Source organism: Chiroxiphia lanceolata, chromosome 28, assembly GCF_009829145.1.
Source record: "Chiroxiphia lanceolata isolate bChiLan1 chromosome 28, bChiLan1.pri, whole genome shotgun sequence".
NCBI lineage: Eukaryota > Metazoa > Chordata > Aves > Passeriformes > Pipridae > Chiroxiphia > Chiroxiphia lanceolata.
In genome coordinates this window covers 3,707,559-3,777,489 of record NC_045664.1, presented here as the reverse complement: position 1 = coordinate 3,777,489, position 69,931 = coordinate 3,707,559, and the positions used below count along the sequence as shown (strand labels likewise).

The window sequence follows — 69,931 nt, the reverse complement described above, 5'->3', positions numbered from 1 at the left end:
GCTGCTGCAGGACCAGGGGGTTTATTTGGGATGCTGGTCCTTGGCAGTGCCTGGAGCTGAACCCCTCCAGGGGGATCCCTGCACCCCCCTCTCAGGAGCCATCCAGGGATGCTCCTCTTGCTTCCAAGCCCATCCTCATCCCCCTCCAGCCCCCGAGGCTGCTGCACAAGCAGCCCAGCCCAGCGAGGAGCGCGGGGCGATTTTTTTTCGCAGGGAAAATAAAAATGTATCTATAATTAATGATCCTCCAAGAACACGCGGCCCCTTATTAATGTAGCAATTTGGAGAAACATAATTTATGAGGCACCGAGCTTAATCACCGGCAAGATCCAGCGTCAGGGAGGGAAAGGGGAGTCGCCTGCTGTGATTGCACATTCAGAGGACACTTGTAACATCCAGCTCTCTTGGCAGGAACAAACCCCCTCGTGACAGGGCTGGAGATAACCCGGGATGAGCCTGGTGCGAGGGAAGCGGGAAGAGAACAAATGCAGATGATCTGTTTACAAACACTGCGTTAATTAGGGAATAAACACACCCAAACCTGGGGTCTCGCCCATCCTGGCTCAGGGAGGGAGGTGGGACCTTCCCAGGGCGATCCAGGAGGTCTCCACAGCCCTGGGAGTGGCCCTTCTTCTCCAGGCACTGTAGGAGGGACAGCTCAGAGCTGTTGGGAAGGTCCCCGGGTGATCTGGAGCACCCCAGGGGTGGAGGGGCTGGAGGCTGAGAAATCCCACAGTCCCATCCTTGGAACACGGAGATCTCCAGCAGGGTGAAGTTTCCAGGGGTTTCTGCGGGAAATACCCGATTTCCAGGGAAAACAGAGCGCTGGAACACCGACTGGAGCCTGGAAACACGTGGATGCAGACTCTGACTGCCAGGTTTTGAGCCACATGGTCCCCCCGGAGCTGCCAGAGCTCCCCCTGCTCTGGGAGCCGTTAACAACCAACCAAACGACGCTCTGTTATTTATATTTTTGTCTTGGAGATCCCAGGGCCTGGAAAAAACGGCTTTAGGGAGATGCTCTGAGTGTTCCTCACCTGCAGCATCCCGAAGGAATCCGATGGGAACACACAACCCCTTTGCTGGCTCCTCTCTTCCCGCTCTGCGGTTCAAATTCATTTCAAAAGGGATTAAAAAAACCCACAAACCTACAAAAATTTCAGGGCAAACCTCGTGCAAAGTGGGTTTTAGTGGATATATCCCAGATCCCGGCAGAGCAGTGCCAGCAGCTCCAGGAGGTCTCCCTCAGGTGGGCTGAGAGCCGTGCTCGGCTCCCTCCTCATCCTCCTCTCCCGGGGAGGAGCCGCCGGCCAAATCCTTGAGTAGCCCTGGATTTATCCCGGCTTTTCGCCTGTGGATTTGCAAGCTCATTACACGGGGTAAGCGGCCAGGCCCGACAGCGTTCCGGGGAGGAGGAGAGCAGGATAATCCCCCCATCACCACCCCCAAAAACCAGCCCGGCGGCTTCGCGGAGCCGAGGGCGGGGAGAGCCACGAGCAGGGGATGCTCCCACTGCCCGCATCCCACCCCCGCATCCCCGCTCCGGCCCCCCCAGGCACCGGCTCGGCCCTTCCCTCCCCCGCGCTCGGGTCTGATAAGCGTTGGAGAGCCTTTAAAATGATAATTGCACAGCACGGGATGAAGGCAGAGCCGCCGCGTGAATATTCATGAGCGGGGCACCGGCGATGCCGCTGCTTTCGGGGGGATGAGGGTGGTGCCCCTCTGCCAGCGTTCCCAGCGGGAATCGGCTCGGTGAGGCTCGGAACACCTTGGGAAGCGGCATTCCCGCTCAGCCGTGGGTTTGTCTGTCTGATCTCCGCCAGCCAAACCCCCCCGGAATGCTTTGTTAGCACCCGGACTCCCAGAGCTCGGGAGAGAGAGGCAGGATCCTGGAGAAACAGGAGGCTGGGAAAACGAGGCAGGTCCTATCCCCTGCTGCCAAGGGCAGCCTCACCCCTGGAAATATCCAAGGTCGGGCTGGATGGGGCTTGGAGCAACCCGGGCTAGTGGAAGGTGCCCCTGCCCGTGGCACTGGAGGAGCTTTGAGGTCCCTTCCCACCCAAACCGTTCCATGATTCCATGATTCCACAAACCCCTGCACGCTCCAGCCACGGCTCTGCCAGGCCTTGCAGAGAAAAGAGCAGCTAATTAAACCTGTCTTTGGTGCCTCTGACCCCGCTGCTGCTGCTGCTGCTCCCGGGGCTTTGACATCCACGGAGGAAAAGGGCCACGGAATCAATTATCCCAAAGTCCTCTCCCGGGAGCCCCTGGGAGCCTCAGTCAGTGCTGGCAAGTGCCAGGGGGGCTTCACACACCACTGCCAAGCCCCGGGGGCTGCACCACAGGCCAGGGGATACTTTAATTACTGTGATTTATGTTCCCTTCAATTGACTGAGTCCCTGGAGCTCCGGGAATCCATCGGAGGGAACGGGCGGCATCGACCCCTCCGTGGCCAACCTGGGAGTGGTTAATGAGCAAAAATCCTGCTGGAAATGCAGCCAGAGAGTGCAAAAAGCACAGGGAGGGAAGGGCAGGGGCTTCACTGCTGGTTGTCCCAGCCCTGACCCGAGCAGGACCTTCTGGGGCAGCCTGGGCAGGGGGGGTGGATAGAAAGCTGAGGAGCCAAAAAGCACCGATTTGCTTAAAATCAACCAGGCAAAGCAAAGCAAAGCCCTGAGAACCGAGAGAAAGGGAAGGGTTTGTGTCTCAGCCCGAGGAGAGGAGCTGCTGGCACGTCCCAGGTGTCCCCTGCCACGTCCCAGGTGTCCCCTGCCACGCAGAGCAGCGCTGGCACACCGGGATCACAGCCCCATTCCTGCAGGGAAAAGCATCCTGCTCAGCCTTCCCCAGGCTCCAGCTCCGGCCCAGAGCCCCCAGTCCTTCCCTTCCTTATTTCCAGCGGGCGATTTGGTTGAGTTTCTCCTCTCTCTTGATCCTAATACAAATTAAGTGGAAGTGAAATGAAAGCCAAAAAGCTTGGGAGGGTGAGGAGGGAGCGAGGCAATTAAGTTTGGGGGCCCTCGAAAGCGATTCGCTAATTGTGCGAGGAGCTGTGTACCAAAAAAGGGAACTAATAAAAGAGATTTAATTTGATTTGGGGAAGGCAAGGAGAGCGGAACGAGCAGCAGAGCTCGGCTGAGTGCTAATGGGCTGTGCTGCAGCTCAGGGTGTCCCTGGGCAGGCACTGCCTGCAAAGTTTGGGGTGGAATCTGCCGCTTTGGGAGCTCGGAGCGAATCCCCCCGTGGCTGTGATTTCTCCCCAGGGAGGCTCCTGGGATGTGGGAGACTCTGGGGCAGCCTGGAGCTCGCTGTGGCAGGCAGGAATGATGCTCTCCTCTCTCCAGGGATCACTGGCAATAATTCCCTGATTATGGAAATGGGGACACCGAGGCCCCGGGATGTGGATGCAGAGTAAGAGCCGGGGCTGTGCCACCCTGGGGCTGCTGGGCTGGGTGAGGTGGGAGCTGAGCCTGCACCCCCAAACCTGCTGCAGGCAGCTGGGGGGGTGGGATTTCCATCCTGGATTGGGATACTCTGGGAAATTCTGAGGACAGGGGTGAGAAACAGGGAGCAAAGCCTGCCTGGGACATCCTGGGGATGTGCAGGAGAGCTGGTACAGGGATGCCCGAGGTGCTGCCCATGGCACCAGCCAGTTGTGCAGGGAGGAGGGAAAGCAGCAGCTCCTGCAAGGAGCAAATTGCCTGAGGGGAAGCAAAGGGCTCTGAGGCAGAGCCTGAACACAACAAAGGAGCTGTGATTTTTCTGGAAAACGCTCCGAGCTCAGTGTTCCTGGGGGCAGGAAAGGTGTTACGAGCTCGGGGTGACAAGGTTGGGGTGATCCCGGGGAAAACCAGCGCTGAGATTTCCCTGACTGAGGCTGGGATTGAGCTCAGTGTCTCTCCCAGGCTCCTGGAAGCCTCTCTGCTCCCCAAAAAACCCCATCTCCAGCAGGCAGTGAGTAAAAAAACCTGGCAGCTGCATCTCCGAGCACACCCGGGTTGCTCCTCGGTTTTCAGCCCTCCCTCCAAAGCCTTGGATTTTGCAGTGGAAAAAACACTGGATTGGGGGAAAAAAAAACAAGGGAAGAGAGAAGGCAGTGCCAGGGCTCAGTGCCTGCAGGTCTGGGTGTGCCCACTGCCAAGTGCCACTGGAAACTTCCCTCCTTCATCCATCCTCCTCCTCCTCCTGGATCCCGGCAATGCTCCCTGCTCTCCAGCGCCTCGGGAAACGCCCCTGGCCTGGGGCTGGCACTGGCTGTGGGTGCCCAGCGTGGCTCCAGCTGGCACAGCCACGCTCCCCAGCTGCCCCAGCAGCCCTGGCTGGCAGATGCTGCTCCCAGGCAGCCGGAATGTCCCGCTGGGAAAAGCTGGACCTGCATCTGGGAGCCTTTTCCAGACGCGGCGGTTAATTTGTGAGCCATTAAACACACACTTGTTACAGCCCAGCGCCGGGATTCCAGCTGAAACAGGGCTGGGATTAAGGAGGAATTCCTCCCTGGGAGTGGGGGGTGAGGGCCTGGAGGTCGCCCCATCCCTGGGAGTGTTCCAGGCCAGGCTGCAGCGTGGGGATAAAAATTATCCCCCGGAAAAAAATCCACACAGGGCAGTGACCAAGAGGTTCCCAGCAGTGCCTGGAACAGGGGGTGTTCCAGGGGAAGGAGCCAGGGCTGTTCCCTGGGAAAGAGCCCAGATGGAATGGGAAATACCTGGTGAGGAACACGGAGAACCGAGGGGAAAAGCCAAGATCAATAAAAATGTTTTGCTTCCACTCTTTCTGATGGATGGGGAGAGCTGGGAGGCAGCTCCACGGACAGGATTCCCCAAAGGAAGTCAGGGGCATTTCAGGTGAAGAATAAATATATATTCCTAAAATATTGCAGCTCCAGCAGCTCCCCCAGAGGTTGCCCAGCCCGTCCCCTCTGCTCCTGCAGCCCCTGGTCAGGTTTGTCCCTGTTCTCTGATCCCCTTTTGACAGGGCCGGTGACATTTCTGGCTCTCTGAAAGCCTCGAGAAAAGGCACTTTAGTTGTTCTCCCCCCCTCCAGCTCATTCCCGGTGGAATCCCAGCGCCTCCCCCATCCCAGGTTAAAGTGGAGGCACTGACAGCCCATCACGGGCAGGGCCCCGGGGGTGCTCCAGGCACAAAAGGGCACAAAAAGCTGTTAAATGGTTTGGGAATAACAGGAGGAGCGGCAGGAATTCCAGTGGCAGCTGGGGACAGCGTCCCAGGGCTTCTGTGGAGGCTCCTCCAGCTGGAAAAGGCAGGGAAATCATGGATGTGTCCCATCCCTGGGAGTGTCCAAGGGCAGGTTGGGCAGGGCTTGGAGCAACCCCGGGCTAGTGGAAGGAGTCCCTGCTCCATGGATTGGAACTTGGATGGTCCTTAAGGTCCCTTCCAACCCACCCCATGCCAGGATTCCGGGATTCCACGCTCCTCCACGAAAGGTTGTGTGGATTTGGCTACACAGGGACACAGGGCTGTGGTTGGAGCTCAGACCTGCCCCTGGATTCTCCCACTGGGGCATCATCCAAATGAAAAGAGTTTTCCCTTCTGTGCCACGGTGGCTTTGACAGCATGGAAACAAAACCCATCCAGCATCCCAGAAATGCTCCAACAGCTCCTGGATCGGGCTGGGCTCGTTAAAAAAATCAACACAAAAACCAGGAGCAGAGGAGAGTCTCCAGATTGCAGCTGTTGGGGTGGATCCGGGGAAGGAAAAGCTGATGGAAAGGGCTGGAGGAGGGAAAAGGGCACAAAGGCTTCATCCCACGTCAGAGATGTGGAAAATCCAGCCAAATTAATCACAGTCTCCTGCAGTTTGGCCTTTTAATTCCCCCAAATTCCCCCCGTGCTGGTGTGGGAGCTGTCACCAGCCAGGCTGTGCCATCCTGGGGGGCTGCCAGGGATGCTCCAGTTTTCCACTGGGCATCCAGCGACTCCCAGTCCTCCCCCAGGGGAGGGAGAACGAGAACTTTGGGCTTTTTTTTTTTCCTCTGCTCCACTTTTTAGGGCTTTCAGCTCCAGATTCAGCGCCTGACCTTAAACCCGGGGCTTTGAAGGCCAAGTGCATTTAACAGCCCCAGCTGGAATCCAGGAAAAAAGGGAAGGACAGGCCAAGTGACTCCTGCAAACTTTCCAAAAGGGATAAAAAGCCGCCTGGAGAGGGAGGGGGATGAGTGTGGGGTGGGCAGAGGTCAGTCCTGCCCATTCTCACCCTCACCCTGGCACTCCCCCGGGCAGCAGCGGAGCCGAGGGGACATGAAATTCCAGCAGAACCGGAATTCTCACACTGGATATCCCCTTTGCCACGGGAAATGAGGGTGGAGTGAAGGGAGGTGAAGCCCCTGAGCCCTCAGGGATGCTCTCCCTTGCCTGTGTTTGCCATCCAGAGCCCAATAAACCCCAGCACGGGGTTAATCCCGGCTCCTGGCTCGGGAATGTCCTGCTGGGCTGATTCCAGAGCAGCTCCTTTCCATGCTGGGCTGATTCCAGAGCAGCTCCCTTCCATGCTCTGCCACTCCCCTGGAGTCTCAAAGGTCCTCATTTAATGGATGCTCCAATTTCATGCAGACAAATTGCCTCTGAACTCTGGGGCTGGCAGGGAGGCTGCAGGGCTGGAAGCTCCATTCCCAAAATGCTCCCAGAATCCCCAAATCCTCCCTTTTCCAGGACTCCACAAAGCCTCCCACAGCTCCTGGTTCTTGGTGCTTCCCCTTCCCGAGGCTGCTGGGACAACACTGAATATTCCAGGGGGGCACTGAGGGGCTGTTTCCCTGGTCTGTGGAGCCAAATCCATGGATGGGGCTCATCCCACGGCCCGAGTCGGGATCTGCTCCTTCCCAAACTGAACAAACCTCGCTCCTTCCTGCTCCTGTTCTCGGGAGGGAAATTTGCTCAGGATGCAATTCCAAAGGAAAGCAAACCAGCTCCCTGATCCAGAGGCTCGTTAGGATCTCCAACACAGTGGAAAAGTGACAGAGCTGGAGGAAACCAGGCCTTGTTTTGCCTGGAAATCCACCTTTTCCCACTGCTCTTCCCGGGATAACAGCAACTGGCTGGGACCCAGCGACTCATCCATGTGTTTTTCCCTCTCCTGTGGGTCACCCTCATGTTGGATCCCATCCAGAGCATTCCCAGAGATTCCCCTGCTCCCCTCTGTGCTCGGCACTTCCCTGATCCAGAGATTAACAGCTCCAAGATGTTGGAGCAGGGGGTAAATCCAAGCTCTGGGAATGGCTTTAATTCCCCTCCACCCTCCCGGCCATCATTCCCAACAGCTCAGCTGGGAGCAGGGAGACAGGGAATATCCATTCCCAGTGAATATCCATTCCCAGTGAACATCCATTCCCAGTGAACATCCATTCCCAGTGAACATCCATTCCCAGTGAATATTCATTCCCAGTGAACATCCATTCCCAGTGAACATCCATTCCCAGTGAACATCCATTCCCAGTGAATATTCATTCCCAGTGAACATCCCTTCCCAGTGAACATCCATTCCCAGTGAACATCCATTCCCAGTGAATATCCATTCCCAGCCCCAGCTCCTGGAAGGAGCTGGAAATAAAGAGCAGGGGAAAAAAAAAAAAAAAAAAAAAAAAAAAAAAGTAAAGCCGCTGCATTATTTAAAAATCTGCTGATGAATAATTTAGTCAAATGAGTCTGTGGATGTTAGACAATACTGCATCACAAAATAAATCAATTACAGTATCTATGGATGGAGGGGAGGGGGGGGAAATAAAAACCCCAACCCCTCCCTGGCTCATGGGAAACCACTGAGAAGGCAGAAATATTCCCCTTGTTAATAAAAAAGGAGAGTTTTAAATAAGAATCTCTTGGAATACAAGGTACTGCCGTGAGCATCTCCTCAGAGCCAGGGAGGGGGGGAGCTTCCTTCTCCCCCCAAGCAGCTTCTCCCCATTAAAATTCCCCTCCTGGTTTTGGGAAGGTTCCCTTTGAATCCGGGGCTCCCGGAAGAGTGAAGCTGATTGTCTGTAAATACACAGAAATCAGCATTTCTTGGGGCTCTGCTGCCTCGCCAGGCACCAATCCCAGCACGGTGGTTTGGAGGTCACCCCACACACCCCCGGATCTGAGGCATCCCAGAAATCCTCTGGAGCTGGGAGAAGGGAGCTCGGGGCCCACCTCAGCTTGGGATGTTGGGAGCTCAGCTCCCTGCGGATGGAAAAGGCCTTTGAAGCCCCCCAGCCACAAAGAAACCACATATATATATTATATATATATATTTATACATATGTAATATATATAAAAATATATTTTATATATAAATATATATAAAATACATAAATTATATAGAAATTACATATAAATACATATATATATTATATATATAATTATATATATATAAAATATATTTTTATATATATATAAAATATATATTTTTATATATTTTATAAATTGCATATAAATATATTTTATATATAAATATATATTTCATAGATATTTTATATCTAAATTATATATAAAGATATATAATTTTATATATATAAAACATAATTGTATATATATTATATATTATATATAAATATATTTTATGTATAAATATATATTTCATATATATTTTTATATATAAATGATATATAAATATGTATGAATTTATATATATAAAATATATATTTATATATTGTATATAAATATATTTTATATAAGTATATATTTCATATATTTTATATATAAATGACATATGAATATATATAATTTTATATATATAATATATATTTTATATATTATATATAAATATATTTTTATATAAATATATATTTCATATATATTTCATATATAAATTATATATAAATATATATAATTTTGTATCTATAAAAATATATTTTTATATATATTTATATGTTTTTTAATATATTTATATATGTATATATATTCCCATAAACCCAGGGCTGTGCTGGCAGCTCCTGGGGACAAAAGGAATCCCAATTTCTGCTCGTGTTTGCCCAGGTGGGGTTTTTGGGGGGGAGTTATTGCCCTCCCTGGGGCTGGGAGGTTTTAGGGAGAGAGGGAATTACAGGCTCCAGGGGCAGTGCCGGGCTGGGGGGGGAATTACAGGTTCCAGGGAGGAGTGAAATTACAGGGAATTACAGGTTCACTCCTGGGGAGGAGTGAAAATGTTCCTGAGGAGCGGGATTGGTGTTGGCTCCACAGAGACCCCGGAATGTCCTGGATTCCAGGGGGAGGAGGGGGGAGCTGGGCTTGTGGGGACACCCCTCAGCTCCAAAGGGTGTGTGTGGGGGGGATTTGTTCTGGATCTTTCCATTTAAAGATAAAGGAGCAGGAAAAATGCTTTATTTCCAACCTTCCTCCTCCCACTGAGGCCATTCCCCCCTCCCCTCCATTCCCGGCCCTTTCTCCCTCCAGTTCCCTCCTCTCCCTGCCCCAGGCTCCTTCCCTCTTTATTCCCAAGCAGGAGACAGTTCCCAGTTTTCCAGCTGCTCCCTTTTCCCACCAGTATCCCAGTGCAGGGGCAGGGAGAACACGAGGCTCCTGGGAAAACACTCCTTGTCCCCTCCATCCCCACATCCCTGCCCAGGAACCAGCGGGATTTCTCCCGGGATAAACAGGAGGAGCACCCTCAGCTTTGTTTGGGACACTGGCTGAACTCCTCTGTCCTATCCCAGTGTCCAGAATCCAGGATTTCAACGGATTTCCATTAGTCCTGTGGACTCTCTGCCCTTTTTAAACCTCCCAGGTCTCGTTCCTTTACAAGCAGCAATTAGAGAATCCATTTTGATCCATCGATTTTATCTCTGTCTGATCAAACAGAGATGCTCCAACACCCAAACTCCTCCTGAGTGTGTGGGATGCCTCCAGAACCTCGAAAATCGGGATGTTTGGAGCTTCCACACCGGTGGCAGCCAGACAGCAGCTCATCCCTGGCCAGGAAAAGCGGGATCCACCCAGGGAAAAGGCTGGAGGAACCCCGGGAATGGGAATTAAAGCCCCACCAGAGCTGAGTCTGCAGATCGGCCCCGGAGAGTGGAGGAGAGTCCAGGAGTTTAATTAAAGGTGGGATTCTCCCAGAGCCACGGGGAATTACATCCTTAGAGCTCATCCCCGGCCAGGAAAAGTGGGATCCACCCAGGGAAAAGGCTGGAGGAACCCTGGGAATGGGAAGTAAAGCCCTGACAGAGCTGAGTCTGCAGATTGGCCCCGGAGAGCGGAGGAGAGTCCAGGAGTTTAATTAAAGATGGGATTCTCCCAGAGCTTCATCACAAGGGCAGCAGGGAAGGATCTGCCAGGACTCAAGGTTAACCTGAGCTGTTTACAGCTTCCAGCAAAAAACCCTGGATAAGGGAGACAGGGATAAGGGATGATGATCCAGCAGGAAAGCGCTGCCGGAGGGGACGCAGAGATCCAGTAAATCCCACGCTGGGGATGGAAACTGGGAGTCAGAGCAGCTAAAGCAGCACCTGAGCACCCACCTGGGATGCTCCAAGGACCTGGGATGCTCCAAGGACCTGGGATGCTCCAAGGACCTGGGATGCTCAAACTTCACTCTGTTCTTTCCTGGCGTTTCAGGGGCATTTTTCAGCAAAGCCAAAATAACCCGGATTGGGACACATCTGGGAGGGAGGGGGTGGAATTTGGGGGTCACACACGTGGAGACGGCAAAAAGGAGGCTCAAAACCACTCCCAGGGATGGCAGAGCTGGGCTCAAAGGATGGATATCCCAGGGATGAAGGCAGACATGGCTCCAGCAGCATCACTCCAGGGGGAGTGAGTTGGGCACGTTCCCCAAATTCCCAGGGCTTTCTGGAGCTGCAGGAAAAATCGGCTTCTCCTGCATTAATTAGGTGGTAAAAGGAGATGACAGGAGGGCTAAAAGCAGCCCAGCAGAGCCTCTGGAAGCGCGGGGAGCCGGCGGATCCTGCAGGAGCAGGAACGCTCGGCTGAGCAAGGCAGGAAGATGCTGAAGCAGAGGCTTTTGTCGGGCTGGGGTCAGAACACATCTGTGAATAATTGAACAAGGCTCATGTCGGAGGAGTCAGCAGTTCCTGAGCCGCTTCCTCCGCAGGCTGGGAGGGAGGGAAGGGCTTTGGGAAGAGAGGAGACAAAGCAGCTCCAGCTGGGACGGCAGGGCCGGGTGAGGAGGCAGCAGAGGTGATGCTGAGACCTCCTGGGCTCACCCCGGGACCCATCCCTGGAGTTTCTGCTTCAATCCATGGGAGAGAAGCCAAGAGGAGGAGGAGGAGCAGGGTGGAGGGGAAAGGTGGAAGCTGTAATGGCTTTTGAGTCCTGCATCATTTTTCTCCCTCTGAAAGGTCACCGACAGGCAGCCCCATTAACGGGGACCTCTGGGGGAGAAAATTGCCTGGGAGAGGGGGGATTTCCAGGAGTGACACTCCATGGATTGCTCTGACTGTGGCGTTTGGGAACCACCTGGCTGCCACCCCGGGCTGATCCTGGCACTGTGGGTGGACAGACTGGAGGAAATCTATGAATCATGGAATAGTTTGGGTTGGAAGGCACTGAAAAAATCACCCAGTGCCACCCCCTGCCATGGGCAGGGACACCTTCCACCAGCCCAGGCTGTTCCAAGCCCCATCCCACCCGGCCTTGGACACTTCCAGCTCGTAGCCAAGCACATCCCAGCACTGTCATCCTTAAGGAAGACCCTCAGGACTGAGTTTCTCCTCTTTCTTTATTTTTTTTTTTTATTCCCCCGAAGTTTCTTTCCGTTCCCACGTGCACCCACTCCCTGTTCCTCAGGGCTGGGAAGGAAACATCGTCCCCTTCGTGTGCTCCCACTCCCCCAGCTGCCAGAAAACACATCCAAGGGTTAGCAAACGATTAGGGAGTGCAACAGGGCTAATAATTGTTTAATAAGCAAGAGGGATAATGAGAACCACCTGCCCAGAGAAGGCAGGATCCTCAAATCCAGATTTTTAGCAAAGGGGTGGACAGGCTTGGAGGGGGGGGCTGTGCTGGTCCCCCATCCCTGCTGCCCCCTCCTCATTGCCTGGTCACTCCAGGCTCCACAGTCCAACCCCTGACACAGGGAAAAATCCCATAAAATCCCATAAAAAACACAGGGATTCCCATGGGGTCCCAGTGGGAGGTGGGGAGTGAGGATCAGAGCCCCGGGGGGATAACGGGGGTTTCTGGAGGAACCAACATTCACCTCCACACCGATGCCCCAAAACCAGCACCCTCCAACTTTTGGGGCACATGGGGGGGGCACAGAGTGACCCCCCCAGCCCTGGGACACCCATCCCAGCTCCTGCTCCAAGGGTTGGGGGGGGAGGAATCCCAATCCCCTTCTCCAGTGGGGGGACAGCGAGGAACAGCAGGAGAGGGGCTCTGCCCGTTCCCAGAAACTGCTCCCGCGTGGGGGGCCCGGGAAGGGCTCTGCAGGATCCTGGGAAGGGCTCTGCAGGATCCTGGAATACTCCAGGGAGGCTCTGGGCTGCCGAATTTGGATGAATCCGCCCCGGAATGCCGGCGCTGCCGGAGGTTTGCACCTTGCTCACAAGTGACTCCGGGCCCGCAGCCAAAAAACCACCCTGCTCCTCGAATCCCGGGAATTCCACAGCCCGGGAAGGGTTTGCTCCCCCTCCTCCAGCAGATGGGAATCCTTCCCCTGGTGGTGCCCACATTGGCAGCAGAGGCTGCAGCTGGAGCCCCTCTGGTGAGGAGGGTGAAGGTCTGGGAGAGGAGAGGAAGGTCTGATCCCCCCCGGAGAACAGAAAGGCTGAGCATCCACCTCCTCTCTGTGGGAAAAATAACCTCCGACGCATGGAAACAATCAGGGTAAACAGAAAATGAACATGTTGCAGCCAGACTTGACGCGCTCCCCCCGCTCCAGAAGGGCTCTTTTCCCATCCCCAGCATCCAGCCTCGGCTGGGAGCTGCCATATGGATCAGATTCTTTTCCTGGAACTTGTTCCAGGGCGCATGAAATGAGTTATTTTCCTCTCGGACCCGCAAGCCGCCGCTGCTCCCCGTTTCCCTCCGACCCATCCCGTTTTTTCCAGCTTATTTGTGGGCCTCACGACACCACTGATTCCCTGTCAGCCTCCCTGCCCTTCCCTGATCCCAGCTTATCCCACGGCAAAGCTCCTCCCGGGGCCTTGGCAGCCCGGGGAAGGAGGTGGGGGCGGCGCGAGGAGTAATTGTCATTTTTCCTGGCGCTGTTCCCGCTCCCGGGAAGCGGCGGGGAGGTGACAGGATCCAGGGAGGTGACAGGAGCCAGGGAGGTGACAGGATCCAGGGAGGTGACAGGAGCCAGGGCTGGCAGCAGGGGGAACGTGTCCGTCACCTCCTGGCAAAGGGCGAACAGCAGGAGGGGGATGGGGACCTGCTGAGAGCCGGTGACGCCAGAAATTCCCTGAAAAAAACAGCTTGCACATGGATTTGGAGGGGATGGTGTTGGATTTGGAGGGGATGGAGTGCTGGATTTGGAGGGGATGGAGTGTTGGATTCCTCAGAGCAGCAGATTGGCTGGGTGGTTGTAGCACCAAAAAAAAAAAACAAACCCACAAAATAAAACTCGAATCTCATCCACGGCATCATCGGGAAGGTTTGCTCAGATTTTTTTTCCCCTCCCTCTGGAAGAGAAATATCAGGGACTCGCAGGGAATTCTGACAGGCAGCTCCATCCTGGACAAGGGGGAGAGGTGGTAGATTGGAAGGCAAGGGGGGAAAAAATTAAAATTAATAAAAATAATAAATATAATATAATATAAAATATAATATAAAAATAATAAAAATAATAAAATAATAGTAAAAAGATAACAATAATAAAATAATGAAATAATAAAAATAATAAATTAATAAAATGATACAATAAATTAATAATTAAAATCATAGAATAATGAAAATCGTAGAAATAATAAAATCATAGAAATAATAAAATCATAGAAATAATAAAATCATAGAAATAATAAAATAATAGAAATAATAAAATAATAAAAATAAAATAATAATGAAAATAATAGAAATAATAAAATAATACAAACAATAAATTAATAAAATAATAATAATGAAAATAACAGAAATAATACAAACAATAAATTAATAAAATAATAAAACAATAATAATGAAAATAACAGAAATAATAAAATAATAAAAACAATGAATTAATAAAACAATAAAATAATAAAAAAATAATAAAATTAAATCAACTGAGTGCTGAAAGCTTCTTTTTCCGGAATTAGGATTGGAGTGAAAACACATTGAAACATCCACATTTCCCAGCGATGCGTAAAAACCGTAGCGAATTCCTGTGAGGGGGAGGAAAGGGGAGAAAAAAACCCACCCCAAAATCAACTTTCTCCACTGCCAGGGCTCAGAGGGGGAGCTCTGGAGAGATCTCAGAGCCCCTTGCAGGGCCTGAAGGGGCTCCAGGAGAGCTGGAGAGGGACTGGGGACAAGGGCTGGAGGGACAGGACACAGGGAATGGTTCCCACTGCCGGAGGGTTAAATGGGATATTGGGAAGGAATTCCTCCCTGGGAGGGTTGGGCTGCCACAGGTTGCTGGGAGAGACTGAAACGCTCCCGTAGCAGGAGCCAAAACACCATAAATCCCCCCCATAAATCCCCCCCATCCCTTGGCAAAGCAGCCCCGGGTGATGCCAAGAAAACACTGGATTGCTCCTTTTCATCCCCCCTCCCCAGCCCCAAACAGGTCACGGGGAGGAGCAGCCATTAGACTAATTAGCCCCAGTGAGGGGGGGGGGGGTTCAGCAAAGGCAGTAATTGAAGCCAAATAATGAATATTTAACTCTCTTAAGTGAAGTTTAATTAAGTTATCCTATGGCTGAGGCTTTTTGCAGCATTACCGTGGCTTTCAAGCATATTAAGAGGAGCCAAAAATAACCTTTTCAGAGACACGGGGTCCTCTCCCCCTCTGCCCCCCCTCTGCAGAGCTGTGTCACCGTTCAGCCCCCAGGTTTCATTATCAGGAAAACTGAATTAATTTAGAGGCTCCTGGAACGGTTTGGGTTGGAAAATACCTTAAAATCATCCTGTCCCACCCCCTGCCACGGGCAGGGACACCTCCCACTAGCCCAGGTTGCTCCAACCTGGCCTTGGATGCTCCCAGGGATCCAGGGGCAGCCACAGCTTCTCTGGGAAATCCATTCCAGGGCCTCCCCACCCTCCCAGGGAGGAATTTCTTCCCAGGAGATTAAAATCTCTGGGGGGGAAAAAAAAAAAGGAAAAAAAAAGCTTAAAATCCCTGTAAATCCAGGTAGCTGCTCCTGCTTTCCAACGACAACAAAACCAGGGGTTCAACCTCCCAATTCCAGTTATTCACCCTCCGCTGATTCCCCCTGGAGCTGCTGCTGGATTTGCTTCGCCCGTGGCGACTGTTCCCGGGTGACTTTGGGCAAGGCCAGGGAGCAAAGGAGCTGCTTTTGAGCTCCAAAAAGTGTTTGGGGGCATAAAACCCCCCACTCACCGCCCTTCAGTGCCTGGAGGTGCCCCCACCCTGCAGGGCTTGGAGCCAAACCCAAATTCTCGGCCGGGTTTGCCCTTTGGAGCTCTCTCCAATTTGGGGTTGCTGAGCATCTCCTGATGAGCAGCGCCAAGAAGGCCAATGGATCCTGGCCTGGCTCAGGAACAGTGTGGCCAACAGGGCCAAGGAAGGGATTCCTCCCCTGGACTCAGCACTGGTGAGGCCACCCCTGGAGTGCTGTGTCCAGTTCTGGGCCCTCAGCTCAGGAAGGACATTGAGGGGCTGGAGCAGGTGCAGAGAAGAGCAACGAGGCTGGGGAAGGGACTGGAGCACAAGTGCTGTGAGGAGAGGCTGAGGGAGCTGGGGCTGTTCAGCCTGGAGAAGAGGAGGCTCAGGGGAGACCTCCTCACTCTCTGCAACTCCCCGACAGGAGGGGGGAGCCAGCTGGGGGTTGGTCTCTTTGCCCACCCAACCATCAGCAAGACAAGAGGGCTCGGGCTTCAGCTGTGCCAGGGGAGGGTTAGGTTGGAGATTGGGAAGAATTTCTTTGCAGAGAGGGTGCTCAGCCCTTGGAATGGGCTGCCCAGGGAAGGGGTGGATTCTCCATCCCTGGAGGTTTTTAAGGTGAGCCTGGATGTGGCATCAGTGTCATGGGCTGGGAACCACGGCGGGGTTGGATCAAGGGTTGGACTTGATGATCTCGGAGGTCCCTTCCAACCCGGCTGATTCTGTGATTCTGTGATTCTCTGATAATGGCCCTCGCTAATTGCGCTGCTCCAGCTCCACGAGTTAATGCTCCATTAGCCCCGCGCCCAGAGCGGGTACCCGCGCTGGGGAGGGGTCCGAGCCCGCCGTTTATCCCCCCCCCAAACCCTCTCGGCTGCGCGGCAATCAGCCCTAAAAACCGGCGATGAGTGATTTGTAACACCCCAGCGAGTGCACGAACCTTCCTGTAATTGCCTGTCCTTCTCGGGGCTCTTAAAAGCTTTCCAGGGGAAGAGAACAGAGGCTCCTTGTCAGAAACAAGCCATTAAACAGATGAAAAGAGCCTCCCCTCCTCTTCACAGCCTCTTGTTGGGTCTCTTAATGTTTTATTTTTCTCTCTCGAGCCGCGGGTGAGGCCGAGGGGCAGCCGGGGAGGGTTTGACCGGGTGATTTTAGGAATATTTAGCCCGGGATTAACACCTGGGTGTTTTACAACACCGGCATCGATCCCCGAAGGAGCCGGGGGTGCCGCATCCCTGCTCCGGGCGGGCACGAGGGATCTTGGAGGGATCTTTGGGTCGCCGACGGCCCCACCCCGAGCATCGCAGGGGGCTGGAACTGGGGACCGAAGGGCTCAGGGTGCTCCGGGAGCCTCATTTGTAACCCCAGCAGCGTGGGCTGACGGGGGACTGACTTGGCCCAGCTTCAAACCCAACCCGTGGAAGGCATCGTTTCAAACGGCCCCTTCCCCGGCTCCCCGAGATCAAACCGCGCTGCTGCTGACTCACAACGCCTCATTAGCGATCCGCCGGCAATTAATGCCTCTCGTGACGGCCCGAGGAGCCGCTTTTCACCCCCTCCTCTGCCTCTGCCTTCGCGCAGATTTCTCTGCCTCGAGAGGGGCCACACCGAGCTCCCCCTGCCCTGCCAAAAACCCGCCCCGTGCTCGACCAGCCTTTGCTCCCTCGCCGATTTTCTGCGTCTTTTCTTTTAAAAAGAGCCGAGCCTGGTGGCTCTGGGAGGCGGGAGACGGCCCCAGACGGGCTGATCGAGCCTGACAAGGCTTCCGCTCCGCTGAGATCCCTCTCGAGCCCCACAAGGCAGGGAAAGCGGGATTTTCCCTTCGCATCAGCGCTCAGCCGGCCGGCACCGAGCGGGCAGAGGCACTGAACGGGAAAAGCGCTTCGTTCTCCCTGGAAATGCTCCCTTCCCGTGCCCACCTCCCCCTGGGAGCGGCCTCTCCAGCCGGGGAAGCCTCTGGAATAAGTTCTGGGGTGAAAAAAGCCTGTGCAGGGCGCCCCGGTAAAGCAGGGAGGGAGGGGGAGGTGGGAGGCAGCTCCACCTTCCCCCCAGAGCAAGGGGGGGGTTCAGAGCCACCTCATCCCAAGGAATCCTGCTCCAAGGTTCCTCCAGCCGTGCCCAAAAATTAGGGTGGATGCTCCAGCCCCGAGGGATGCTCCAGCCCCATTCCCAGCCCCCAGGGATGCTCCAGCCCCATTCCCAGCCCCCAGGGATGTTCCAGCCCCATTCCCAGCCCCAGAGGATGCTCCAGCCCCATTCCCAGCCTCAAGGGATGCTCCAGCCCCATTCCCAGCCCCCAGGGATGCTCCAGCCCCATTCCCAGCCCAGGGATGCTCCAGCCCCATTCCCAGCCCCGAAGGATGTTCCAGCCCCAAGGGATGTTCCAGCCCCATTCCCAGTCCCAAGGGATGTTCCAGCCCCATTCCCAGCCCCAAGGGATGCTCCAGCCCCCAGGGATTCTCCAGCCCCATTCCCAGCCCTGAGAGATTCTCCAGTCCCATTCCCTGCCCCCAGGGATGCTCCAGCCCCCAGGGATGCTCCAGCCCCATTCCCAGCCCCCAGGGATGCTCCAGCCCCATTCCCAGCCCCGAAGGATACTCCAGCCTCATTCCCATCCCCAAGGGACGTTCCAGCCCCACTCCCAGCCCCAAGGGATTCTCCAGCCCCATTCCCAGCCCCGAGGGATTCTCTAACCCCATTCCCAGCCCCCAGGGATGCTCCAGCCCCACTCCCAGCCCCCAGGGATCCTGCAGCCCCATTCCCAGTCCCCAGGGATGCTCCAGCCCCATTCCCAGCCCCCAGGGATACTCCAGCCCCATTCCCTGCCCCTCAGTTCCCAGAGATGCTCTTTGCAGGATCGAGGACCTCCATCCTTTCCCCTGGTTTTGGGGTGCTTTACCCCCCCTGCAGCAGGATGGGGGGGTTGTGTCTCACTCCACACCCCTCTGTGAGAGCCACGAGCCCTCCCCTCACCCTTTCCCTGCCTCCCACCCCCCGGTTCTCTCGCTGCTCTCCCCCATTCCTCTATTTTCGTGCCCTTCTTTTGTTCCGCCCTCTCTCTTCACACTTTTCTCCCCCCCACCTCTTCCCCCCCATATGTTACTTCAGAAGAAGAAGAAAAAGTTGGTGGAGGAACCAACAAGCAGAGCTGGTTGGATTATTTTTAACAGGGATGGAAACAATTACCACCCTAATGGAAAGCTATAATGAAGATTAGCTTGGGTTTTATTTTCTTTTTATTTTTTTTCCCCCCAGTAACAGCTTCCATCGGGAGGGAGAGAAGCAAAACCAGCCAGAAAAGGGCAGATTCACCCATAACTTTAATTTGCAGTGATTTTCCCTGCCAGGCTCAGGCAGTGCTTCCAGGAGCACCCATTTTTTTTCCTGGGAGTTGGGTGCAAGGAGAGCATCGGGCAGAGGGAGATTTGGGGCTCGGTGGTGGAGGATAAAGGGCCTGGATTCATTCCCACCTTTCCCCCCGAGCCAGGCAGCCTCAGTCAGCTCCCATCCATCCTCTCTCCCTGCCCTGGGCTTCCTCTGAGAGCCCTGAACCATCTCCTGGCTGGAAAGGGGGTGGATGAGGACGGTGGGATCCTCATCCCAGGGATGGGATGAGCACAGCCAGGCTGGGGGTGCAGGATGGGTGAGGCACGTGGTGCCTTCCCATCAACATTCCAAGCTGGCAACACATCCCTGGCCCCTGGAGATCATCAGGGATGTTAAACAAGAGCCCTGGCACCCACTAAGCTGGAATAGCAGAGGGTGGTGCATCCAGCACACCCCACTCAGCACCTCCACCCTCCCATCCCAGAGGGCACATCCTGCCCCTCCTGCCCTGACCTCCCTGCTCAGCTCCTCCAGCACCTCAGCACATTCCCAACGGGAAATAAATGTGATTTTCTCCCAGGCCAGAGCCCCAATTCATCTTCCTGTCAGTGGGAATTGCAGGCAGAGGCCAAGCAGCAGCAAACACTCTGTGCTTCCCCTCATCCAGCTCCCACAAATCCCTCCCTCCCTAATCAGCCTGGAACACACCCGGCACTGGGGGCTTGGGAGGGAATTAAACCAGACCAAAAAAAACCCCAAAAAAACCAAAATAAAATAAAATAGGAGGTGGACAAAGTGATCTTGTTCCCCTCCCAGGTCGGCCCCTTTTGTTCTGTCCAGAGCTGTAAAAACCCGGGGAGATTTTTATCTTTTCATAAACTTTTATTGAGCCTGACGCTGGGAGGGCCATCCAATTAAACCTCCCCCTAATCCCACTCTTAACTCGAGGCTCCGATGGGAGATTAAGGACTAATAAAGATGACAAACGAGGGGAGATAAAGGGGAGCTGAGCAGGAGGAGGGAGGGCAGGAGGGCACCGAAAAAAAAGGGGTTTAATTGTGAGAGCCACAACCCCAGGAACTGGGGAATTATGCCTTTCATATTCTGCTGGGCAACTGGAGCCAGGCAAAGCTGACATTACACAAATCCCTGGATTTTCCTGCTGCCAGGGGTGCCCAGAGCTGCCAGAGGGGGTGGGAACTGCAGCCACAGGGCACTTGTAAGGTCCAGGTGTCTCTGCAGAGAAGCCCCAGAGCTGCTCTCCATCCCAAAGGGATTTTCCCCCCCATCCTGCACGTTTTTTGCTGTGCTGTGGGTTGGGGAAAGCCCAAGGAGAGGCCATGGAATTCCTGGTGGGAGGCAGGTGCTGCTGTTTAATTGTTCAACGAGCTGCCAGCTCTCTAGGATCAGGGCTGGTGTCCCCAGAGTTGTGGCTTTTTGGGATCAACATCCCTGGGAGCCCTCCCCGGGCACTCAGACACTGCCCCAGTTCCCACTGGGCCAACTGGGAGCTCAGCCAGGGCCCTGCTCCCTTTCCAGCAGGACCAGGGGGGATGAAAATCCCTGTCCCTGCAGGATTCCAGAGGGTGGATTGTCCTGAGCTGCCCTCCCTCCTTCCCACACCCCAAACCCTCACCCACGTGTTTTTATATATTAATAACATCTGAGAAAGTGTAACAACGATAATAATCATTTCAAATATCAACGTTGTTGTGCAACTCACACCTTTTAATACAGTTTTGTATCATTAATAGGTGCAATTAAAGTTTCTAAGAGGCTTTGCTGAAGAATCATCCAACCTGCAACTGTGTCTCTCTCTTACCAGAGACAACATTTTATAGTTTTACAAAAATCCCACCTTCTTCAGATAAGCTTGATATATTCACTTTTCCCTAAAAAAGGTTTCTTTTCCCTGAAAAAGGGGCTTATCCTTCTTTTTAATTGGCTGCTGTCAAAAGGGATGGATCTTCCTTTGTTCTTAGCCCAAAAAGAACCCCCCCCTGTGTACCAAACTCTCACGAGTGAGAGAGCCACTTAAAATCACAAGATTTTAAGGTTCAGGAATTTTTATATTTCCCTCAACCTGACACCCAAGTCCACTCTGAGACTTGGATATCTCACAACTTCACCTAGAAACTCGTATTTTATTTTTTTTTTATTTCTCACACCAGGGCCTCCCATTCCGCCTCCTGCACCAACCCTGTGCTTCCACCTTCCCGGGAAATCGGCTCCCAGTGCTCGTGCAGAGGGAAAACGAGGCAAACCCGGATCCAGGAGCAGCTTCCCCACGATCCACGTGCTCTCCCCTCCCCACCCTCCCCATCCCTTCGAGCAGGACGCAGTTGGCCTTGAGCAGGAGTTGCTGCTTTTAATTCCTTCCCCACTGACTCAACAGCTCCCCTTCCCCAGCTCCCCGTTCCAGCCACGTGGCGAGAAAAGGCAACTCCAACGCACCGGAGCTATTTTGACACGCTGAGTAAATATCAATTAATTCGCCTTTAAAGGGGAAAAAAAAATACATATAGAGAGAGAGAGGAAAGAAGAGAAAAGCTTAATTGAAAAAAAAAAAAAATCCGGGGCCAGATTTGCAGCCTGGCATTTGCCAGAAGAGCCTTGTTTTAAAGGGCTTTGCGTTTCTTCAATTGCCGGGGATTTTACAGCTCCCAGGAGGAAAAGCTTTCTCTGAAGGAACTGGATGAGTCACCGGAGTCAGGGGGAAAAAAAAACAAAACCAAAAAAAAAAAAAACCCAAAACCAAAAAAAGGGCAAAAGAGTCGCTTCAAGAAGGGTCTGAGCTCCCACTGCCCGGGGCAGGTGGGTGGGATAAGGGGGGGTCGTGGGGCCAGCACGTCTGGGGAGCCCAAATTTGGGAACTCCCAGCCCGGAGGCTGCAGGGAAGGGACAAGTGGCTCTGGGCACCAGCGCTGCTGCGGCAGGAGGGGGAAGCTGCTGTTTCCTCCGCAAACATCAGCCCATCCCTCGAGCTCCAGAACCAGATCCCACGCGGATCTCCAGGCAGGGGGGCCCCGAGAAGCTGGGGCAGGTCCCCCCGTCCCCACCCAGCAGGGCCGGCAGGAGCACTTGGTATTTAACGGGGGAGAAAAAACCCCAACCCCCAAATCCCCAGCCCCTGCTGAACGACTTAATTTAGTAAATCGCTTTGACTCATGCAATTATTTGCTTCTAAAACGCAATTAGCTGACGAGCCTCGGCTTTGTTTTGGGTCTTCTCCTCCGCAAGGAAACACGTGCGTCACTGGCACCGGGTCCCCGGCAGAGGGGACGAGAAGGCTCCGGGGGCTCCTGCCAGTGGCAGGAATGTGGCTCGGTGGTGCAGGAATGGAATTCCAGACTGGTTTGGCTTGGGAGGGACCCTAAAATCGTCCAGTGCCACTCCCTGCCACGGGCAGGGACACCTTCCGCCAGCCCAGGTCGCTCCAACCTGGCCTTGGACACTTCCAGGGATGGGGCAGCTTCTCTGGGAATTCCATCCCGGCCCCTCAGCACCCTCCCAGGCAGGAATTCCTCCCCAGCATCCCACCTAACCCCACTCTTCCAGTTTGAAGCCATTCCCCTTCCTTCCTGCTGCTCACCCCCCCCCAAATAAAAAGAGCTTCAAAGGGAAGAGGGGAATAAAAACTCCCTGCAACAGCCGGGATAAAGGCAACGGGAATCTGTTCATCCCCTCCGCTCCCTCCTTTGACACCTCCTAATTAGGGTTACCCTTTGCAGCAGCAGGCACCCGGGCTTTTAATTCCCGGGGAGAGGCAGAACGTGCCAGACTCGCCGTATTTTTAGGCGGCACAAACCCGACAAGTCCCGTTCCCTCCGCCCTCTGCTCTTCGCAGCTGCCCCCAGCTGAGAACGTCAGCGCTTTACAAGTGAGAAAGGAAAGGGAGGGGGGGGGGAGGAAAGGTTAACCAAGCTGTCAGAAAGGGTTTTTTTCCCTCTCCTTAAGACGGCGAAGCAGCAAAATGTGTTTACTGCTGGGCGTCGGGAGCTAACGAGGGGTCGGTGCCGCGCCCGCCTGACGCTGAGTGCCTGTGACACCCTGACGGCCCTTTGGAAGGAGCGAGCTCAGCCGGTGCCTGAACGGATTATTCCAAGTGTCTGTCGCCGGAAAAAAAAGCCCCACTTTGCAAATATTCCAGCGCGTTTCGCCGCCGCCGCATCCCGGGAGACGCCCGGGGAGGAGCGTGGGGAGCACGAGAGCTCGGATTTTGGGCGGTTCGAGAGCTCGGATTTCGGGTGGTTCTCGTGGTTGTGGGGCCGGGCTCCTGGTAACAGGTTGTTCCCGGGTTGAAGCGATTTTGTGGCGGTTTTGCCCTTAACCACAACCCACAACACCCCACCCCCCGAGCTCGGCTGCTGCTGGATATCCCGACAAATCCACAGTGCAGGGGAATCGTGGAATGGTTTGGGTCGGGAGGGACCTTAAAATCGTCCAATTCCACCCCCTGCCATGGGCAGGGACACCTTCCACTAGCCCAGGTTGCTCCAGCCTGGCCTTGGACACTCCCAGGGATGGGGCAGCCACAGCTTCTCTGGGAAATCCATTCCAGGGCCTCCCCACCCTCACAGAGAGGAATTTTTTCCCAATATCCCATCTAAATCTACCCTCCTTCAGCTTAAAGCCATTAATGCATCGCCCCAATGGACATTCCAGTGGGAAATCCCTGAAGGAGCTGGATGCAGACCCCCCCTTCTGGGATTCCCTTCCCCAACCTCAGCCTCCTCCTTTTCCAGTTTCCCAAGCCCAGCCAGTTTTCCCACTCCGGCCTGGGGGGTGGGGAAAGCAGCATTTTGTGCCTTCTGGCTGGAAGCGAGGCAGGAGATCTTCCCCCACCCCTTGGATGTCCCAGTCGGAGGTCAGGAAAAACGACCCGGAGCCAGGAGATGATCCGAGGCACCGACACACGAAACCATCTTTACATCACAAAGTGGCATCGATTCATCTCCCTGTCACTCACCGACGGCGTTTCCAGCTCCGTCCCTTCCCCTAACGCTGTCAAAGGGAATCACAGGGGTTTTCCAAGGAGCTGGGGGGGACACCAACCCCCCTGCACACCCCAGACCTGGGTCAGCATCATCACCAGGCTGCCCCAGGGGTGGGTATTTCCATGCAAAAACCGCCCGGGAATAAAGAGCCTCCGGGAGAACAGGAGAGCCCGGAGGGGTCCAGGGAAAACGCAGCAGGCAAGTCACAATTCCCGGTAAAAATCCTGCCGAGGAAAGAGCTTAAAGAGCTCAGGCTGCTCCGTTTATCAAAAGGACAACGGGGGTGACTTGATTGCCGGGAGTAAAGTACCTTCCTGGGAGAAAACACAGCCCATTAAAGGGTCTTTAATCTACTGAAGAAAGACAGTAACAAGAGGCAGGAGTTGATCGTGTCTGGCTGGAGCTTCCCCACTGGAAAACAAGGCACATGTTTTACCAGCCAGGCTGAGTCACCATCGGGGCAGAAACGATGAATTCCACGCTTTTTTTAGTGGCTTCAGCCCCAGAGCAGGTGCCTTTTCCAGGGAGGGATCAGCCGGCAGCCACCTCTGCCTGCCCGGGGGAATGGGAATGTGCAGGACACGGGAAGCAGGTTATTCCCAGATTAATTCCTGGTCCCTTCTGAGCTGCAGCACAACACTCAACACCAGCTGCCCCTCCAAGGCTCAGACAGGAGTCCTAAAACCCCAAAATGCACCTCTGGGGGTTGGATGCATCCACACCGTGGTATCCATGGACACGGGCAGTGCTCCCTCCCTGAGCTGGGAACCTGGAGAAGGGAAGGGTCTGGAGAGACCTGAGAGCCCCTTCCAGGGCCTAAAGGGGCTCCAGGAGAGCTGGGGGGGGACTGGGGACAAGGGCTGGAGGGGCAGGACACAGGGAATGGCTTCCCACTGCCAGAGGGCAGGGAGAGATGGGATATTGGGAAAGAATTCCTCCCTGGGAGGGTGGGGAGGGGCTGGGATGGAATTCCCAGAGAAGCTGTGGCTGCCCCATCCCTGGGAGCATCCAAGGCCAGGCTGGAGCACCCTGGGCTGGTGGAAGGTGTCCCTGCCCGTGGAAGGTGTCCCTGCCCATGGCAGGGGGGTGGAACCAGATGATTTTAACATCCCTTCCCACCCCAACCATTCCAGGATTCCATGATTCTGCCAGAGCTGTTGCCAGGCACCCCATGCAGCCCCTGCTCCCTCCCTGGCCCCACGTCCTGTCCCTCCCCACAGTCCCATCTTCAGAGAGCAGCTCACAGGGCGCTGCTTCTGCTCCTGTTCCTCGATTTCCGAGCGTGGGGGCGGACAAAATTTCCCAGATTTCTCCCCCCCACGCTGCAGCAGGTGGTGCCAGGGAGGATAAAAAACATAAATATATATAAATACATAAATATACACACGAGAGAGCCTTGCTTGGGAGCTCAGACCTTAATGCCCAGCACGGGAACGTCACCAGGTTTGGTGCCAGCCCTGGGGGCTGCCAGGGATACTGGGATGGGCTTGGAATCAGCTAAAACTGTGGAAAAGCGGGAATGCAGCCGGGTCTGGGGGAGATCCTGGAATTGCAGGGGGTTGGGGTGGCTGTGGGGGTCAGGAGGAGCAGAGAGGGGACAGGGATGGGGACAGGGATCTGTGACTCTCCCTCCCCATCCCGGCGAACTCCGCTCCCGCTTCCCGGGTGACGTCAACGGGAGCAGCATCTGGAAAAGCTGAAGTTCCCGAGCCAAGGGAGCTGCTCCAGGCGCATCCATCCGGGCACGAGGCTTCCCAGGCAGCTGGAAAACAGAGCCTGGCTCTTGGAGCACGTGGCTGGGAGCTGAGCACACGGAAAAACCCGACCCCGGGGGCGCAGAGCAGGGACAGGACACGGAGGGGACACGGAGAGAGTCCAGCATCCTGCATCCCTGGAAGTGCTGGATGAGGGGGGGGAGACCAAGCTGAGCCCCTTATCCCGACCCAAACCCAACATCTTTATCCCTAACTCCCTGCAATCCATGCAGGGCCAAGCCCAGCAGCCCGAGCTGTGCACGGAGCCCACTTTTCCCTCTTTATATTACCCAGAGGAACGAGCTGCTATTATGGAATCATTAAATTAATAACTCGGTAATATGGGCAGATATATAGAACAATCTGTTCCTAGAACAAAAGAAATTACCGCGTCCCAAACAGCCATAATTTAATTTAACAGTGAATTAAAGCAGCATACATAATATCCCCCTCCAAATGTCAATAGCATTATGTAAATAGAGCTGGGATGGGAACTGGGAATGTCCTTTAGCACCAGCTCCAAGGGGCAGGAATGGATTAACCACCTTTAATTAAGGCTGTGCTGAACATTCAGGGAGAGGAGGGAGGGGTTGGTTTGTACCCAGGGGCACGGGGAGACCCTTAAACCCTATTCCTGCCCCTTTCCTACTCCTGCCCTGTTCCTACTCCTGCTCCATCCACCCAAAATTGAACCCAGTAACCAAACACAGCATTTAAACCTTTCCTGCTCCTGCACCTTTTCTACTCCTGCTCCATCCACCCAAAATTAAAACCAGTAACCAAACACAACATTTAGACCTTTCCTATTCCTGCTGCATCCACCCAAAATTAAAACCAGCAACCAAACACAGCATTTAAACCTTTCCTACTCCTACCCCATTCCTATTCCTGCCCCATTCCTATTCCTGCTCCATCCACCCCAAATTAAACCCAGTAATCAAACACAGTATTTAAACTTTTCCTATTCCTACTCCTTTCCTATTCCTGCCCCATTCCTACTCCTGCTCCATCCACCCAAAATTAAAACCAGCAACCAAACACAACATTTAAACCTTTCCTACTCCTGCTCCATCCATCCAAAATTAATCCCAGTAATCAAACACAGCATTTAAACCTTTCCTATTCCTGTCCCATTCCTATTCCTGCTCCATCCACCCAAAATTAAACCCAGCAACCAAACACAGCATTTAAACCTTTCCTAGTCCTGCCCCATCCACCCAAAATGTAAAACAGTAGCCAAACCCAATATTTAAATTACCCTGCCTCCCTATCTCGCTGCTCCTTTTTAATTTCCTTTCCGTTTGTGCTACCAAATACTCTCCCCTTTTGTTTGAAATTAATTTGCTCTCATTTGTGGGAGCGCATTTGATTGCCGTTGATTAAGTTTAACAAGCAGGGGGAAAGGGAAAAAAAAAAAAAAAAGAAAAGGCTGCAGCATTAGACATCAAAGCAAACAAATCCGTTTGCTGGGCCTGCTTGTGCATAATTAATAAATGCTGTCACTCCTCGTGCAGTAAATATATCTATTATGGAACAATAAAACCCGTGTTGGAGCGATTAATGTGCGTGGAAAACACGGCCCGGGTAAACCCACAAAAATCTGGGAGTCGAAGCCTCTTGTTTGTTGAATATTTGGGATTCAGGGCGACTGTCAGGAGTTGGGGAAGTGGGAGTTTTCCTTGGCTGCGAGCTCAGCGCATTCCCGGTGATTCCTGTGAGATCCATGAATCCCTGTTTGAACTCCCTGAGTGGGGCAGGGCGGAATTCCAGGCTCGGCTCTGCTCCAGACACCCCGTCCCAGGCAGAAATCCCGGTGTGCAAACACCTTTTTTCAGCAACACTCCCACAGGCCAGGCTGGGAACTCGGCCTGGGGAGCAGATCCTAACCCGGCTTCTCCCGGGATGAGCCATGGAAGGCTCTGGGATGCTCAGCAATCTGCCCTAATTAGAGGAGAAGCTGGTTCCAGTCCATCGCTCCCAGGAAAATTTGGGGATTAGAACCCCTTTGCCAGCAGTTCTCCGCCTTTTACCACTGGATTTTATGGATGGAGAGAGCGGAAAATCGTGGATTGGGGAGGGATAAACGTGCTGGAACAAACTCCAGGAAAAGCAAAAAAGCCCCGGCCAGTTGGTGCCACTTCCAAGCACATTAAATATTTATGGGCCCTCGCTCAGGGCCTCCAATGAGCTGTGAACTGAGCGGGGTTATTTTCCAGGTGATTAAAAATGGAAGAGGGATGGAGGGGACTGTTGATGGGAAGCCACAAAACCGCAGCTGCTGAGGGAGTCACCACCGTGTCCCACAGCTCTGCATCCCGGGCTTTGCATCCCACTCCCACTGCATCCCAGGCTTTGCATCCCACTCCCGCTGCATCCCGGGCTTTGCATCCCACTCCTGCTGCATCCCGGGCTGGTCCATCCCCCTCTGCCATCCCAGGCTATTGCATCCCACTCCCACTGCATCCCAGGCTTTGAATCCCACTCCTGCTGCATCCCGGGCTGGTCCATCCCCCTCTGCCATCCCAGGCTATTGCATCCCACTCCCGCTGCATCCCAGGCTTTGCATCCCACTCCCGCTGCATCCCAGGCTTTGCATCCCACTCCCACTGCATCCCGGGCTTTGCATCCCACTCCCACTGCATCCCGGGCTTTGCATCCCACTCCCACTGCATCCCAGGCTTTGCATCCCATTCCCACTGCATCCCAGGCTGTTCTATCCCAGGCTCCTGCATCTCCCTCCCACTGCATCCCCCTCCATTCCTTCCCACTCCCACTGTTCCACCAGCCCCCTCTGCCATCCCAGATGTTCCATCCCAGTTGGCCTCACTCCCCTTCCCACGTGGAAAGCTCTGTGGGATGAGCCACCAAACTGCTCGGGGTCACTGCTGGGATATTCCAGGGGATGCTGGAGCATCCAAGAATTCAGGCACAGGGCTCATCCCCACCTTGGAGCACAGGGGGCTGCCCTGGGAGCTGGGCAGGATGGACTCACCTCTTCCCAAACTGCTGCTGAGTTCAGGATTTGGCAAATCCCGACATCCCAGAGCTCGTTTTCAATCCCAGCCCCCTCCCATCCCCGCCCAGAGCCACTCCCACCCCGGTTCCTTTACTTCTGTCTCCAAATATGTCAGGTGGAACTGAACTTATCCCTTTAAAACAACCCAAGGAATCTTTCTGAGGTCCCAACACCACAGCCCAGCCTTTCCAGAGGTTTATTCCTGGTTTTCAGCGCAGTGTCTGCAGGATGGGCTGGTGGGGAAGGGCAGACACGGATCTGTCTCCTCGTGTTTCAGGGGTAGGGCAGGGATTTGGGAAAGCAGTGCCTTCACTCCTGCGGCTGCACTGGGATTAACTGGGATAAATCCTGGCCGTGGGTGCCCAGCCGGGGGTCGAGCACCCACGCAGTGACATTTTTTTTGCTTCTTAGAAATGCAGGGAAACAGCTGGGAAAAAGGGAGGAAAGAGGGACTGGGGCGGGGGACGGGGTGAAGGAAAGCAGATTAACAAACAAACAAACAACAACAAAAAAATCCCCGAATCCACCCGAGCGAGCCGGAGGCTCCAAAACAAATTAAAGTTGTTATGGCAACTGGGGGGGTGTGTGGGCAGCAACACCCGGCGCCCGGAATTCAAACCTTCGTTAAACACCGGCACCAAACGCGGCCCCCCCCGGGGGCACCGGGACCCCCCCGCGCTGCCAGGGCCACGGGGGCAGCCGGGCTCTGGCTCGGCACCACCCTCAGACCTGCCCCGGTTTTCCCAGACCCCCATCCAGCCGCTGGATGAGAGCAGGATTTGCTTCCCGGAACGCTGAGCCCCGTGGGATGAGCTCCGTGCACTGGGTGACCCCCCGGATACCCCCGGGGTGACCTCTGGCATCACCCGGGCACGGGGAGGGGTTGGGAGCCGCGGGAGATCTGGCTTGGAAATTCCAGGGCTCCTCTCCCCCCTTCCCACACTCTTGATTTGCTCCAAAAATGACCACACAGGGTCACCCGGGGGGTGCAGAGCCCGAGGGGAACAGCAGAGCCCTTGTTCCTGCCATAGTCCCTCTGGGACCAGCCCCCTTGTCCAGGGATTGGGGGTGTGGGATGTGGATGATGCTCTGGAAAATGCTGCCTTTATGCCCCGAGGTCTGGGAATGGGGATTTCTGAGGCTCCTCCAGCCCCATTTATCAGCAAACCAGGGCCGTGACCGGGACGCCTGAACCAGCCTGGGGGGGTTTTCCCTTCTTGGGAGCACTGGGAAGCCATCCCTGCTCCCCCAGGGAGATGGGGAACACGGCTGGTGCTCTCAGGGACGGATGGGTTTGGCCCCAGCAAGATCCATCAACTCCTCCTTGCACACAGGGAGGGTTCACGATCCCGGGATTTCCCAGCTCCCTGCTCAGAGTCCTCCTTGACATCCCAGTGGCTGCTGCTGCTCCCGTAATGAAGCCACAGACAGGGAATTAGGAGAGCCTGTGTTGGGTTTTAATTCACTCACTGAGGCTAATTAAGGGATGCAAAGAGGCAGCACTGGAGCAGGAGGCAGGAATGATTCCGGAGGACACGGATGGAGCGGGAGGCAGAGCATCACCCCGGCCACCACAGCAAAACCTCCCAGCCACTCACTGCAGAAGTCCCAAACAGTTTTTCCCAGTTTTCCAGCCCTTTAAAACACACCTAAACCCCAGGAATTCAAGGCCAGGTTGGACAGGAGCCACCTGGGATAGTGGGAGGTGTCCCCGCCCATGGCAGGGGGTGGCACTGGATGGGCTTTAAGGTCCCTTCCAACCCAAAGCACTCCGTGATTCTATGAATTCCTCTCCTGGAAAAGCCTGCAGTTGTCCCCCCTCACTGGATATCCCAGCTGCCAGGGAATTATTACAGGCACATCCCATAATTTGCTTTCTATAAGGCAAATAAAGCCCGGGAGTTTTCCCTCCTGCTCCTGTGTTTCTTCCCAAGGCCGAAGGTTGAACAGAAGGGTTTTGGTGCCTGTGAGTTTTCCTGGTGGAAGACGAAGGGTTTGTCCTGTCAAACAGACCCCAGAAGGGCAGATTTCCCTGGATTTAAATCTCCTCCAGTGGAAGGTTTGGTCTGTCCTGCAAGGGTCTTAGGAGAGGAGGAGATCATGGAATGCTGGAATGGTTTGGGTTGGGAGGGACCTTAAATCTCATCCCATCCCACCCCCTGCCATGGGCAGGGACACCTCCCACCAGCCCAGGTTGTTCCCCTGTCCAACCTGGCCTTGAATTCCTGGGGTTTAGGTGTATTTTAAAGGGCTGGAAAACTGGGAAAAACTGGGAAAAGCCTTGGACGCTCTCAGGGATGGAGCAGGGGCCCCAGACCACCCACTCCAGTGAGTACCAGCCCTTCCTAAAAACTCATTAAACCCAATTTTCTAGAAAGTGCTTTTCCCTCCCCGAATCTGAGGCTCCCTCAGTTACGTACACTCGTATTTCTGGCACAAACAGCAGCTATTTTTAAAAATCTCTCTGAAACGCTTTTCCCTTCTATTTTTTTCCTCAGCTCTCCCACCGGTTGGCATTTCCTGTGAGGAGCACGGGGACTTTTTTCAACTGCTTCGAGAGCCCGAATGCAAAAACGCCACCTGGGACGGCGCTGAGCTGGATTTACAGCCCCGGGTGAGCGAGCACAGGTCGGGGCCCCGGGGGAGGAGCGATAAAAACACCCCGGCGAGCCCAAATGCTGAAGGTGAACTCATTAACGAGCCAAACTCGCCCTCCCCTCCACCCCCCCCCGAGTGTCCCTCGCTGCTCCCGGAGCTCTGGGATGGGCGGGAGGGAAGAACTCGAATTTCTACACGGCGTTAAGTGAGGTGCTTTGGTCTCCGAGTAGGTTAAATGGCTTTTTTTTTTTTTTTTTTTTTTTTTTTTTTCCCATGGGAATCGCAGCTGGGAAAGGGAGGGAAATCCTCATGGATTCCTGGGTCGGAATTGGAGGATTTGCAGCAGGATGTGCTGGGTGCTGGGGTGAACACGGGGGCGGCCAGTGATGATCCCAACTGCAGAATCTTCATTTTAACTCCTCCAGGGTTACAAATAATCTCCTCCTCGGAGCAAACCCTGCTTTGCCAGGGCAAGACCCGGGACATTCCCATCCTGGCTTTGCTAAAAAAAAAAAAAAACAACCACAGAACACTCTTTTTCTCCCAAAAGCAAAGATGCCACAGACAGGGGGTTTTAATACCGAGCTGCACCTTGGAACTCCAGAGCAAGAATTAAACGTGATTTATTCCCTGGCTCCTTTATCTGAGGAAGGAGAGGCTCTCCCTGGGAGAGCTCTGGTGGGTTTTCTTCAATTATTGTTTTAGGCAACATCAAAAAAAAAAATTAAAAAATAAATGAAACGGCGTTTTCAGCACTTTCTCATATCAAGAAAGTAATTGAGTCAAAATGAAGAAGAAATTATCTCCGAAGTTAATTAGCTCGCAGACGTGTTTTACACCCTGTCATTTTTCACCATCCCCGGGATCCGGGAGTGTTTCTCCCTCCTGTAATTAATGTGCCCGGAATGTGCTGGAGGAAGGGCCAGGAACTGGTTTGTGGTTGGAGTGGGAGGGGATGGGCAGCGACCCCAAATTCCAGCACGGGGTGCCCAGGTGGAGTCACCATTCCCGCAGGGAATACGGGAACAGGATCCCTCTGAGCGCTGGGGTCTCACTCCAGCTGTGGATTCCACGTCTGGACACGTGTTTGGAATCAGGGAGGGGAGCAGGGAGCTCTGGAGGAGCAGGAATTACACCTGGCGCCTCTTCCTGCCGGAGCTGGGAAGGAAGCTCACCATTCCTCACCATCCCTTTCCCAGAAAAAGGTTGGGATGGGCAGAAAAGCCCCGAGGGAGCCCGGAGGGTTCCTTCCCTCGGGGAGGTGACCTCTGGCAGCGACACACCCGACTCTGCCCCCTCCCTTTCCCCTCGACTGAATTCCGTGTCCATTTTCCGCTGGAATTCCATTAGGGAAGTGCAGCCGGGCACGGGAGGCCCTTGGAAGCTGCTGGAACGGGACCATCCAGGTGGGAACTGGGGGAAACTCCCTCCTCCGGCCCAGCTTCCCGCTGGAAACGCTGCAGCTGGGACCACTGGGGGTGGCTCCTTAGCCCCTTCCTTAATTACCCCTTTAATCACTGAAATACTGTCTCTTTTTTGGGATGGGGAGTGAATTACCCCCTTAATCACTGAAATACAGTCTCTTTTTTGGGATGGGGAGTGAATTACCCCCTTAATCACTGATATACAGTCTCTTTTTTGGGATGGGGAGTGAATTACCCCCTTAATCACTGAAATACAGTCTCTTTTTTGGGATGGGGAGTGAATTACCCCCTTAATCACTGAAATACAGCCTCTTTTTGTGGGGATGGGGGTGAATTATTCCCTTAATCACTGATATACAGTCTCTTTTTCGGGGATGAGGGGTGAATTGTCCCCTTAATCACTGAAATACAGTCTCTTTTTATGGGGATGGGGGAGTGAATTACCCCCTTAATCACTGAAATACTGTCTCTTTTTTGGGGATGGGGGGTGAATTATCCCCTTAATCACTGATATACAGTCTCTTTTTTTGAAATGGGGAGTGAATTACCCCCTTAATCACTGAAATACAGTCTCTTATTTGGGGATGGGGGTTGGTAGAGCTCAGTCGTGCTGGTGGAAAATCCCATTTTTATGTTTATGTGACACAGCCCCTTGGTCACCCCTGACTCCCTCCCCATCCCAGGGACAGTGGCTGCAGCTGCTCTGGGCAAACCCAAACCTAAACCCAAACCCAAACTCCCTTTTGCCTCCCTGGTGTCCCCCGTGTCACCCCCCAAAGCACCTCTCCCCCCCCAATAGAAGCAGAAGCTCCTTCTTTTCCTGCCGCACTCCCCAAATCCTTTCAATCTCACGGGGTCATCCAAGGCCCCAGGACCTGGGAGAGTCTCCAGAGCTTCACTTACTCCATCAAAGATAAGAAAATAAATCAATTCTGGTTTCTTCTCCTTGTCAGAGACCTTCTGAGCTTCCGCCTGTGCCGAGATTATCCCAGATAACGACAACGAAGGGTGATTTGAGGAGATGTTTGTTCTCCCTGCAATTGTTCCTGTTTAACAAAAGGGACCAGTTCCCCTTCATCCTCCTCGGTTTTTTTCCTTCCTCTCCTTGCTGGAGCAGCACCAGGAGAACTTCTGGGCCCGAGGATCAAGGGCATCCCAGTTCCATCGTGCCCATCCCTGACCCGCAGCCCCTCCGCTCGTCGCCGGGTTATTTTTTGTGCCTTTGAAAATGAAACCCAGCCCAGTGGAGAGCGAAAAAGATTTTAAAAAAAAGGAAAAAAGAAAAAAAAGAAGGTGTTTCTGGTGAAGTGAAGCGGCTTGAGAAGGTTAATGAGGCAAAAGAATCTGCTCAGGGAAAACCTGGAGGTGTCAGGAGAGCCCCGAGGTGAGAGCTGATTTCAGGGAGGATGAGGAGGAGGGAGGGGACCCCACGCTGGCCCAGGGGCTTATTAAAGCCCAAAGGGCACCAGCACGTTAATTACAGAGGGCAAAGGTGCCCATCCTGTCTGTTTTTAATCACCTCTCCTGGGGGGAAAGTCTTTCCAGGTGCTGCCCTTGTCGTGGGATGGGCCAGAATCCAGGTGGGTGGTGCCATGAGGGGCCAAACCCCGAACCAGCACAGCGGGAAAATTGTCCTTAGAGGGAGGAACTGCCCCTAATCCCTGGGTTTGGCCTTCTGGGGGTGGGTTGGAGTGAAGGGAGAGCTGTGGAGAGGGGATGGGCACAGGCTGGGGCTGGGAAGGGGTTTGTGCCCACCCATGTGTGGCTCAGGGTGTTCTCCGGGATTTGGGAAGACACACCGGGCAGCTCCTCGGAATAACTTGTGTCCAGAGGGAAAAAGAGATGGAAAAGAAGGAAAAAAACACCCTGTTTGGAGACAGTCCTGGTCCCATGTGTGTTCCAGCCCTTGGGGAGGTGCAGATCCTGGAGTTCCTGAATCCCACACTAGGCTGGGACACTGGGAAGCCATCAGGTCCACGGAGCTTCCCAGGGCCGTGTCTCCAGGGTTTGCAGGGTGATTCCTGTTCCTCTGGTCAGGCTGAGGCTGCAACCTTGGAGCAGGAATGCTGGGTTTGGAGCAGGGATGCTGTGCTTTGGAGCAGGGATGCCGGGTTTGGAGCAGGAATTCTGTTCCTTGGAGCAGGAATGCTGTGCTTTGGAACAGGGATTCTGTTCCTTGGAGCAGGGATGATGGGTTTTGGAGCAGGGATTCTGTTCCTTGGAGCAGGGGTACTGGGTTTTGGAGCAGGAATGCTGTGCTTTGGAGCAGGAATGCTGTGCTTTGGAGCAGGAATGCTGTGCTTTGGAGCAGGGATGCCAGGTTTGGAGCAGGGATGCCAGGTTTGGAGCAGGGATGCTGTGCTTTGGAGCACGGATTCTGTTCCTTGGAGCACGGATTCTGTTCCTTGGAGCAGGGATTCTGTTCCTTGGAGCAGGGATGCTGTTCCTTGGAGCAGGGATGCTGTTCCTTGGAGCAGGGATGCTGTTCCTTGGAGCAGGGATGCTGTTCCTTGGAACAGGGATGCTGTGCTTTGGAGCAGGGATGCTGTTCCTTGGAGCAGGGATGCTGTTCCTTGGAGCAGGGATGCTGTTCCTTGGAGCAGGGATGCTGTTCCTTGGAACAGGGATATCCACTCTGCCATTTGCAATCCTCAGTTCATCCCACAGAAGGTCCCCAAATATCCCTAAATCCAGATGAGCCAAGGCTTGGCTCCGGCCAAGGGGGGCTGGAGACTCCCAGCCCCACACGGCTCCTCTAAAAGGATCATTCCCAGAAAAAAACCTCCATGCAAATGGAATCCTCTGCACATCCCATGGCTCTGCCAGGAGCCTCGGGGTTTTCCACGCCGCATCAACGTCCCCCACAACGAGTCCCCGCAGCTTCCTGAGGAGTCCAGAGCGTCTCATCCCCCTCATCCTCCTTCCAGGAAAGGCTCTGTGTTCCCAGAGCAGGGATTTTGCATCTCAGGCTCTGTGTCCCAGCCCCAGGATCAGCATTTCCACCTGGAAGAGCTTTGCTTTGCTGGGAGAGCTCGAGCACCTGGACGAAGGTGTCCCACTTTATCATGGATAAAGCCTTCATCCCAAACACAGCTGCATCCAGGCTGCTCCAGGAATGGCACATCCCCATCCTGCTGCATCCAGGGATGGCACATCCCAATCCTGCTGCATCCAGCAGCTCCAGGAATCTTGCTGCATCCAGCAGCTCCAGGAATGGCACATCCCCATCCAGCAGCTCCAGGAATGGCACATCCTGATCCTGCTGCATCCAGGAATGGCACATCCTGATCCTGCTGCATCCAGGAATGGCACATCCCCATCCTGGTGAATCCAGGTGCTCCAGGAATGGCACATCCCCATCCTGCTGCATCCAGCAGCTCCAGGAGTCTTGCTGCATCCAGGTGCTCTGGGAATGGCACATCCCCATCCAGCAGCTCCAGGAATGACACATCCCCATCCAGCAGCTCCAGGAATGGCACATCCCCATCCAGCAGCTCCAGGAATGGCACATCCCCATCCAGCAGCTCCAGGAATGACACATCCCCATCCAGCAGCTCCAGGAATGGCACATCCCCATCCTGCTGCATCCAGGAATAGCACATCCCCATCCTGCTGCATCCAACAGCTCCAGGTGTTGTCCTGCCTGTGGCCCCACTGGCACGTGCTCAGGGAGGGCCCAGCAGTGCCAGAACACCCCTCAGTGCGAGGAGGAACCCTTGACTCGGCTTCATCCAAAGCTTTTTGCTTCCTGCTGGTGCCTCCTTAGGCTGGAAAACCCCGGGGAGCTCCCAGGAGCAGGATGGACAATCTTGAGCAGGGAATGCAGGATGGACAATCCTGAGCAGGGAGTGCAGGATGGACAATCCCAAGCAGGGAATGCAGGATGGACACTCTTGAGCAGGGAGTGCAGGATGGACAATCCCAAGCAGGGAGTGCAGGATGGACAATCCCGAGCAGGGAATGTAGGATGGACAATCCCGAGCAGGGAATGCAGGATGGACAATCCCAAGCAGGGAGTGCAGGTGCCCCGTGGGCAGCGGTGATGGATGGAATCCCTGCCTGGCAGAGCAGTTCACCCTCCTCCCAGCAATGCCTGCAGCATTCCCAGCCTTCTCAGGGAAGACTGGAATCCAGCCACCACCCTGAGGAACAATCCCTGCTGTGTTTTACATCCCCTTCCCTACGGAAACACGGAGCTCAGACTTCAATCCCTGCATGGTTGGGGTCACCCAAATCTGGCTGTGGAGCCCCCTCAGCCACCCCCCTCCGTGCCAGGATGGTTTTTTGGGAGCCCAAACTGCTCCACAGGGTCAGAGCTGTCAGAGGAAGCAGGGAGCAGGAGCAGGAGCAGCCTGGTTTTGCCCCCAGCTCCCGGGAGAGCCGTGACATGTTTATTTTCCCTGTGCCAGCTCCCCCGGCTCAGCCCTCTCCGCTTTTTTCCGCGCTGGAAAAGGGAATATTCACCCATCCCTCCCCTTCCCCACCGGCCCCAGCTCCCTGCAAACAGCCCAGCAGGTCCCTCCACTCCGATTTTCGGCGTCCCAGGCCAGGATTGGAGCAACCCAGTCTCTGGAAGGGGTCGGACAGGATGATTTTTAAGGTCCCTTCGACCCAAACAGCTCCAGGATTCTACGATTCCACGGCTGTGGCATCCCAAGGTGCCCAACACCCCCTTTTCCACGGGCACAGCTGGATGGGGGCCGACGTTTCCGCCGCCTGACAGGAGCGGCAAAGTGTGAAAAAAGCCTGAAATAAATAAATTAAAAAAAAAAAAAAGACCAAAAAAAAAAAATCGAGCAACTCGCTGCTTTGCCTGACCCAGATCTCGACGTTTCCCTTCGGTTTTTGAAGCGCTGACAGGTCGTCTTGAGAGGGGGGGAAAAAAAAAAACCCCCACCAACCAAAAAACAACGTTGAGGCGAGAGGATGGTGTTTCAAATCCACGGTTATTGCACGTAAAAATAAAAACAAAACCCAACCCAAACAGCAACAAAAAATAAAACCAAAAAAAAAACAACAACCCTGCCACACGGGAACAGTGTCAGCTCCTTTGAAATGTTTCCTTGTTTGCTTGTCTCCCGGAGCAAAACAGGCAGGGAATTGTTCTGGAGAGCTGCAAAAATATTTGGGCTGACCCAAAAAATCTCTTGTGTTCCTGCAGCTGAAGGGGGCCCCCCCTGGTTACCCCCCCCTTCCCCAGGCTGGGGATGCTTGGCCGGACACTCAGATTCTGTCAGAGCTTTCAGGGCTGTTTTCATTCCTTGGGTTTGTTGGTCTTGGTTTATTTTATTATTTTTTTTTTTTGTCTTCTCCGTTATAGACGTCATTAAAAAAAATAAACTTTTTACAATAATGCATTTTGAAGTCGCCGTTCGGAGCTCGGGTTTTGTTTTAGTTTTAGTTTTGTTTTTTTTTTTTGCCTTTCAAAAAAAAAAAAAAAAGGGGAGGGGAAAACAAAATTAAAAAAGCCACACGTTGCATCTGGTTATGTATATACATACATATATGTAGGTATAGGTGAGTGGGATATACATACACTATATATGTATATAGAAAAGAAATGGGAGAGGAACACAGAGAGAGAGATTCTGACCCCCCCCCCCCGAGGGGTCAAATCCCTTCCCAACCCAAATTAAAAAAAAATATAAAATTAAAAAAAAATAAAATAAAAAAAAAAAGAAAAAATAAAGATCTCCCCCTGGAAGTGACAGACTGAAAACATCAGGACGGCCCCACACAGTTCAACAAAAGTTTCTTTTCGGTTCTGTTTGAAAACTCTCGGGGAGGAAAAAACCGAAACAACCCCAACCAAAACCCCCAATAACGATGTTAAAAGGTCCAGCCAGTCCCCTCCGAGCTGCACAGGGGGCTCCCCACGGCACAGCCAATCCTCTGGGATGCTCCCCTGCGGAATCCTCGTCCCCAGGCCGGCGGATCCTGCGGGTATTCCTGAAAATCCCCTTCCCCCAAAAAAAGCTCTGCTCCGTTTATTTCCCCCTCCCCAGCGCCGCTCGCAGCTCCGGCCCCCTCCCCTCTCTCTCCCCCCCCCGTTCCAGGGGCGGGTTTTCCACCACGAGAGAAAAAATCCTGCTTTGGAAAAACCAAAAAAAAAAAAAAAACAAAACCAAAACACCCCAAAAAACAGGGAAAAAAAACCCCAATAAAACCAGGAAGGAAAAAAACCACCAAAGTTTCCCAGCGTGGGTGAGAGGGTCCCTCCTGCCGCCTCGGCATTCCCGCGCCTCGGCATTCCCGGCGCTCCGGAGGGTCTCGGTCTGTCCCGTGTCCCCCTGTGGCTGCAGCAGGAGCTGGGGGTGAGGCTGAGTGCCAGCGGGCACCGGTGGGCACTGGTGGGCACTGGTGGGCACTGGTGGGAGCGTCCCCGTCCCGCCGGCCTTTCCCTCCCCTCTATAATCCCGGTGCCAGCAGCAGGATGGGCCCCAGGAGCACAGGGAGCAGGATCCGGCCCGCCCGGGGTCGGCTGCATCCCCCCTTCTGGTCCACGAAGGTCTTCTGGTCCGGCATCGTGTCCGTGGTCAGCTGGGGCTGGGGGCACAGGAGGCGTCAGCAGGGCGGGTTTTGGGGCAGGAAAGCATCCAAGGGAAAAGCTTCCATGGATAAACACCCAGTGTTCCCTTCCCTCATCCCTGGTGTCCTTCTCTCATCCCTGGTGTTCCCTTCCCTCATCCCTGGTGTCCTTCTCTCATCCCTGGTGTCCTTCCTTCATCCCTGGTGTCCTTTCTTCATCCCTGATGTTCCCTTCCCTCATCCCTGATGTTCCCTTCCCTCATCCCTGGTGTTCCCTTCCCTCATCCCTGGTGTCCTTCTCTCATCCCTGGTGTCCTTCCCTCATCCCTGGTGTCCTTCCCTCATCCCTGGTGTTCCCTTCCCTCATCCCTGGTGTTCCCTTCCCTCATCCCTGGTGTCCTTCTCTCATCCCTGGTGTCCTTCCCTCATCCCTGGTGTCCTTCCCTCATCCCTGGTGTTCCCTTCCCTCATCCCTGGTGTCCTTTCCTCATCCCTGATATCGTTCCCTCATCCCTGGTATCCTTCCCTCATCCCTGGTGTTCCCTTCCCTCATCCCTGGTGTTCCCTTCCCTCATCCCTGGTGTTCCCTTCCCTCATCCCTGGTGTCCTTCCTGAGCTGTTTGCACAGGGAAACAGCTCCCAGCCCCAGGATCCCCCTCCCTGTGCTCCCTCCCTGCCCCAAACCCACCTCTGAGTAGCACAGGCTCTGCTCTTTGGACTTGTTTGGCTTCAGTCCTTGTTCCTGGGGAGGAGAAGGCAGGAAGGGTGAGGGCAGGGATGGGAACCGGGGTTTGGGGTCCTGGATTTCCCCATGGAAATCAGGACTCAGAGCCCACGGCCGGGGGGGTGAGGCACGAAGAGAAAGGTGAGCAGGAGGAGGAGAAGGATGAGGAAAAGCTCATCCCTTTTCCACGGGCAGCTCAGGGTCTCCACCGGGCTCCTGCCTTGCACCCCTGCTGCAAATCCTCCTGCTGTGGACACCCACAGACCCCATCCCACCCCTCTCCCAAGGAGCAAAACACGCCCAGCCCAACGCCAGAAAACACGTATTTTCCACATTTCCCCAAAACCACGTGGAATTGGAGCCATTTCCCCCCCGGAGCAGCAGAAGGAGGGCTCGGGGCAGCCGCACCGGCTCACCTGGGCAGGCAGGTGATGCTGCCCCGGCTGAGGGGCAGGGCACTGACCCCTGCCTTGCCCATTCCCTTCCCCCTGCCCTACCTGGGCGGGGGTGCAGGCGGGCACGACGCTGGTGTCGTAGATGGTGTTGCTGTCGTTGACGTCGTCGGGCAGGGCCGGGCTCTTCTCCGCCCTGGGAGGCACCGTGACGGGGGGAGAGGGGTTTTTGGGGGCCACGCTCACGTCGCTCCCGTTGCCAAAGGCCTGGATGGCGTTTCCTGGGGGCGGGAGAGGTTTAAGGGGGGGGTGATAGAGTGGGGTGGGGCGAGGAAGCAGGGCAGGGGGAGCGGGGGAGCCTTACGGAGACAGGGGTTTTCCGTGAAGTCCCGGAGGAACTTCTCGCACTCCTCCTCCATGTTCCCGCTGCCCTTGCAGGAGCACCAGGGCGAGATGGTGATGCTGGTGGTGCTGGCGTCGACGTAGTTGGGGGTCATGTCAAAGCCTGGCAAGGAGGAGGAGGAGGGACAGGGATGAAGCCACAGTGGGACAGTGACCCTTCCCCACCCCGAGGCCGCCACTCACCGATGAGCCCCGCGTAGGAGCCCAGGCACGCCTGGTAGTTGTCCCCGGGGCAGCTGGTCAGGGACTGGAAGGTGGCCTGGCAGTTGGTGTGGAAATCGGCCAGACGGGACCTGGAAGGGGAAGAGAAGGGGGAGAGGGACGGGATTGCACCGCCTGTCCCAGCACGGAGCGGCTCAGAGATATTTAAACAGGGGAAAGGGGAAAATAAGGGCGGATATAAAGGGGAACATAAAGGGGAGCATAAATGGAATAAAAGGAAGGAGATCTAAATGAGAGCTGGACTCAGGTGGTGAAACTTCTTGTCCCTCCTCTGCCGCCCCACCCTGACAAGGGGGCATGGTATGAGGGAGCCTGCCCTCATTCCCGAGGGAATGAACCCCCTCCAAGCCTGGCACCCCCATTCCTCCATCCCTCCCTGCTCCCCAAGCCCTCTCCAAGTGCTGCTTCTCTGGCAGACACCCCATAAACTTCCCAGCCTCGTTTGGCCTCTCCTGGGCATCGTTACGGGGCCAGAAAATTTCACTGCCTGGATTTATCCTCCCCCCTGGAACGTTCCAATTAAAAAATGCCTGAGGTTGGGAATTACAGTTTTCCTTCCTTCTTTTGAAGTCGAGAAGGGAGGGGGTAAAAAACCCCCCCAAAAGGCAGCGGGGTGGGGGTGAGATGCCCCTGCCCTGCTGCCCAACCCAGGAGAACCAGCAGAGATGGGGAGAACCAGGAGCAGCAGGAGGAATAAGGAAGGGCCACGAGGAGCTGATTTCCATCCCTCAATCCGATTCCTGGCTTGGTTACCCCGTCCCATCTTCCCTCCCACATGGAATAAGCACGAGGAGCGATGGAAGCAGGAGTTTCACGGGAGTTGTCCCTTCCCTGTGGTCTTTAAGGTCCCTCTCAACCCAAACACTGTGTGATTCCACCATTCCATGATTATTCCCAGGGGTATCCGTGCCCTGGCTGCGCTGACACAACCCCCCCCCTCGCACAGGCTGCTCCTCATGCCGGAACACGGGGAGGGATCCCCCAGGTCGGGGAGCAGAATTCCCTAAAGGAGCGGGAAGAGCGGAGAAGAGGGTGGACAGACAGCCCAGGGGGACAGAAGGACGGGCTGCAGATTCCCAGGGGGACTCAGCCATCGAATGGACAGACAGGAGGGTGAGTCGTGGCCCCTCTGGAGGAATCTCCCACCCCGAGGATGAGCCCTGGCATTTCCCAGCGGAAAAGCTCCTCCGCTCCCTTTTTTCCCCCCCCACTTCACACACACCACAGGAGGAACGGGAACACATTATTTCCCTCAGCTTCTTTTCCTCTCTTCTTAATTAAATGTCATCTTTGTCCAGGCAGTGATTGAATCTTCCAGCGGTACCTGCCTGGAGCCGCGGGAACCGATGGAAAAGAGAGGCAAGAAATTGCGTCATTTTTTCGTTCCTTAAATAGGAATGGTTTGTTTTCAGGAGGCTTTTGAGCAAATTAAACACGGGAACAAATGAAGCAGTGGCTGAACGGAGCAGATCCCTTCCACCCACCCCAGAATTCCTCCCCGTTGTGGATCTCGGAGCGGGGACCACCGGAGTTCCAGGGGTTACATCCCAGGGAAAGGATGTGGACACCCCATCCCTGGAAGTGTCCCAGGGGCCAGGTTGGAGCAACCAGCTTGGCAGGGGGTGGAATGGGATTCCTGTAAGGCCCCTTCCAACCCAAACCACTCCCTGATCCTCAGATTAAGAGGGAATAAAGCCCGGCTGCTCAGAGCCGGACCAGCACACTGGATGCTCCATATGGGAATGCAGTGGGATTCCTGGGGACTCTTCCTCGTGACTGAGGGCCTAATTGGGTGCTAATTGCTGCCATCCCAGCGCCCATTCAAACCCAACAGCATCAGGCTCCTGAATATTTCATGCCCAAGATGCCGAGATTACTCCAGACCGCGGTTTTTCCAGGGGACTGAGGGGAAAAAGGGCTTTAAAAGACACGAGCCCGGAGAGGCAGCCGGGAAAGGCGCCTGTCCCCCTCCCCTGCAGAGCCGGAGATGTTCAAGAAGCTGTGACAACACCGAAAAAAACCTCAGCGAGACATGAAAAACCCGCGGCCCCGCTGGGCATCCCCCTCCCAGCGCTGCCTCTGCCTCGTGTCCTGCTGGAGAGGAATCCTTTTGAAGCCGGGAGATGCTGAGATAAAACAAAAATTAGCCTCAAACGCGGGCAGGTGAGTCAAAGAGCCCCCCCCGGAGGAACGAGGGAAGCCGGGACAAAACTCCCGCTTTTGTGGATGGCCCCCCCCCCCCCAAAGGCAGCAGAGGGTTCACAGGGGAGGGGAAAAAATAAAAAAACACAAGCAAAGAGATCAATGGGGAGATTTGTTTGATCTGGGAAAAGTTGTGTGCCACCTCTGGAGTGGCCTGTTCTGGTGGGAGCCACGGGAGCCTGAGTTGGGGTTTTAGGGAAAGCTGAATTTCTGCGTGGCTCGGTGGGGTGGGTGCTGCTCCCTCATCCCGAATTTCAGGAGGAATTCCTTCGTGGAAGGGGCTGTCAGGCACCAGAAGGGGCTGCCCAGGGAGGTGGTGGAGTCCCCAAGCTCTGGGCTGGGTGACAAGGCAGGGGTGAGGTTGGACTTGGTGATCTCCAGGGCTTCTCCAGCCTCAGGTACCTGTTCCTCGCTCGGGGATGTGGGGACAGCAGGAAGAAACAAACAGAAAAAAAAAGGCAAACCCCACCATAAACCGAAGGAGAAACCCCCAAATTAGGCCGAGCAGAGGCAAACCAGCGAGAGGGGGGGAAAAAATCAGGAGGGAAACCAGCCCAGCTTCTCAGTCAGGAGAGTTCTCCACGTTCCTTTCAGGACACCACGTTTCGATTCGCTGCCGATAAGAGCGGCTCAAAGGCTTTTTTTTTTTTTTTCGGTGGGTTTTTTTTTTATCCTCTTTGCCTCTGCTCGAGCCCTATCATTACCCGGGGAGGGAAGAATTAAGCACACGCATCATTTGGTTTTAATTGAGGGCCTGTTCTATCCCATTGAACTGCTAACTAAGCCGAACAGGAGATTGTGTTTACATAAGCAAAGCCCGAGTCGGTATAGACTTGCTGTCACATTAAGTCAATACTTATGAAGCCTCTCGATTTAATTATTCAGCGAGAATTGACTTATTATTGTGTTAAAAGCCCGGGGAGCCTCGAGGGAGCTGAGCCCTCCCAGCTGCCTCCACATGTGGGGTCCCAAGGGAGGGTCACCCATGAGGTGCTGCCCCACTGACGCCCCCCCCCTCACCCAGAAATCCAAATCCGTGGATCTTTAGAGGTTTCCTAATTTAAAAGTTGGATTTGGAGGCTGGTTGTTGCAGGCTGGGAGCTGGGGGAGTGTGTCAGCCATGCCCTGTCCCTCCAAACTCTACCACTGCCCCTCAAGCTCCACCATTGCCCCCCAAACTCCAACTTTGCCCCCCAAACTCAAACGTTGCCCTCAAACTCAAACATTGCCTCCCAAACTCCACCATTGCCCCCAAAACTCCACCACTGCCCCTCAAACTCCACCACTGCCCCTCAAACCCAACCACTGCCCCCCAAACTCCAACAGTGCCCCCCAAATTCAAACACTGCCCTTCAAAATCCACCATTGTCCCTTTAAACTTCACCACTGGCCCCCAAACTCCACCATTGCCCCCCAAAATCCACCATTCTCCCTCAAACTCAATCACTGTCCCTCAAGCTCCACCTTTTGCCCCCAAACTCCACCATTGCCCCTCAAACTCCATCACTGCCCCTGCAAAATCAAGCACTGCCCCTCAAAATCCACCATTGCCCCCAAAACTCAAACTTTGCCCCCCAAACTCCACCACTGCCCCCTAAATTCAAACCTTGCCCTTCAAAATCCACCATTGTCCCCCAAACTCAAACACTGCCCCTCAAATTCAAACACTGCCCCTCAAACTAAACCATTGCCCCCCAAACTCAAACATTGCCCTTCAAACTCAAACATTGCCCCTCAAACTCCACCACTGCCCCCCAAACTCAACCACTGCCCCCCAAATTCAAACACTGCCCTTCAAAATCCACCATTGCCCCTTTAAACTCCACCATTGCCCCTCAAACTCCACCATTGCCCCCCAAACTCCACCACTGCCCCCAAATTCAAACACTGCCCCTCAAACTCCACCATTGGCCCCCAAACTCCACCATTGCCCCCCAAAATCCACCATTCCCCCTCAAACTCAATCACTGCCCCTCAAGCTCCACCTTTTGCCCCCAAACTCCACCACTGCCCCCCAAACTCCACCACTGCCCCCAAATTCAAACACTGCCCCTCAAACTCCACCATTGGCCCCCAAACTCAATCACTGCCCCCCAAAATCCACCACTGCCCCTCAAACTCAATCACTGCCCCTCAAGCTCCACCTTTTGCCCCCAAACTCCACCATTGCCCCTCAAACCCAACCACTGCCCCTCAAACACTGCCCCCCAAACTCAAACACTGCCCTTCAAACTCAAACATTACCCCCCAAACTCCACCACTGCCCCTCAAACCCAACCACTGCCCCCCAAACTCCACCACTGCTCCTCTCCTGTTGGATCCAGGAGCAATTTTTCCCTCCTCCTCCTCCCCCCACAGCCACGCTCGTTACACGGAGTAATGAGAAAGTTGAGCTGCTGCTGCTCCGCTGTTTATCAAGGAAAACATCCATTCCTTGGCATTTTGTCTCTGCTAAACAAAGGCCGTGGCTTAAAAAAAAAAGAAGTGTTTTGTTCCCAAATTCGGTGTTTAATCAACACCCAGCCCGGCTGGATCTGCTCACTCCCTCACTCCTGATCCCAACCTAAAAGAGGCGGCTCTGCTGTGCCCAAATATCTCCCTGATGGGCACAGACACCCTGGGAGGGGCTGGGCAGAGCCCTCACCCCACTCCCTCAGCCTTAAATACACCAAAAACAGGGATAAAAACTCTGGGAAATGAACCATATGCCCACTCTGTCTTAAATACACCAAAAACAGGGATAAAAACTTTGGGAAATGATCCCTCACCCTCCACTCCTCCAGCCTTAAATACACCAAAACCAGGGATAAAAATTCCAGGAAATGATCCCTCACCCCACTCCTCCAACCTCAAATACACCAAAAACAGGAAAAAAAAAAACCCTGGGAAATGAACCATCAGCCCACTCTGTCTTAAATACACCAAAAACAGGGATAAAAACTTTGGGAAATGATCCCTCACCCTCCACTCCCCCAGCCTTAAATACACCAAAAACAGGGATAAAACCCCCGGGAAGTGAACCATCAGCCCCTACTCCCCCAGTCTCAAATACACCAAAACCAGGCAACTCTCCCAGCCTTAAATACACCAAAAAACAAGGATAAAAACTCCAGGCAATGAACCATCAGCCCCTGGATGCTGAGGGAGCTCCAGCCAGTGGAGGCTGGGAAATTCTTCAGCCCCAGCACCACTGGAGCGTGTAAGACCAGATTATTTGTGTTCCCGACTTGCTGATGCAAGATGAAAAAATACAGCAAAGCTGCAGCTGCTGAAATCAGCTCTTTTCTCCCCTTTCTTCCCTTCCCTTTCCCCTTCGCTGAGGTTAGTGCTTTTTTTTTTTTTTTTGCGAAAAGGTTTTTTTTTTACATTCCGGGAGCTCAAAAACCTGCCCGTCGTCGCAATCAGACACAAAAGCCCCGGGAGCTCGTCGGGCTCCCGGAGCGCCGGGAAAAGCTTCCCTGGGCACAAAGGGCCGCGCAAATTGCGGCGATCTGAGCCCGGGTGGAGGCGGGGAAGGGCCCGGGGGGATTTTTTTTTTTTAAGCGGTCAGCAGGGTCAAGGGCGTTGGAATCGATTTATCCGGAGAAGAAACCCGGGATTTGTGCCCGGAACAACCCACAAAGCCGGGAAGGGGGTGGCAGAGTGGATTGTCCAGGTCCCACTGCCAGCTGGGATCAGCCCCCATGGAGAGCTGGGATTCTCCAGGTCCCATTGCCAGTTGGGATCAGCCCATGGAGAGCTGGGATTCTCCAGGTCCTACTGGGATTCTCCAGGTCCCACTGACAACTGGGATCAGCCCATGGAGAGCTGGGATGCTCCAGCTCCCACTGCCAACTGGGATCAGCCCCCAGAGAACTGGGATTCTCCAGCTCCCACTGGGATTCTCCAGGTCCCCCCTGGACTCTCCAGGTCCCACTGACAACTGGGATCAGCCCCCATAGAGCTGGGATTTTCCAGGTCCCACTGCAAGCTTGGATCAGCCCCCAGAGAGCTGGGATTCTCCAGGTCCTGCTGGGACTCTCCAGCTCCCACTGCCAACTGGGATCAGCCCATGGAGAGCTGGGATGCTCCAGCTCCCACTGCCAACTGGGATCAGCCACCAGAGAACTGGGATTCTCCAGGTCCCACTGGGATTCTCCAGGTCCCACTGCCAACTGGGATCAGCCCATGGAGAGCTGGGATGCTCCAGCTCCCACTGCCAACTGGGATCAGCCCCCAGAGAACTGGGATTCTCCAGGTCCTTCTGGGACTCTCCAGCTCCCACTGCCAACTGGGATCAGCCCCTGTAGAGCTGGGATTCTTCAGGTGCCACTGGGATTCTCCAGGTCCCCCTGGGACTCTCCAGGTCCCACTGCCAACTGGGATCAGCCCATGGAGAGCTGGGATTCTCCAGGTCCTTCTGGGACCCTCCAGCTCCCACTGCCAGCTGGGATCAGCCCATGGAGAGCTGGGATTCTCCAGGTCCCCCTGCCAACTGGGATCAGCCCATGGAGAGCTGGGATTCTCCAGGTCCCCCTGCCAACTGGGATCAGCCCATGGAGAGCTGGGATTCTCCAGGTCCTCCTGGGACTCTCCAGCTCCCACTCCCAACTGGGATCAGCCACCAGAGAACTGGGATTCTCCAGGTCCCCCTGGGATTCTCCAGGTCCCCCTGGGATTCTCCCCACTGCCAACTGGGATCAGCCACCAGAGAACTGGGATTCTCCAGCTCCCACTGCCAACTGGGATCAGCCCATGGAGAGCTGGGATTCTCCAGGTCCTTCTGGGATTCTCCAGCTCCCACTGCCAGCTGGGATCAGCCCATGGAGAGCTGGGATTCTCCAGGTCCCACACCTAACTTTCTGTCAGCAGGGGTTGGATCCTTGAGGGGACACACGGGAGGAGCCCAAGGGACAAATCCTGGCCCCTTCCTGCCCTCAGAAGGACAGCACAGGGTGTGTCCTCCCAGCCAGGGGCACCCCTGGGTGACCCAGGGCTTCAAACACCCCTCCCAAAGCACCCAGAACACGCCCACACCTCGGTCAGGATGGAAGAGCTGGGGGATTTTATCCCCCCCCTCCATGGAACCCCCAGCCCTGCACAGCTGGAAAACAGCAGCAAAAAGCCAGGAAAAACCTCCAGGAATGGGTGATTTCCACACTGGATCTTTTAATTTGCCCTTTCCCCTCCAACTCCTCGGCTTTTCTGGGGAGGAAAGGCCCCTTCCTGCCCGGGGCAGGAGCCTTATCCCATCTCCTGTCACCGCTGGCTTTGGGAGCACTCGGGATCTGCTCCCAGTTCAATCCCTCACCAGGTCTCTGTCAGGTAAGGATGAGCATCAACCTGCTGGATAAACACAGGGATACCAGTGGGAAATTCCCGTGGGATGAGGGGATGTGGAGGGGTTTCGTGCCTGGTCGCTCCCGTGTGGAGATGCCAGAGGGGAGTGGATGGGATGAGACCTTTCCCTGAAAACCCAGATCCAAGGAGTGCATCCATGTCCTGGAACACCCCACCAGGAGGGAAAAACGCCTGAGGCCACAGCACAACTCTGCAAACCAACACTGGACACAAATAAAAGCTGCATTGGGGTGTTTTGCAGAGCAAGACTCCCCATCCAGGCAGCCCCCAGCACCCATCCCCATCCAGCTTCTCCCAGAAAAGTGCATTTCCACCTTGGAGCAAACACTCCAAGCAGCTGCTGCACCTTCCCCCCCGTTGCTGCTTCACCTCTTCCTGCTGGAATTTCATCTCAGGCAGGAACAGGCTGCTCATTAACTCGGCCCCGCTCGCCCGGGTCATCCCTCTCCCTCATCCCCAGCATCCCCCCTCGGAGCGAGCTGATGGAGAGGTGCTGCCACTCACCGCTATCTTTTATTCATGGCCCTTGGTTCATTGTATTACTTTTTGATAAAAAGCCCCAATTCCCACATTTCCAGCGTCTCCGGAGGAAGACCCGGAGCTCTCATTTCTTCCGCCGGGAAACTCCATCACCCCGACGGCAAAGAGGAGCGAAGCCCCTCCTGCTCCTGGCAGGAGACAGATCCCTGACGAGGCTGATCCAGCCCCTGGAGGGTTCTTTGCCGTGTGAATAATGAGTTTCATAACTGCACAGGAGCCTGAGCTCCCACCTTTGCTCCCCCGCGGGGAAAGTGGCGGATTTCACCAGCAGGGAAGGTTTTTTTTTGGGATGCTGGGAGCACAGGGAGGGGTTTGGCTGCTTGCAGGGCACGTGTGGGACCTCCTGCCCTTTGAACATTCACCCCTCCACAGCTCGGGGAGGTGGAGCAATCCCAGGGTGGGGAATGGAGCTGCACATTCCCCAGGGATCCGGCTCTGCCACTTGCAGCAGCAAAGGGAGGCTCCATCCCTGTTCCCTTGGATTCTCCAAGTCCCACAGCTCATGAGGTCATGCCAGGATCAGCCCATGGAGAGCTGGGATTCTCCAGGTCCCACACTTCATGAGGACATGCTGGGATCAGCCCCCAGAGAACTGGGATTCTTCAGGTCCCACTGCCAGCAGGATCAGCCCATGGAGAGCCGGGATTCTCCAGGTCCCACACCTAACTAGGACATGTTGGGATCAGCCCCTGTAGAGCTGGGGTTCTCCAGATGCCACTGGAATTCTCCAGGTCCCACTGGGATTCTCCAGCTCCCACTGCCAACTGGGATCAGCCCCCATAGAGCTGGGATTCTCCAGGTCCCACTGCCAGCTGGGATCAGCCCATGGAGAGCTGGGATTCTCCAGGTCCCACTGGGATTCTCCAGCTCCCACTGCCAGATGGGATAAGCCCTCACAGAGCTGGGATTCTCCAGGTCCTACTGGGATTCTCCAGCTCCCATTACCAGCTGGGATCAGCCCCAGAGAGCTGGGATTCTCCAGGTGCCACTGGGATTCTCTAGCTCCCACTGCCAGATGGGATCAGCCCTCACAGAGCTGGGATTCTCCAGGTCCCACACCTAACTAGGACATGCTGGGACCAGCCTCTGTAGAGCTGGGGTTCTCCAGGTCTCCCTGGGATTCTCCAGCTCCCACTGCAAATTGGGATCAGCCCCCAGAGAGCCGGGATTCTCCAGGTCCCACACCTAATAAGGACAAGCTGGGAGCAGCCCCCAGAGAACTGGGATTCTCCAGGTCCCATTGGGATTCTCCAGCCCCCCCTGCCAGCTGGGATCAGCCCATGGAGAGCTGGGATTCTCCAGGTCCCATTGCCAACTGGGATCAGCCCATGGAGAGCTGGGACTCTCCAGGTGCCACTGGGATTCTCCAGGTGCCACTGCCAACTGGGATCAGCCCCCAGAGAACTGGGATTCTCCAGGTCCCACTGGGATTCTCCAGGTGCCACTGCCAACTGGGATCAGCCCATGGAGAGCTGGGATTGTCCAGGTGCCACTGGGATTCTCCAGGTCCCACTGGGATTCTCCAGGTCCCACTGCCAACTGGGATCAGCCCCCATAGAGCTGGGATTCTCCAGGTGCCACTGGGATTCTCCAGGTCCCACTGGGATTCTCCAGCTCCCACTGCCAACTGGGATCAGCTCCCGTAGAGCTGGAATTCTCCAGGTCCCTGTGGGACCCTCCAGCCCCCTCGGGACTCTCCAGCTCCCCCCTTCCATCCACACCCACCCCTCCGTGCCCCCCCCTTTACCTGCACAGGTGATCCGCCCGGCAGGTGCCCCGCAGGTCCAGGCAGTTGGGCTTCTCCTTGTCCTCGTAGGAGCAGGAGGGGACGATGGTCTGGCGGCGGCGCTCGGCGCAGGCGCGGTCCTTGCAGGAGCAGAAGAGCAGGCGGAAGGTGAACTCGCCGGGCACGCGGTCGAAGAACTGGCGCAGGGCCTTGTGGCACTTGCGGCGGCTGCAGGGCTCGGCCCCCGCCAGCTCCCGGCTGCACGTGGAGATGTACCCCGAGCGCAGGCGCTTGCAGTTGTCGTTCAGGTTGCAGGCCTTGGCCGCGTCCAGGCAGTGGTTGCTCTTGGAGGAGGCGGCGGGGTCCATCCCTGGGGACGGAGGGGAGGTGGTCTGGGTTTGGGGATGAACCCTGAAACTCGGGGAGAAGCCTCTCAGCTCAGGGGTTAGGAGAAGCCCTCAAAGCTGGAAGGATGCCTCTCAACCTGGGGAGAAGCCCTGGGACCTAAAGAGAAATCCTCGAACCTGGGGAGAAGTTTCTCAACCCAGCGATTAGGAGAAGCCCTCAAAGCTGGAAGGATGCCTCTCAACCTGGGGAGAAGCCCTCAAACCTGGGGAGAAGCTTCTCAGCTCAGGGATTAGGAGGAATCCTCAACCTGGAAAGATGCGTCTCAACCTGGGAAGAAGCCCTCAAACCTAAAGAGAAGCCCTCAAACGTAAAGTGGAGTCCCCAAACCTGGGGAGAAGCCCTCAAACGCAGGGAGAAGCTTCTCAATCCAGGGATTAGGAGGAATCCTCAACCTGGAAAGATGCCTCTTAACCTGGGGAGAAGTCCTCAGACCTGGGGAGAAGCTTCTCACCTGAGGGATTAGGAGAAACTCTCAGCCTGGGGAGAAGCCCTCAAACCTGAAGAGAAGCCCTGGGGAGGAGTCCCCAGACCTGGGGAGAAGCCCTCAAACCTGAAGAGAAGCAAGCCCTAAACTAAAGAGGAGTCCCCAAACCTGGGGAGGAGTCCCCAGACCTGAGGAGGAGTTCCCAGACCTGGGGAGAAGCTTCTCAGATCAGGGATTAGGAGGAATCCTAAACATGGAAAGATGTGTTTTAACCTGGGGAGAAGTCCTCAAACCTGGGGAGAAGCTTCTCAACTGAGGGATTAGGAGGAATCCTCAACCTGGAAAGATACCTCTTAACCTGGGGAGAAGCCCTCAAACCTGGGGAGAAGCTTCTTAACTGAGGGATGAGGAGAAACCCTCAAAGCTGGAAGAATGCCTCTCAACCTGGGGAGAAGCCTCTCAAACCTTAGGATAAAATCTCAAAGCTGGGATGGGGGAAACCCTAAAACCTGGAGAAATGCCTCTCAAACCCAGGGAGAAGCTTCTCAACCCAGGAATTAGGAGAAACCCTCAAACCTGGAAAGATTCTTCCCAACCTGGGGAGAAGCCATGGGACCTAAAGAGAAGCCCTCAAACCTGGGGAAGAGCTTCTCAATTCAGGGATTGGGAGAAGCCCTCAAACCTGGAAAGATGCCTCTCAGCCTGGGGAGAAGCCCTCAAACCTAAAGAGAAGCCTTCAAACCTGGGGAGGAGTCCCCAAACCTGGGGAGAAGCTTCTCAATTGAGGCATTAGGAGAAACCCTCAACCTGGGGAGAAGCCCTCAAACCTAAAGAAAAGTCCTCACACCTGGGGAGAAGCTTCTCAATTGAGGGATTAGGAGAAACCCTCAAAGCTGGAAAGATGCCTCAAACTGGGGAGATGCTCTAAAACCTGAGGGAAGCCCTCAAATGTGGGGAGATGCCTCCAAAGCTGGGACTGGGAGATGCCTCTCCAACCTGGGAAGATGCTCTGAAACCTGGGGAGAAGCCTCTCAATCCTAAAGAGAAGCCCTCAGACCTGGGGAGATGCCTCTCAACCTGGGGAGATGCTCTGGGGAAGGGCTGGCATCGGTGCCACCCCCCTGGCATCTCCAGCACGGCCCATCCCTGCCCTGCTGGCAGTGGGGAAGGGGCTGGATGGTTCCCCCCCTCCCCAATTTGGAGGCCCCCATCCAGCCCAGGGAGGGTTAAACACCCCCCAAAAACGGGGGGACCTGGTCAAGCAGCTCTGAGTGCATAATTCATGGCATGAATTTGCAACGTTTCCTTCCCCTCTGTCAATTATTCAGAGAATAATTATTAATTATTCAGCCCTCTCCAAAGCAGAATAATCTGCCAAACCACACAGGAGCCCTCAGCCCCCACAGCCTCTCCCCAAAATTGGGGCTCAGTGGCCATTTTTTAGGGGCTCAGTGCTGCTTTTTAGGGGCTCAGTGCAGCTTTTTAGGGGCTCAGTGCAGTTTTTTAGGGGTTCAGTGCCACTTTTTAGGGGCTCAGTGCTGCTTTTTAGGGGCTCTGTGCAGCTTTTAGGGGGCTCTGTGCAGCTTTTTAGGGGCTCAGTGCAGCTTTTTAGGGGCTCAGTGCTGCTTTTTAGGGGCTCAGTGCTGCTTTTTAGGGGTTCAGTGCCACTTTTTAGGGGTTCAGTGCCACTTTTTAGGGGTTCAGTGCCGCTTTTTAGGGGTTCAGTGCTGCTTTTTAGGGGCTCAGTGCAGCTTTTTAGGGGCTCAGTGTCACTTTTTAGGGGCTCAGTGCCACTTTTTAGGGGCTCAGTGTCACTTTTTAGGGGCTCAGTGCTGCTTTTTAGGGGCTCATGTCCCTGTGACAACTGCTCCAAGCCCTGCAAGTGGTTAACAGCAGATCTCTGGCACAAAGCCGGGATTTTGGGATCTGTGGGAAGTGCCAGCTTATTGTCTAAACCCCCCTGAGCATCTCATCACTCCTGCCCTGCCCGGGGACCTGCAGGGACCTGGCTGCATTTTAATGGGGTTTCTGGGGAGCTCATTAATAAAGCACGAAAGGCATGAAAGTTTCACGAGCAGGGGAGGAAATGGGGGGCCGAGGGGCTGGGCAGGGGGCCTGGGGCCACTTGTCATCCCCTCTGCAGGCCCTGGTGGCCCCTCAGTGCGGGACAGGGGCAGGGACAGAGCAAGAGGAGGAGGAGGGTGATGGGGCTGAGCCCGGGGGGGCCTGATGCCCACCCAGCTCTTGGGTGTTGGTGCCCACAGGGCCGGATTTGCAGCTGGAGCCTCTTCCTTCTCCCCACGGGCTGTGCTTGGCCCCCCCTTGGCACTGGGGGGATCCCGGGCTGCTCTGCCCCTCGGGGGGATCCTGGAGCACGGATCCCTGCCCGGGGGAGGGTCAGTGCTGGCTCCTGGTGCCCTGGCACACTGCCCACGGCTCACACGAGGCTCGCAGCCCCTCCTTTCATGCACCATGGTCCTCTAATCCCCCCGGCTCTCCCCCTCCCAGGCAATTAGCGGCAGCTCGTTCTCCACAACAACCAGCCCTAACAGCTCGTTTGCTTCACCCCCGGCGCTCAGGTCGGGGCTGGGGGTCCCGGGGGGGCACCAGCGGGCTGCTCGCACCCCCCCAGCCCCGGCCAGGGGGGCAGGGAAGGGGTGGGAGAAGCCCCGAGCCCGCAGCACGGAGCCCCCCTTCCCCCAGCCCCAAAATCACCGGACGAGCTCTGCCGGTGTCAATAAATCAGCCCGGGAGGGTTCAACCCCCCGCCCCACTCTCTTTTTTGCTTTTCCTACTTTCCAGCAGCTCAAATATTTCCCTGACGCCGATGTGATCCCGGGGGTGGGGGCCGGCAGCCTCATCCCAAACATCCCAAACATCCCAATCCCGGGAAAATCCACCTCGGGGGGCTCAAACCCGGCAGAGAGGGGGGGGGAGGGGGATGAACTGTTCCAGCCCTGCTCAGGGGGGTCCTCAGGTGAGCTGGGGGGGCTCCGGGAGGGGCTGCACGACCCCCCGAGTTCACACCACGACATCTGGGGACACGGGGACATCCTCCACCGCCCCCCAAACCCCACGGGGAGGAGGGTTTTGGGGGGAAGGGTGAGGAGGAGAAAGAGCGAGGAGAAGCCAAGGCACTGCTGACCTAATTTGGGAAGGGGGTGGGGGGCGGCAGAGGGAAGGTTGTCATGGAAATGGATGGCAAAAAAGAAGTTGCCGAGGACGGGTGGCAGAGTTTGGGATCCTCGGGGGGTGGGAGGAGGCACAGAGATGCTCCAAGGGGCACGGAGATGCTCCAAAGGGCTCAGCATCCCTCTCCCAGCAGCATTCCAGAGCTCAGCTCCAGGCCACCCCCCCGGGAGGGACAGCAAAGAGGGTCCCCCCTCAGCCCCTCCCAAATATGAGGCATCCCGAGGGTCCCAAATCTTCCAAAAGATGTGGAACAGGGGGTCTGTGCCACCCCCCTCCTCCCCACCTTGATGCTGGGGACGAGGGAAATCAGGGATTTAGGGGAATTTCAGCCTCTCCAGCCCAACCTCAGCAATCTCCTGTAAATCCGCGGTTGAATCCGGGCGGTAAAAAAAAACCTAAATCCCAGCCTAGGGAGGGCTGAAACCGAGAGGATCTGCCCCAAAATGCACCAGCAGGCGGGATCCAGCCCCTCCACCCCCCTCCAGCACCCCAGAGGCCTGGTGCCCCCCCCAGATCGATGCCCAGGGCACCAGATTCGGGGTGATGGGTGACGAGAGGGGCAGGAAAGCAGCTGGAGGAGCTGCAGGAGCTACAGGACAAGCCCCGGGGAGGGGAGGAGCTGCAGGTTTTCCCTGCCAGGGAGCTCTCTCGGTGGCAGGTCTGTGTTCCCCGGGCAAGGGGGAAGATAAAGGAGCCAGAGCGTGTTGCTTTTATTACCTGAGAAAATTGAAGCGAGTCTGAATATATCAGAGAGACGAGAGGTGACCGGCTCGTAGGGGGAAGCTTCATAAAATTCTTCTCCTGCCGTGGGAGGAAAGGGAGAGAAGGAAGGGAGGGAGGGAGGAAAAGTAAATTAAAACCCACAAGGGAAATGATCTTGGCACGGGCAAACACCACCCCCCCCCCACCAGCCTGGGATTTGGGAATGGGGGGAAGCCAAAAAGGCTTTAAAAAAAAAAAGCCTGAAACACGAGGAAAAGCTGATTTTGGAGAGGTTCAGGTCGGCTCTGGCTGCTGGGGAGGGGGTGGGTGGGTCCTGCTGCCAGCTCAGCTCCCTGTCCCAGCCGGGGTTGGGAGCGGCTCCAGGAATTGGGGAATTGGGATTTGAAAGGGGATGGGGATTCCCTGGTCACGGCCCCCCAGCCTGGGCCAGCTGCAGGCTGGAGGTTTGAGGGGCTGTGCTCAGCTCTGCGTTGTTTTATTGTTGTTCCAAACCCCCCATTTGCCTAAAAACCCACTGTAAGATGGTTTTCCACCCCGTTCCTTGGGAAAATAGGAATATTTCAGTGGGGGGGGGTGCAGACCCTCATCCTCTGAGAGCCCCAGAGTGTCCCCACCCTGCACTCCAGGGCCTCATCCACCACAACCCACACCTTCCAGAGGGAACCTGAGCGTGATCCAGGCCGGGGGCAAATCCCCCTTCTCCCATCTTGGATTTCAGGGAAAAAAAACCCCCGTGCTTTTGCCAGGTTAAACCCCAGAAAAAAAAAAAAAAAAAAAGCCGATTTCAGGACAACCAGCCACGGCCCTCAGGAGAGGAAATTCTCTCCCCAAACCACAGGAAAAAATACATAAAATATATATGTATCTATAAAATTAATCGATGGCCGGACTTTGAAAGCCCCGGTTGAGGCTGAGCAGCAGCTGGAGCATCGATCCAGGAGTGTTGGGGCATCCCTTCCCCAGGATCCCTGTGGGATGGGGAGCCAGGATGGAGCCTGCTGTGTCCCAGGGGTGCATCCCGGGGGTTATTCCCGGCCCGAGGCAGCAGCGTTTATCCCGCGGGATTAGGGAGCCACTCCAAAGCCTGGGTGGCCAAAGAGGGACAGGGAGCAGGGCAGGAGGGTTTGCTCCGAGCCCAGCGGCTCCTCAGTGGCATTCCTTGGAAATCTGGGAGGGAGAAGGCACCCTGACATTCCTTGGAAATCTGGGAGGGAGAGACACCCTGACATTCCTTGGAAATCTGGGAGGGAGAGGGAAAGGGAGCAGGGCAGGAGGGTTTGCTCCAAGCCCACCGGCTCCTCAGTGGCATTCCTTGGAAATCTGGGAGGGAGAGGGACAGGGAGCAGGGCAGGAGGGTTTGCTCCGAGCCCTGCAGCTCCTCAGTGGCATTCCTTGGAAATCTGGGAGGGAGAGACACCCTGACATTCCTTGGAAATCTGGGAGGCCAAAGAGGGACAGGGAGCAGGGCAGGAGGGTTTGCTCTGAGCCCAGTGGCTCCTCAGTGGCATTCCTTGGAAATCTGGGAGGGAGAAGGCACCCTGACATTCCTTGGAAATCTGGGAGGGAGAGACACCCTGACATTCCTTGGAAATCTGGGAGGGAGAGACACCCTGACATTCCTTGGAAATCTGGGAGGCCAAAGAGGGACAGGGAGCGGGGCAGGAGGGTTTTCTCTGAGCCCTGCAGCTCAGTGGCATTCCTTGGAAATCTGGGAGGGAGAGGGACAGGGAGCAGGGCAGGAGGGTTTGCTCCAAGCCCAGCGGCTCCTCAGTGGCATTCCTTGGAAATCTGGGAGGGAGAAGGCACCCTGACAGTCCTTGGAAATCTGGGAGGGAGAGACGCCGGGCTGGGCTGTGTCCACCTCCCGCAGGGTCCAGCCCATCCCCCCGTGCCTGCTGTCCCCAGGGTGATGCTCTTTGGGGGCACAGGGAAGGGAACAGGCTCCGGGCAGCCCGGAGGGTCCTTCTCCAGGCCATTCCCAGCCCCTCCTCCAGCTCCCCGGGTTTCCACGTGCCCCGATGACAAACAGCACCTTGATTAAAGCGCGTTTAGGAAGCACAGTAACCTCCCGGTGCATTGCAATGAATAATTAAACCCCAGCTTGACTCCTGCTGCTTTGCCAGGGAAATTACGGAGCATTAAAAGGGCACTGGACCTGCCTGGAGATACAATTAACCCCCAGGAACGAGGCTGGAGCCAGAGCAGCCCTCCCCGAGGGCAGGGACAGGGGACATTCCCCAGCTGGGAGGACACCAGCCCCGAAATCTTGGCTAAAACGCCACAAGATCAGGATCTGCTTCGGGTTCCTCGCTGCACATTGAAGCAACGAGCTGCTGGCTCGCCCCAGAGCTTCCACCTCTCCCTAAGACTTGGCATAATCACTTCTCTTCCCACCTCCTCCTCCTCCTCCAGGTACAGCTCCTGGAGTACCCAGCAAGCCCTTAAAAACGTCCCTCATTCATGCTTGCAAAGCCCTGGGAAGCTGCTCAATGAAGGCTGTTAATGAGGGGGAGAAAACAATTAAGGATTAATTCCTGCTCTGGGACGGGTTTTGGGCTCGCAGCTTCCTGTGCTGACCCAGATTTGGAGGGGATTTCACCCAGGGGGGCTGTGAGCTGGGGTACAGCTCCCCCAGCCTCGGGAACAGCTCCTCCAGCCTCCAGTACACCTTTCCCATCCTCAGGCACACCTTTCCCATCCTCAGGCACACCTTTCCCATCCTCAGGCACACCTTACCCATCCTCAGGCACACCTTACCCATCCTCAGGCACACCTTACCCATCCTCAGGCACACCTTACCCATCCTCAGGCACACCTTTCCCATCCACAGGCACACCTTTCCCATCCTCCAGCACACCTTTCCCATCCTCCAGCACACCTTTCCCATCCTCCAGCACACCTTTCCCCCAGAATCTCAGACTGGTTTGGGTTGGAAAAGGACCCTAAAAAAATCTCCTTCCGACCCCCTCCCACGGGCAGGGACACCTTCCACAGGGACACCCCGTGCCCGTCTTGGGCAGCTCAACCCCCATGAGCATCTTCTGGGAATGGGATGCTCACCTGCCCTACCTGGGGTGCCCATCTCCCTTACCTGGGAGCTCACCTGCCTTACCTGGGATGCTCACCTGCCTTACCTGGGGAGCTCACCTGCCCTACCTGGGGAGCTCACCTGCCCTACCTGGGGAGCTCACCTGCCCTACCTGGGGAGCTCACCTGCCCTACCTGGGATGCTCACCTGCCTTACCTGGGGTGCCCATCTCCCTTACCTGGGAGCTCACCTTCCCTATCTGGGGTGCCCATCTGCCCTAGTTGAAGTGCCCATCTCCTCTACCTGGGGAATCCATTTGCTTTACCAGGGGTACCCCCCTGCCCTACCTGGGGTGCCCACCTGCCCTACCTGGGGTGCCCACCTGCCCTACCTGGGGTAAAGGAGCTCACCTGCCCTACCTGGGGTGCCCATCTCCCTTACCTGGGTAAAGGAGCTCACCTGCCCTACCTGGGGTGCCCATCTCCCTTATCTGAGGTACCCACCTGCCCTACCCGGGGTGCCAATCTCCCTTACCTGGGGTAAAGAAGCTCACCTGCCCCACCCAGGGTACCCACCTGCCCTACCCAGGGTGCCCATCTCCCTTACCTGGTGTAAAGAAGCTCACCTGCCCTACCTGGGGTACCCCCCTGCCCCACTTGAGGTACCCACCCGCCTTACCTGAGCCACCCAAACCCCACCCACCCCACTTCCCCCAGACTCCCCTCCCTCCTCCAACCACCCCTACCCCGCCCTCACCTTCGGTCAGCCCCAGGTGTATACTCCAGTAGATCTGAAGGCACTGAAGCTCCTTCTTCATGCCCCTCTTGCAGCGGCAGTCGTACAGGGGGCTCTCCTGCAGCACCTCCAGGGCTGCCTGGCACTCCTTGTTGGCCAGCATGGTGTTCCTGTCGCGCCCGGCCAGGCACTGGCGCAGGGTGCGGTAGCGGGCGCTGCAGCCGGGCTCGCCCGCGCACAGCTCGTTGGCCCGCACGCAGTCCACGGGCACCCTCCAGCCGCGGGGGTCCTGCCCCGCCGAGCCCGGGGGGGGGGCGGCGGCTCCCAGGCAGCGCAGCATCTCGTCTGGGACGGGGAGGGGCAGAGAGGAGGGCACACGGAGGTGAGGGAGGGCGGAGATGGGGCGGGAAGGTGTCGTGTTCCCTCCCTCCCCCCCCCCCGCCGCCCCGGGTCGTTCCCGGTTTTACGCGAATTTTAAACTGTCCTCACTGAGTTGGAACGACTCCCACTTCTCCCCTCTCTCCAAGGGTAAGGTGATTGTTTTCTGGTGGAAGTTAAGGGCGGGAGGTAAACGGGTGCTGACCCTCAGCTGGGCTCTGGGACACCCTCACCCCGGTCCGTCCCCACAGGGCTGGGCACCCCCACGGACCTCTCTGCCTTGGGGTGCAGAAATCATTGAATCCCAGAATCAGCTGGGTTGGAAGGGACCTCCGAGATCATCCAGTCCAACCCTTGATCCAACCCCGCCGTGGTTCCCAGCCCATGGCACTGATGCCACATCCAGGCTCACCTTAAAAACCTCCAGGGATGGAGAATCCACCCCTTCCCTGGGCAGCCCATTCCAATGGCTGAGCACCTTCTCTGGGAAGAATTTCTTCCTAAATTCCAAGGACAAGGTGATTCTTTTCCGGTGGGAGTTAAGGGTGGTAGGTAAGTGGGTGCTGACTCTCAGCTGGGCTCTGTGACATCCTCACCCACAGGGCTGGGCACCCCTGCATGCTCCTCTGCCTTGGGGTGCAGAAATGCTCCCAGAGTTTTGAAAGCTGGTGGAACAGAGGCCTCAAGTTTCACCAGATTTTCAAAAACGTGATTTTTTTAGCAGGTTTTGAAATCAGAGTATCCTGAGCTGGGAGGGACCCCCAAGGAGCATCCAGTCCAACCCTCAGCCCTGCACAGGACAGAGTGACCCCCTGTGCCCCAGAGGATCATCCAAACCCTCCTGGAGCTCTGGCAGCCTTGGGGCTGTGCCCACTGCCCTGGGGAGCCTGGGCAGTGCCCAACCACCCTCTGGGGGAAGAACCTTGTCCTGGGATCCAACCTGACCCTGCCCTGGCACAGCTCCAGCTGTTCCCTGGGTGCTGTCCCTGGTCCCCCCAGAGCAGAGCTCAGTCCCTACCCCTCCTCTGCCCTGGGATGAGGTTCCTGGTGGGGACACCTTCGGGCTGCTCCAGGGAGGGAGAGGATTGTTCCATCACGCCTGAAATTAGCCTGGATGTGCCACGGAATCATGGAATGGTTTGGGTTAGAAAGGACCTTGAAGGGGTCGAACTGAAAGAGGAGAAATTTAGGTTGGATGAAGGGAAGAAATTCCTCCCTGGGAGGGTGGGGAGGCCCTGGAATGGATTTCCCAGAGAAGCTGTGGCTGCCCCATCCCTGGAAGTGTCCAAGACCAGCTTGGAGCAACCTGGGCTCCAGTAGGAGATGTCTCTGCCCATGGCAGGGGGTGGGACTGGATGAATTGAAGGTCCCTTCCAACCCACAGCACTCTGGGATTCCAGGATCTCATTCCACCCCCTGCCACGGGCAGGGACACCTCCCACTATCCCAGGCTGCTCCAAGTGCCATCCAGCCTGGCCCTGGACACTCCCAGGGACGTCACCAGGCACCCCAGGAGCCAGGAGGTGCCCCAGGGTGTGGAATGGGAAGGTGGAGGGTTAACCCAACCCCTCAACTCCCAGCCCCACGTGATGCCCCAGGAACCTCCTGTTTCCTATTAAACCAACCCGGCAAATCCGTGACCTCGGCGCATTCCCAGCCCCGGTGCTGGGGGACAGGGAGCCCACGGAGCCCATGGAAGCAGGAATTCCATCCCAGCTCCCTTCACACGCTGCTCTCGGGGCTTTTCTTTGAGCTGCTCATCATTGTCAGCCCCCTCACAGGATTTTTCAGGATTTTTTGGGCGTCTGACCCACGGGGTTGGGAGCAACGGAGCTCGGCAGGGAAGCTGTGGCTTGGCACAGGCTCTTCCCCCTGGCATGGCCTCCTGCATCCCCCCCCGTGCCAGCCATCCCTCAGGGTGGCAACTGTCCCTGCTGCCCCTGCAGGGCCAGTGCCCACTCTTAGCCCCAGCTCTGTGCCCTCCCCTCCTGCCTCAGCATTCCCGCAGCTCTCACACCGTTCCCATTGTCTTCTCCTTCTCTTTTCCTTTTGGGAATCGATCCTTGCCAAGCCAGCCCTGGGCACAGCCCCTGGTGGGTGCAGGGGGAGCTGGGGACAGGCAGCAGTGGTCCCCCCTCAGCCTGCACCAGGGTGGGCACTCCTGTCACTCCCGACCCCCTGACTGCCAGATTCCAGGGAAAGCCCTAGAACAGGCAAAAACGGGCATGGCAGGACCTGGAGGGCACCCTGGGCTGCTCCAGAGGGTGATGGAGAGGGGGGAGCCCTGCTCTGTGCAGCACCAGCACCCCCCAGAGGGTGATGGACAGGGGGACCCCCCTTGGTGAGCGCCTGTCCCTGCCCCCCGAAGAGCAGCATTCCCATATTCCCATCCCGTGAGGAGCAGCATTCCCATCCCATGGGAATCTCGGCCTCCAGCTCCCAGCCCCTTCCCAGCCCAGGTCTGGCAGGGGGACAGTGACACCTACAGGAATGTGACAAGGGCCACCCGTGTCCCCCCCTTGCCCACCAGGACACACAGGCGGCTCCCAACAGGCAGGGATGGGCCCCTGCCACCACCCCAGGCTGGACATTTGTCCCCTGTCACCACCCTGGGCTGGACATTTGTGCCCTGCCACCACCCTGGGCTGGACATTTGTCCTCTGCCACCACCCTGGGCTGGACATTTCTGCCCTGCCACCACCCTGGGCTGGACATTTGTCCTCTGCCACCACCCTGGGCTGGACATTTCTGCCCTGCCACCACCCTGGGCTGGACATTTGTCCTCTGCCACCACCCTGGGCTGGGCATTTGTGCCCTGCCACCACCCTGGGCTGGACATTTGTGCTCTGCCACCACCCTGGGCTGGACATTTGTGCCCTGTCACCACCCTGGGCTGGGCATTTGTGCCCTGTCACCACCCTGGGCTGGACATTTGTGCTCTGCCACCACCCTGGGCTGGACATTTGTCCCCTGTCACCACCCTGGGCTGGACATTTGTCCTCTGTCACCACTCTGGGCTGGGCATTTGTCCCCTGTCACCACTCTGGGCTGGACATTTGTCCTCTGTCACCACCCCGGGCTGGACATTTGTCCCCTGTCACCACTCTGGGCTGGACATTTGTCCCCTGCCACCACTCTGGGCTGGGCATTTGTCCCCTGCCTCCTGCATCCCGTGGGAAGGAGTGGCCAGAGGGGCAAGTGGCCACACCCAGCTCTGCCCCCCTCGGTCCTGTGCCAGAGGGGACACTCGAGGGGCTCTGGGGGGGCAGGGGGGAAGGAGCAGGGTGGGCAGCAGCAGCAGCCCAGGTGGAAGCAGCTCCACTGCCCGTGGACAGTCCAAGGAACAGATCCCACAGATCCCTCCTGGGCTTCAGCCGACGATCCCAAACAGGCTCGCAGGGGTCTGGGTAACCCACGGTAGATCCACCCTTGGGAAGGCCATCCCTGGCCTGTCAGGATTGTATTCCACACGGGAGGCAGGCAGGATCCATGCAGGCACACTCCTGGCACACGGCCCGGGCTGCTGGAGGAGGAACAGGCAGCCCCGAACGCTCCTGGGGGCAGGAATGCTGGATCTTCACCACGCTTTGGAATGATGCTGGAAGGGGCTCTGCAGCTTCACACGCTGGGAAAGCCCAGCCTGAGGCATCCAGACAACCTGAGCCTGCTGTGGCTGCAGGGCAACCACTCCAGGGCATGGAGAGCCATCCCACAGCTCCAGGGGGACGTGGAGAGCCATCCCACAGCTCCAGGGGGACATGGAGAGCCATCCCACAGCTCCAGAGGGACATGGAGAGCCATCCCACAGCTCCAGAGGGACATGGAGAGCCATCCCACAGCTCCAGGGGGCATGGAGAGCCATCCCACAGCTCCAGGGGGACGTGGAGAGCCATCCCACAGCTCCAGAGGGACATGGAGAGCCATCCCACAGCTCCAGGGGGACGTGGAGAGCCATCCCACAGCTCCAGAGGGACATGGAGAGCCATCCCACAGCTCCAGGGGGACATGGAGAGCCATCCCACAGCTACAGGGGGGCATGGAGAGCCATCCCACAGCTCCAGGGGGGCATGGAGAACCATTCCACAGCTCCAGGGGGACGTGGAGAGCCATCCCACAGCTCCAGAGCCATCCCACAGCTCCACCATGTGCCATCCTCGCCCATTCGGTGTCAGATCCAGCTGGTGCTCATCCCAAATCCCTCTGCCCTGGGCCAGGTCTCAGCTCCAAATTCCATCTTCTCCAGCCGATGCCACGAAGCCTCTTCCCAAACAGCCACATTCCTGCCTCCTGGCTGGATCCATGGGCCTCCCAGGCAGGAACCAGAGGTGCTGGCAGGCAGGTAGGGAAGGGAGACATCCTCGCCCTGCTGCAAAAGGCGCTGGACCACCTGGAATATCCTCGTGCACATCCCAGTGCCGGATTGGGAAGCCCAACAGTAAATCCACCCGCTGGGAGCCAGCAGGGATGTGTGCTGGTGGCGAGCTGGCCCCGTCCTCCTGGCTTTTTCCACCTTGTTTCCATGATCTCGCAGGGAACAGGGATCTGTGAGCCCCTCGGCCTCCCTGGGAGGGCTCCTGCAGCATCCCACACCATCCAGCCGGGAATGCCAGCGGAGCCCGGAGCGCAGAGCCACCCCACCGGAGGAGGAAGGGCAGGCACAGCCCTTCCTCACGCTCCCAGCCTGCACAGCACAGCCTGGCCCCTCCAAATCCAGCAGGAATCAGCCCCGGCTGCCACCTCCGTGGGCTTTTCCTGGATCCCCCCCTTCCCTTCCCGGCCCTGCAGCCCCACCGAGGCACGGGGTGGGGAGTCTGCATGGAGGGGGAGACCCAGGGGGGGGATTTTTTAACCCCCCTTCCACCAAAAAAACCTCGCCTGACAGAGCCACCCTCCCTAAACTCCCATCCATGAAACATCTGCAGAGAATTCCAAGCTAATCCTCGGCAGTCTCCGGGGTGTCGGAGCTCGGCGAGGATTTGCAGGCAGATGCACAAGGCTCTGCCAGCACACAAGGAGATGGCCCCTTTTCCTCCCCGCACCAGCAGCCTCTTTCCCGAGCTCTTAAGACACGTTTTCTTCTGCCGGTTCTGCCACAGACCTTCGGGAGAGGGAAATATTTCTCCTCTCGCAACTCGCCCCCAAAAAAGGCTCCCTCCGGAACACGCAGCCTCCCAGAGCCAGGGGGCTGCTTTGGCTCCTTGGGAATGATCCCAGATGTGCAGAGCTGGGTGTTCTCTGCACCAGGACCCTTGGGTGGTCACCCCATCCCTGGGGGTACAACATCCCTGGATCTGGGGTGCTCCAGCTCCTCGGGATTTGGGGATGCAGCTCCCCCCCCCCCCCCCGGCACCCACAAAACCTTTGGGGCACCCAGGAATGGGGGGGCAGGGGGGTTCTGCTTTCATGCAGGGCAGCTGGACCCCAGTCTGGATGTCTCCAGTGGGGCACCCTGGAGGTCCCTGTCCCCCCTGGAGGTCCCAGCCCCCCAAAGTGTCACCATGAGACGTCCAGCGTCGCCTCAGGCATGCACACATCTGGCCCCCCAGCCGGGATGGAGCCCCCCTTTTCTCCCCTGCCCACTCGTGCCCCCTTGTCTCTGTATCTCAGAGGGCACAGCTCGTGCCCCCCGGCACTCCCTGGGAGAGGGTACCCCCAAACCGGGGCTCGGGCCTGTGTCCCACCCCACACAAAGGCGTGGGAGGCACCAGCTGACCCCTCCCCACCCCACAGCACCCCTTCGATCCCAGGGATCGCGCCGGGAGCAGGGAGGGGAAGAGCCCCTCACCCCCATTCCAGGCAGGGAGCGGAGCCGAGCTCCACGTCCCTCTGGAGCGGGGTCGGCTCTGCCAACCTTCAAGTCTCCCCCAGCAGCTCCCTGTCCCTTCTCCCTGTCCCCGCAGGACGGTGACACCCGCCAGCCCAGCAGAGGCTCAGCAGAGTTTTCCGGGTGCTCGGTGCTGCAGGGAGCTGGGATCACACCCCGGGAACCCAAAGAGAGCTGGGATCACACCCCGGGAACCCACGGGGGGCTGGGATCACACAGCAGGAACCCATGGGGGGCTGAGATCACAGACCGGGAACCCAAAGACAACTGGGATCACACCCCGGGAACCCAGAGAGAGCTGAGATCACACCCCGGGAACCCACGGGGGGCTGGGATCATAGACCGGGAACCCACGGAGGGGCCGGGAATCTGGGATGGCATCGGGAGCACGGCACGGGCACAGATGGAGCCACGGCAAGGAGGGCAAAAAACCGGACATTTCCCACCTGCCTCCTTTTCACCCCAAACCCCAGACCCCAGTCTGTGGGTCCCGTCTCCCCCCTCCCTTTTCCAGCTGCACCTCCCGTGGGAGGCTGCCCTAGAAATAAATGGGAAGCGTCTCCCGGCGCAGACAAAGCTCCCCGGGAACTCAGCCGCGCTCCCTCTCTCGGGCACCACGCGCGATTCCAGCCGCGGGGACGGCGGTTCCCCACGCACACGAGACATGCCACGGGCTCAACTTTCCCAGCCCATTCCCCGCGCCGCGTTCCCAGCCTTTGGAAGGGCGTGGGGTGGGGAGCAGCACTGGGAGGGCACCACACGGGTGGGAGGGGGCGAGAGGGGCAAATATCCCCCCAAAACGCAAATCCCTGCTGGCTGACGAGAAGGATCGGAGACGAGCAGGGCTGTGCCGGTGGATGATCCCGCTCGCTCCATGCGCTGCCAGAGGCGGCGGCTGCTTGGGGTTGTGTCCCCCTCGTCCCCCGTGTCCCCCTCCCCGTTTTAAGTTTACAGGGAGCAGGAGAATCGAGTTGCCCTCAGTTAAGCCCCTCGCCGCGTCCCCCTCCTGCCGCAGCGCCGGCTCGCAGGGGGTCGGTCCCGCTCTCAGCCCCCGCAGCCTCTCACCCCGGGGGTGGGGGGGACACGCCACCTCGGCCAGGCGACAGCCACCACCCCTCGACCCCCCCCCAGACCAGCCCGGGGCACCCCGGCCGGGACCACTCACCTACGAAGAGGACGATGCAGAAGGCGTTTGCCAAGATCATGTTAGGAAATCCGCGCGCTCCTCCACGTGTGCAAAAAAATAAAATAAAAATTTAAAAATTTAAAAAAAAAAAGGATGGATTAAAAATAATAATATATATATATATATATATATTATAATAATAATAATTCCCAAGGCGAGCAGGTAAAATCCCAAATCCGGCGGGCTGGAAGGGAAAGGAAGGGAAGAAGGGGGTGTGCTCCGCCCGGCGCGGAGCCGGGTCCTCCTCAGCCGCTCGCCGCCTCCCGCATCCCCGCCGGGCTCCGCTCCGCGCTCCGGGCTCGGCGGCTCCGCGGGGCTCCCGGAGGAGCTTCTGCCGAGCTCCGGCTGCCGGGGCGGCGGGGAGGGGGCGCGGCGAGGGGCGGCCGCGCTCCGCCGAGCCCCGGCGAAGGGGCCGAGCCGGCGGTGCCGCCGTCCCCTCCCCGCCCCCCCGGCCCTGCCCGCCCCCTCCGCCCGCACCGGGGGCCGCGCTCGGCGCGGGGGCAGCGCAGCCGCGGACGCCCTTCCACCGCCCGCCCTTCCGCCGGGGCAGGGGGCTGCGAGGGGGCCTGCGGAGACCACCACCCCCCCCCCCGCTCGCCGCCTTTGTCACCGTCTGTATCCCTCTCACCCCTCCCCCGGCTCCCCGGCTCGCCATCCAGCCCTTCTTCCCGAGGGGATGCACCTGCCTGGATTGAACGGGGGACCCCCGGGGCGCCCCGCGGCTGCAGAGGCAAAGGAGAGACCCCCACTCTTCCTAAACGCCCCCCCCCGTCCTTTCCCTGGACCATCCCCGGGTCCCTGCGCTGCTGCATCCGCGGGGTTGGGAGGGAGGGATGCTCTGGGGAGGGGAGAGGGTCCCTGGATGGATGGTGACCGTGGGGATGGGAGAGAGGGATGCTCTGGGGAGGGGAGGGGGTCCCTGGATGGATGGTGACCGTGGGGATGGGAGAGAGGGATGCTCTGGGGAGGGGAGAGGGTCCCTGGGTGGGTGATGGCCACGAGGATGGGAGAGAGAGATGCTCTGGGGAGGGGAGGGGGTCCCTCGATGGGTGATGACCGTGGGGATGGGAGAGGGGCACCCGGGGGGGCTGCAGGGACAAGGTGCCTCCTCCCTGGATGGGGGACCACCCTGGGGATGGGAGAGGGGCATCTGTGGGGCTGCAGGGGCACAGGGACGAGGTGCCTTGGTGACAAGCCACCAGCTGCCAGGGGGAGGGAGCCAGGAGAGCCCACCCAAATTGGGGTGGCCCTCCCAGCTGCTCTGTGCCCCCAGGGTCTGCAGGAGGAACTGCACACACACACACACACACACACACACACACACACACACACACACACACACACACACACACATGTGCACAGACCCCAACCAAGCAGGGAATTAGACATTCCCATGGGAGGCTCCTCTGGTAGCAGCACCCTGCTCATCCTTCCTGCTCATCCTTGGTGCCCTCCAGTCCCTGTGCCCCCCCCTCCCCGGGGCTGGGAATGGGGGTCACCACCACCCTGCCCCCCCTGCTGCCCCCTGGGCAGGGGCCTCACTGCAGGGTCTCCCTCCTCCCCACCCTCTCACCCCTCTCTCCATCCATGATTGGGGGTCAGGGCCCTCCAAGGGCCAGAGATGGGGGGTCCTGGCCAAGGAAGCGGGAAGGAGGAGGAGGAGGAGGCTTTGCTTTGCTACCTCGAGGTGATAAAAGGCCTCGGGAGTGGGAGGGGAGCACCGTGATGTTGGGGAGCACAGCACTGAGCCTCCCCCCTTCCACACATCCTCGTCTCCGGAGCCAGGGCCTTTGGAAAACAGCTGGCACATCACCTTGGCAGAGGGAACAAAGGAGCACAATCCTCCAGAGCGAAGGGTCAGGCAGAGAGAAAGGGGAGGATGACAAACAGCAGCTCAGAGCAGACACATCAGCGAGGCTGCCCGGTTAACATCCTGCCCGTCCTATTCTCTGCCTGCTCTTTGCTCTCCCTGCCTCGCCTTCTCTTTAGAAAGAAAAAAACCACACGTAGGCTGTGACTTAGCAGGATGTTCCTGCGCTTTCACGGCTCCTGAATGGAGCCAGCGCTGGGAAGGGGTGTCCTGAGCTGCCCGGGCTTTGCTTTGGGGCAGGGCTCGCTGCTCGGGGTGTCCCAGCCGTGTCCCTGCAGGGGTGTGGCAGTCCCGGCGCGCAGAGCCCGCTGTCCCTCTGTCCCCTGCTCTGCGCTGGGAGGGGGATCCCAGCCGCGGGAACAGGGGGGTCTGATCGGCTGGATGATCGCCGGGTGCCTCTGTCCCAGGAAGGCAAATCCCTGCCTTGGCTCCCGCCTGAACGGCACCTCGGAGCCGAGCCGAGGGAAAGGATCCCCTCCGCCAGAAGAGGGATCTGCTCCCCGCTCTCCTTTCTGCTCTTTGGCCTCTCCACTGTCTCCCCCTCCTGCCTTCCCAGGCTCAGGGCTGGGCTGGGGCAGAGGGAAGGATTTCTCAGCCCCCACCCAGGTGACACCCGAGGGCTTTTGCCCCCAGAGCTGCCACAGGAGGGACAGGCAGAGCTTCCCCTCGGCTTTCCCCATGTTTTAGTTCCTCAGTGTTCCCACAGAGACCCTCATCCCCCTTCCCAGGGCCTGCTGCCCGTGGGAACACCCACCTCTAGTTACCTGAGCACGTTTATCTGCTCGGCCACAGCACCCACCTGATGGAGGGATGGGGCAGGAACCCTGAGCTTTGTGTCCCGGGGGTTAATCCCAGCAGCATTCCCACTGCAGGCACTGACTGTGGAGCTCATCCCTGCTCCAGCCTTATCAGGAGCAGCCAGCAGCTACCTGGCCTCTCAGTTCGGATTTATTCCAGGGGAATTTACAGCCTGGCAGCTCCTTAAATCAGGGGCACGGCACGGGAACCATCCCCCTGGTCGGCCTCCCCCCTCAGCCCGTGGGTTTGGGGGCAGGGGAGGTTGGATTTTTGGATTTTCCCTTTAGGACAAGGGGAGAGGGATGGGATGGTGAAGGTGGCTCTTCCCTGGCAGCTTTTGGGGGGTACATGGAGGGGTGCTGTCCCTTCCACAGCCATTCCAGCACAAAGAGGGCTCTACCTGGAGCTGCTGGGAGGGAGGAGGGAGGCACAGAGGGAGCAGGGTGGGAGCCAGAGCTTTTTGGGACCGTGGGAGACCTGTGTGGTGCCTGGAAAGAGGAGCAAGATGCAACCCCGGCACAACCCCCGCAAATATTCATTCTTGGCAGGGGGGAAAAAGCCGCAAAAGCCCAACAAACCCAACAACTTCATTCCCACCCTCTGTGGAATGACAACATGAACCAGCAAAGCCCATTGCAGGGACACGGCTCCCAGTGCTCCCAGTGCCTCCAGCAGGGATGGGCACCTTCAGGGTGAGGGGTGGTGGCTGGTTGCTGCTCCTCACCCCAAATTATGTCCTGC

General features: G+C 56.6%; 1 protein-coding gene across 1 annotated transcript; it reads right to left on the bottom strand.

Annotated features, from left to right (window-relative positions):
* Positions 1-37,403: 37,403 nt before the first annotated feature.
* On the bottom strand, positions 37,404-66,625 carry GFRA2 (GDNF family receptor alpha 2). Its single transcript, XM_032712464.1, has 9 exons — positions 66,502-66,625; positions 59,156-59,479; positions 55,366-55,449; positions 50,646-50,994; positions 40,778-40,887; positions 40,557-40,697; positions 40,298-40,473; positions 39,765-39,818; positions 37,404-39,094 (listed from the first exon to the last, which is right to left on the bottom strand). The coding sequence occupies exons 1-9, from the start codon at positions 66,539-66,541 to the stop codon at positions 38,957-38,959; spliced, it is 1,416 nt and encodes a 471-aa protein (XP_032568355.1). The 5' UTR covers positions 66,542-66,625; the 3' UTR covers positions 37,404-38,956.
* Positions 66,626-69,931: the final 3,306 nt, after the last annotated feature.

Coding starts and splice junctions, on each gene's coding strand:
- GFRA2 (XM_032712464.1), bottom strand. CDS start 66,541: ATGATCTTGGCAAACGCCTTCTGCATCGTCCTCTTCGTAG. Junction 55,450..59,155: donor ACACCTGGGGCTGACCGAAG/GTGAGGGCGGGG, acceptor CTCCCACGGCAG/GAGAAGAATTTTATGAAGCT. Junction 39,095..39,764: donor AGAGCCTGTGCTACTCAGAG/GTGGGTTTGGGG, acceptor CTGTGCCCCCAG/CCCCAGCTGACCACGGACAC.